This window comes from Lampris incognitus, chromosome 15 (assembly GCF_029633865.1).
Source record: "Lampris incognitus isolate fLamInc1 chromosome 15, fLamInc1.hap2, whole genome shotgun sequence".
Taxonomy (NCBI): domain Eukaryota; kingdom Metazoa; phylum Chordata; class Actinopteri; order Lampriformes; family Lampridae; genus Lampris; species Lampris incognitus.
Window position 1 is genome coordinate 25,712,416 of NC_079225.1, and position 68,212 is coordinate 25,780,627.

General features: G+C 43.9%; 2 protein-coding genes across 4 annotated transcripts in view; one reads left to right on the forward strand and one right to left on the reverse strand.

The window, feature by feature from the left end:
- LOC130124705 (phosphatidate phosphatase LPIN1-like) overlaps positions 1–20,718 on the reverse strand; it is a 28,054-nt gene extending 7,336 nt beyond the window's left edge. The window contains 14 exon segments of the mRNA XM_056294032.1: positions 1–69; positions 753–820; positions 941–1,033; positions 2,187–2,256; positions 2,500–2,593; positions 2,830–3,014; positions 3,213–3,306; positions 3,811–4,174; positions 4,406–4,529; positions 4,769–4,882; positions 7,111–7,394; positions 9,711–9,806; positions 10,291–10,494; positions 20,607–20,718. The exon segment at positions 1–69 is cut by the window's left edge and continues 58 nt beyond it. Coding sequence (XP_056150007.1) covers positions 1–69; positions 753–820; positions 941–1,033; positions 2,187–2,256; positions 2,500–2,593; positions 2,830–3,014; positions 3,213–3,306; positions 3,811–4,174; positions 4,406–4,529; positions 4,769–4,882; positions 7,111–7,394; positions 9,711–9,806; positions 10,291–10,494; positions 20,607–20,678 — 1,931 coding nt within the window. The 5' untranslated portion in view covers positions 20,679–20,718.
- Positions 20,719–32,572: 11,854 nt separating this feature from the next.
- On the forward strand, positions 32,573–59,691 carry gpatch2 (G patch domain containing 2). 3 transcript variants are annotated; one of them, XR_008811420.1, is made up of 10 exons: positions 32,573–32,732; positions 33,623–33,866; positions 52,870–53,417; positions 53,659–53,723; positions 54,522–54,719; positions 55,485–55,602; positions 56,103–56,142; positions 56,374–56,438; positions 56,974–57,767; positions 58,292–58,398. XR_008811420.1 is itself a non-coding variant. In XM_056294612.1 (10 exons), the coding sequence occupies exons 1-10, from the start codon at positions 32,683–32,685 to the stop codon at positions 58,459–58,461; spliced, it is 1,587 nt and encodes a 528-aa protein (XP_056150587.1). In that variant the 5' UTR covers positions 32,573–32,682; the 3' UTR covers positions 58,462–59,691. The 3 variants fall into 3 exon arrangements, 2 of the variants coding, with proteins under 2 accessions (XP_056150587.1, XP_056150588.1); XM_056294612.1 differs by having other exon boundaries at positions 56,974–57,062; positions 58,292–59,691; XM_056294613.1 differs by having other exon boundaries at positions 52,870–53,414; positions 56,974–57,062; positions 58,292–59,691.
- The last annotated feature ends 8,521 nt before the right edge of the window (positions 59,692–68,212 follow it).

The following is a 68,212-nucleotide window of genomic DNA, read 5'->3' on the forward strand; positions in this document are numbered from 1 at the left end:
TCAACGGAAGAAGAGCTCTGCTTTCCTGCAATGTCATCTTCATCACTGGAGGATGACTCCTCTTTATGTCTGCAGACAGACAGATTAAAAACAGGTTACACATTTTAAAAAATCAGGATGTCAAACACTAACACAGATACGCACACTTCCATATCATTTGTCTACAAAGCTGCATGGATGATATCAATCACCGTTTGGTTAGACTGTTCCCCCTTTTTCTCCCCAGTTGTACTTGGCCAATTACCCCACTCTTCAGAGCCATCCCGGTCACTGCCTCCACCCTCTCTGCTGATCCAGGGAGGGCTGCAGACTACCACATGCCTCCTCTGATACATGTGGAGTCGCCAGCTACTTCTTTTCACCTGACAGTGAGGAGTTTCACCAGGGGGGACGTAGCGTGTGGGAGGATCCCGCTATTCCCTCCAGTTCCCCCTTCCCACCGAACAAGCGCCCCCAACTGACCCAGAGGAGGCGCTAGTGCAAGCGACCAGGACACAAATGCACATCCGGCTTCCTACCCCGCAGACACGGCCTATTGTGTCTGTAGGGACGCCTGACCAAGCTGGAGGAAACAAGGGGATTTGAACCGGCGATCCTCATGTTGGTAGGCAACAGAATAGACTGCCACACCACTCAGATGCTCTTTTGGTTAGACAATCAAGCGTCTTATGTTGAATACTCTGTTTTGTTGGGATGTTAAACGCTGTGACGTCAAAACACTGTCGTACGTCTCAAGTTCTGTTGCCCCCTACCTGCCCATGGCAGCCATATTCCCCGTCTGCTCGGCAGCGCAGCATCCGCCGTGCTCAGAAGCTGAATCCTACAAAGACAGGAACCGTGGTCATGTACGGTGCTCGCACATTTACTATAGCCACAACCAACACCTGTATCTGTCAAAGCTTTGCTGCGGGTTTGAGCAACACAGCATGAACGAGCGTACCGACTTAACACTGCTGTTTCTGCCTCTCCAGGAGAACCACCACCTCCCTCCTTTCTTGGGCATCTTCTCCTTCATGATGTTCTCCACCGTAGCCTGGAGCAGGGAGCACACAACCAAAAAAAACGCAACACAAAACAAAATCACATGTGAAGAACTGAGGCCGAACCACACCGAAAATCAACAAACCATAACGAAACAACGACGTGTTTAAAGACTGCATGTGGGGGGAAAGGAACGTGATGGAGTGAGTGAAGTGTCCGACAGATTGGGAGGCTGATGGGTGGAGAATGATTGCAGAGAGGTGTGGTAAAAGTGAGGGAGAACAGAGCAAGAGCAAAGGAAAAATAGATAGATAGATAGATAGATAGATAGATAGATAGATAGATAGATAGATAGATAGATAGATAGATAGATAGATAGATAGATAGATAGATAGATAGATAGATAGATAGATAGATAGATAGATAGATAGATAGATAGATAGATAGATAGATAGATAGATAGATAGATAAAGATGGTATTATGAACGTACAGCGCTGTAGCCAAATGCACCAGTCAGGCAACAAAGGAGAAACTCCAAGGCTGAATAAATATAGCTAAGAAAAGAGGACTAAATGGATGAATGGATGGATGGAGAATAAAAGTAATAAAATAAGAGGGGAGGGAACAGAAGGGAAGACATCATTTAACTTGGTTGCTCACATAGAACAGATTAAGCCAGGTGAGGGATTTAGAGGATGTTTTTCATCGTGGCACTCAAATGACATTTGAGGCTCCAGAGCCTGGGAGAGCTGAGATGGGATTTACGTGAAACTACTGCATACACATGCTGTCTGAAATACACAAGTGAGGTGTGGGACGAGAGCACCTAATGTTTCACCGAATCATTCTTTTGATTATCTGTGTGATGAAATGTCATGTAGAGCAAGGGGAGAAGAGAAGGGAATGGGGATTGGCATGGGGCTTACCAAATCAGTAAGACATCCATGTGCAGTACCGAAACAAAACAGAGGGGGAGCACAACTACACCTAGAATATAACTACTGTATGACCTACTAAGGCCTGCTGAACTACATGGGCAGCGAGTGTGCCAGTGCGCATGTGTGTGTGTGAGTGTGTGTGTGTGTGTGTGTGTGTGTGTGTGTGTGTGTGTGTGTGTGTGTGTGTGTAAGATGGAGTTTGTGGCTCTGTGTGTGTGTGTGTGGGGGGGGGGGGGTGATGAAGTTTGTAAATCTCAGTGCCTTACCTTTGGCAGAGGTTTCTGGAAGGCTTGCATTGCCAGCATAAGTGGCGCCGCAGTGCTCCAATTATAGTATCTGTGGGAGAAAAACAAGCTGTAATAATATCACTTCCATAAATTTAGCAGAAACCACATCATCAGCTAAAAAATCTCTACACTAACTTGAAAGTTCTGCCATTTTTTGCAGTGTTTCTGCTGCACTGAAACCAAACAATACCTCACAACATCATATCATCAACAGTTTTGCATAGATCATTTGACTAAATGATTAAATATATTTTGATGTATTATTGGGTTTCTGACGGTGAAAATTACTTACTTGGAGCCAATTTTCACCACTAAATTAGGATCATCAATGATCGAGGGATTCTCTGCAAACTTCTGATAGGACACAGCTTTCCTTTGGAACTGCTCTATAATGGTACATGCATGCACCCAACAAGTACACACACACACACACACACACACACACACACACACACACACACACACACACACACACACACACACACACACACACACACGTCAGGAAAGATAGCACACATTTTCCCCTCATACATTCATAGCTTACATAATATGCATAATAATTCATGGCTTACATATGGACCAGCTAATATGGAAAGTGTTTTTTGGCACCTATATGACTAACCTTTAGTTATCTCCCTGTTGTCAGTGAGTCCTCCACACAATGAGATGCCGATAGAGGGCAGGTCAGCCATCTGGTCGCAGTAGCTGTCCACCCCACTGTCTCCTCCTGAGCTGACTGACTGTGGCGACAGGCTGGCACTTCGCAGGCCCTGGTCTGAGCTGCTTCTCACGGTAGCAAAACTCTCACTATGGAGGTTAAGAGGTTGGTTAGCGATCTAGTGTGTATTAAGATCTCAATGTGTGTGTGTGTGTGTGTGTGTGTGTGTGTGTGTGTGTGTGTGTGTGTGTGTGTGTGTGTGTGTGTGTGTGTGTGTGTACTTAAACTCAGTGTCTGCTATTTTTATTTGTATGATTGTGTGTGTGTGTGTGTTTGCTCCTATATACCTCTTAGGAAAATACAGTGCTGCAACCTCAGGATCGAGTTCTGTGATGTCATCCAGATAAATTCCATCCGAACCAAGATGGCGGCTCCTCTTGTCTGAAATGCAACAGTAACACGGACAAATCAGTTCACATACTATTTAACTGAACTTCATCAGCTGCAGTTCAGTCAGCAGCTTGTCTTTGTTTTGGCACTTGAAATATTGAAATTGGGATTTGAGAATCAAAGACTTTGTCAATGCAGTACAGTATAACAGGTGATGAATTGACATGTGTGTAATATAGATCAGGTATGAAGGGCCGTAAAAGCCATAATTCTTTCACATTGTGTGGGTGTACGAATGAAAATATATGTATGTGAAAGGATAATGTATGTATGTGAGAGGGCCAAAATGAATTATGGCTTGTACGGCCCCTCATAGTCATGAATGGCATCATGACTGAATTTCACTCTCTGCTCTTGTTCCAACATCGCTAATAGGAGGGGTTTTGATTGCTGATGTACAGCACTAACATACAACTCCATCGGCAAAAGGCCATCACTAAGCATTGTATTTCATTGCAAAGTGTATGACATCTCATGAAAATGATGATGCGTTACCTTTTTTCTTCGATGGAGAGTCTGTTTTGGCGAGTGGGCGGGGCAACGTGTTATTCTCCTCCATTTCTGACATCATACGAGCTGCTCCTGCTGCCGGTGGCGGGGAGCTGCCCTGCGTCTCTGTTACTGTTGGATGTGATTCCATAGTCATGGTTTCTGAGTCCACCCCGATGGTGACCACCGTTGTTTCTTTGGCTGATGTGTCCTCGGACATGAGCATTCGGAGTGGGGACATTTCAGTACAGTTTTCATGATTTCTTGAGGACGTCTCACACGGAATCACACGGAAGTGTGTGCTTTCCGACACATGGATTGATATGGGACAAACTGGGTGCGGATCAGATTTTGCTGGAAGGAACACTGGCTACAAAAAGATTGAAAGGAGAATGATGTAGTTGATGTCTTGGGATAACATGAAATGACTGAATGATGATGACAATTGTGTCAAGGTGCATAAGCTAACTTGAACATGCCCGTGTTTCTTTTGTGTGTGTGTGTGTGTGTGTGTGTGTGTGTGTGTGTGTGTGTGTGTGTGTGTGTGTGTGTGTGTGTGTATGTGTTCGTGTACGTGTACGTGTACGTGTGTATTGATTACCATGGCAGCCTGTGGCAACTCCCCCCATGCCCAAAGCATAGCTGGGTTCTGATCGGCTGATTCTGATGGTTTGATCATCAGTTCAGAGTCACTTTTGGGAGTAGTGGGCCGAGAGCTACTAGGGCTGGAATAGGAAGACAGGATAAAAAACAGGCATATCGATTATCATATAGATACTTTATAAAAGTTTGTGTGTGTGTGTGTGTGTGTGTGTGTGTGTGTGTGTATGTGTGTGTGTGTAAGCATTTGTGTGTGTTTGTTTGTGTGTATTGTTTATCCAGTAAATGCATGCACAGAGATGCTTGTGCTACGTCTGTATGTGTGGGTCTGTTTGTGTGCAGCTCTGTGTTTGTGTGTGGGTACCTCTGTACAGGGCTCCAGTCCCCATCAGAGTGGGCGTACACACCGGTTTGTTTGTAAGAACTGTTGGTTGAACCAACTGTTCCTTCCTCCCCAAAGGCATCTCGGGTTGAAATCCTGAAATATGTACACACACACACACACACACACACACACACACACACACACACACACACACACACACACAGAACAGATGGATTAGTCACGGAAAACAAGAAAATATTCTTTTTAAGTGTGTCAAGGCAGTAAGACAGTGCTTTTCATTTATCACGTGGTCCTGTGTAGTTCAGTCCATAGAGCGCAGGCATATATATACCTTGAGCATGGCACTAATACTTCCAAAGTCTAAGGTTTGATTCCCATTGGGGGCACCCATACTGTTGTACGATGCAGTCATTTCAAGTTAAAGCGCTTTGTGTCCTCAAGACTGGAAAAGCGCTAGGGAAATGCAGTCATTACAATACACGTGGCACTCTACTATAGTAGGTGTGTGTACATGTTAAAACAAGCGTAGTGTAATTTTACATTCATATACAGCAGAATAAGCCTATCTATACAGGATATATTCAAGTTTAGATGCGCTGCATCCCAGATATACATGCAGACATGCGAACACATCTGTCTATTGGACAGTTTTGTGTCACTTGAGCCTAGAAACATAAAAAAGCAGCAGAGATTCACGACAACAACAACACAACATGTGTTCACCGGTGTCACAGCCCTTCCAAGAAACTGTGCAAACGTTGCATTGGTGACCTACATACTGGGCCATACTAGGCCAGGCCATCTTAGGTCAAACACTGCAGACGACAGGCTAGGTCACACAGTGGCCACTGGCACCCAGAAGCAGGCATGTATACAACCGCATGATGAAAAACATAAAATTGACAAAAACACACACACGAACGCACACACCGGGGATATTTCCTCATTTTCACATGTGAATAGCCTTTCATATCCAGAATGTGGTTAGGCAAGTTAATGTTTCCCGTAGAGGAACTCGTACTGCTGACGTGACTGTTTCCATATGTTTCTGTTCCCCTGTGTGTGTGTGTGTGTGTGTGTGTGTGTGTGTGTGTGTGTGTGTGTGTAAGGGCGTTAAGGCTTGAGGCTGTTCCAGCACACGTGAGTCTGGTCTGTCGGCTCTTGCCTGCCAGAGCATAGTTCCACTACAGCTGCTCACAAAGTTAACATGTTTTTTTTACCACTCTGTCTTGCTTTACTGTCTGCTGCTCCCTCCCTCCCTCCCTCCCACGCTCCCCGTCCTCCACCACTCTCTCGTTTCCGTTTCTCTTCCCTCTTCATGTCCTCGTGTGGTAACTTCTAAAATTCTACTTTCTCAAATCACACTTTAAGTTACTTTTGTTTCACCTTCCTAACTGACAGAGTAAGTCTCATGTTGAGCTGTACCACCAGCATAGTTTTTTTGGGGGTGGGGGGCAAAGGCTAAAAAATGAAAATATTTATGAGTGCATTTAAAATATATGCTGTTGTAAAACATACGAGATTTTGCGTTCTTGTTTTTGGACCCCCCCTCCTCCTCCTCCTCCTCCTCCTCCTCTCCCTCTCCTCTTCCTCTTCCTCCTCTTTCTTCTCTCCAATTGTATTCGGCCAATTGCTCTTCCGAGCCGTCCCGGTCGCGCTCCACCCCCTTTGCCGATCCGGGGAGGGCTGCAGACTACCACATGCCTCCTCCGATACACGTGGAGTCGCGAGCCCATTCTTTTCATCTGACAGTGAGGAGTTTCGCCAGTGGGACGTAGCGTGTGGGAGGATCACGCTATTCCCACTCTCCCCTGAACAGGCGCCCCGACTTACACACCCACATCCTGCTTCCCACCCGCAGACACGGCCAATTGTGTCTGTAGGACACCCCGACCAAGCTGGAGGTAACACGTGGATTCGATCCGGCGATCTTCATGTTGTGTTGGTAGGCAACGGAATAGACCGCTACGCTACCCGGACGCCCCCGATTTTGCATTTTTTAAACTAACATAATAATCCTCATCGGTAAGAAAAATGGTAAAATATGTTTTTTCTGCACCCCAACAAACATTTTCTCTTAGCTTCCCCTTCGTGTCCTATCGCGCGGTATCGCCCATGCAGTTGAATTGGTGCAAGAGCATGCAACGTTAATGTTAATCATCCAGTCAGAATATGATGTAAATGATATGAAACTAGCTACTCAAATGAAAGTTGTGTGGCGAATACTACACCTACTTCCAATTACAAACTTGAGACAATGACCCTGTATCGTTGTGTTCAAAACACTGAAATCACACAACAGTTCCGCATCACATCTATCAAACTGTAAGTATATATAACTCCTCTGAGTGGTTTCCCACCTGTTGCTCTCCATCTCCTTTCCTTCATCCGAGCTGATGTCAATGGTGAACATGTCCTCGTCCTCGGAGTAGTCTCCGCTCTCCTCCCTCCTCATGTTGTCTGACCGTGCCTTCCTCCTCCTCTTCCTCCTCTTCTTCATCCCGCTACTGCCATCTCCAGTGCCCCCCGTGGAGCCCAGGGTCTGTATGGGTGGTCCCGAGCTCTTCCCCATCAGGGAGGAGCTCATCAAAGCAGCACCATCCGACATAATAGGTGAGGTTGCCAGGTAGGAGGGAACCACTTCCTGTGTAGACAGGAAAGACAGAGTGAAACAATCAGCCCCCTTTCTTCTTTCACACAAAATACATACATGACCTGGGTGTTTAGGCTGGAGAACGTCATATTGTCTCTTGTTGTTTATCTCGGCCTAGAAGCTTATATGAATGACTTTAACATGTAAATACAGTAAAAGCATAGTATAGTACAGTGAATCTTCATAAGTCAGTAGATAAAGGTTTGATATTGATGCTGGGATTTGAAATCCCAGGAGTAGTTTTGAGCAGATTTAGGCTACTCCATATGGAAGAAGAGAGAAGTTATTTCTGTACTGTAGGCCACCACAAAGGAAATGTTTTTTGCCTCGTGTTCGGTGCATTCAAACTGCAGTCTCTCTCACATTAATGTCGCAGACCTAGATATCGATGTTATGACAAACAAGAACACAAAATATCTTTAACACTGGTCGGTCAGACTGCCCTCCCACCGAAATACGACACCATTGCTGTTGGTTTCCACAATTTTGGCCACAGTCAACCGGTTAAATGTATTCAGCAACTGCCAAACTGTTTTGATCAAGTCTTTACCCCCCAGAGAAGAGACGTTGCCAGTGAAAAGACAGCCGTGAAAGCAGGGAAAGCAGCTCCACATGCTCTCCTTCTAGGAAAGGAATTGGCTTTCCAAGAAGGGTTGACCGCTTGCAGTTCAAGGGGGCATGTGTGTGTCTGTGTGTGTGTGTGTGTGTGTGTTCTTGTACTTCTGTCTTTGAGAGGACCAGTTTGAGTTTTTAACCATCAGAGAGAGGACCTTTTTGCAAAGAGCATTTTGGACACCCCTCCTTCTTTAAGGGTCTATTTCAGGACTTGGGTTTAGGGTTCATGTAGTTCTGATGGTTAAGGTTAGGGTTAAGGGCTGGAGAATACATGTAGTCAATGAAGGGTCCCCACAAACATAAAAGTACAAGAATGTGAGTGTGTGACTTTCTGTGTGTGTGTGTGTGTGTGTGTGTGTGTGTGTGTGTGTGTGTGTGTGTGTGTGTGTGTGTGTGTGTGTGTGTGTTTGTAAATACATGCTGCATATGTGCTTCCAGTGAGCTGTGAACAATCAAAAACAATCAACATTTTCTCTGCATGACTCATCTGCTTACACTAATGACTAATGAGGCTGTCTCATCAGAGAAAGAGAGACGTTCACACAAAGAAAGAGAGAGAGAGACAGACAGACCGACAGAGAGAGAGTTAATGTATAGGAAGATGATTTGTGGTCTGACAACAATGCCTCACGTTTTTCAGCTCTGTGCCAAGAAAGGCTTGTGTTGCATCCCCCTCCCCCTGTCCCTGCTAAACCAGGCCTGAGAATCCGACACCACCCTGGGGGGAAATAAATCACCCTCTTCTGCTGGCGCAGGCCTCTTGCCCCAGTGTTTCACTGCTTGTTTATGCTTTTGAGCTGCTTTTGTAGTTTTGTAGACCCCCGTGAACACACAACGGCAAATCAGCCATTCCTTTCAATACTAACCAGTCATTTTACTCTAACATTAGCCATAACGCTCCCCTTTGCTGTTATTGGCTGACAGGCTGAATATGATTGGGGGGGGGGGGGTTCCCAGCAATCGCTAAACCAAAAATGGGGTTTCCAACCTCAGAGCTAGTTGTTTTATTGTAGAAAGTATCTACTTTTCAACAATAACAAGCTCCATATCCAGTTTCACACATATACATTTCTATACCAAAAAACTGCATCTCTAACCTGTGCTGCCATATGGGGACAGTTTCAGATATATAGGTTAGGAAGGTTAGGCAGTAAGGAGGCTTCATTCACAGTTTACAAAACAGGAATGTTGAAATCCCCGGATTCCTGTGCCAACTTGGCAAACTGTGAGTACCTCATTCAAACTACAAGCATGTGCATTGAGGAAGCTTGTCGTGACCACCGGGTTGTGTCTCGGTGTCGAGACATTATGGAGGTGTTGAACCGACAACGTTTTCCTTGGAACAGGCATGTGTTCCCCAACTTTGATAACGAGGACGACATGCAGTAGCGGTAATGAACATATATCAGTGAGATGGACAGAACAAGGACAAGAAGGAGGAGCAGGAGCAGAAGAAGAAGAAGAAGAAAATTTATTTATAGAGCGCTTTTTGAAAACAAGTTTGACAAAATGCGTCACGGCGAAGTCAGACAAAGCGCTCAGAGAGGGGTTTATGTGAGAAAAGGGCCAACAGCAGAAACACAGACGGATCCAAATGGGTAGGAACAGGAACGCAAACTGCACAAACTAAATGCAAACATGGGTGAAACTGTGTTATCCATTTCAAACCTAGTAAATTATTTGTTTTCATACCTGATCATTTTCTGTTTCCTGGACGAAAAAAGCCTCCCCATTCTCCCCCAGCTTCATATGCAGATCCACTGGCTCACCGTTGATCTCGATGTCCACCTGGAGGAGACATGATAGGAGGAGAGAGAAGGGCGCCATGAGAGAAGACGAATGGTAAATGGACTGTATTTATATAACGCTTTTCTAGTCTACCGACCACTCAAAGTGCTTTGCAGTGTACACCCCACATTCACCCATTCACACACACATTCATACACTGATGGTGGAGGCTGCCATGCAAGGCGCCAACCTGCTCATCAGGAGCAGTTAGGGGTTCAGTGTCTTGCTCAAGGGCACTTCGACACGCTCTCTGGATGAGCCAGGGATCGAACCAGCAACCTCCCAATTACTAGACGACCCGCTCCACCTCCTAAGCCATACCACCCCAAGAAGAAAATTGGGGGTGGGGGCGGGGGGGGGGGAACTGTCCCTCAACTGTAGCTGTAAAATGACTCAAATCTCAACTGAGGTACGATGCAAAATCTTCACCACTCCCAAGTCACGGCGAGGACTCGGGAGTCGGGACTTTGTTTCGTCTTCTTACCACTTTCTCTCGTGAGCGAAGGACCCCCATTTTGCCAAAGCGCACGTGGAAAGGTGAGCACTGCAGGGAGTCATCGGGCTGTCTGACCACGATGACATCGATGCAGCCGGACAGCGTGGCGGGGTTCAGTCCCCGGTACAGCTCCTTGACCTGGACAAACACCTGGCCCGCCAACTGGCCCACGTAATTCATGGTCTGACGAGTCTGTTGAGAAACAAGATGAACTTTCAATAGTCTCTGTTTGTAAACTGGGTCATAGCAGCAGGAAAAGAAACAGAAAATAGACCCATCAAAATGGGCGTTTTCCGTATGGTACTGCAAACAGCTGATGTTGAGGATGTATTGCAGTGAAGACACACAATTGACGAAATTTATATATATATATACACACTGTACATTGTATGTATACTGGTATACTGGTACGCTCTTCCATATCCATCTTCCTCAGGCATGTATGTATAAGTAACCTGATAACATCTATTTTTAGCATCTCTGATATATTCTCCACACCATTGCACTTTATTACTTCTTATTTCACTTGTATAAGTCAATCCTTGTGTATACATATCTGAAGATTGTTGTGTCGTAGTGTTGTTATTCTATGTTAAGTACACTGAGACAGCCATGAAACTCGAGTCAAATTCTATGTCTGTGCAAACCTACATGGCCAATAAATTTGATTCTGATTTTGATTTTCACAATTTCACAGGAGAGAAGGGTAGAAAGAGGTAGATGAGAGAGGGGAAGGGGGGAAATATTAATATACTTATGTGGCACTTCAGCTATGAAAGTCTTAAGAGTGAAGAGATCACTCGTTCGTTTACCGCAACTCTACTGCACTAAACTCTGCACCCCATCGTTCAGAGAGTCATTAAACCAACTGCAAATGCGTGACATGTACAGCATGTGGTGGCTGTTTTTATCCAGTCCTGACGTGTGGTAGCAAGACAGGGAACATTTTTAGCACAGAAGACCCCAACGGGAATCAAAAGTCTGTGTAACCAGCAGGTCCAAATTGACCAATACAAACAACATCCGAGTCACTGGTTCCTCACTTCTCGACTAGCCTTCCAGACAAAGTGAGGTGTTTGTGAACTGACACCTAATGGACCATTCCTGCAGCCTGTCAGTCAAGCCACTGATGACGCATGACTTGACATATTCCTCTGACACACGAATGGCCGGTTAAGGTTTCAGCAAAAGTGGGCTGATGGCCCCCCTGACTCCTAACTCCGATGGCACTGGATTGTCCTGTGGCCCACTTAGTTTGGGAAAGGACCTATTACCGCTTTGACCTTCCTTGTCCTCTTCTCCGACATTATCCTGGAAATCCTACCCAGCTGTTTTCCATTCAACGCAACTAGAAAGACATGTGTTCAAAGAGGATGCCGAGTCAGTGCGTATATAGTAAAGGTGATGTCATACCTTGGGTCAGTTCAAACAAAGGTTCGGTGAGATAATATATGAGCCCAAGCAAATGTCTCCATGGACGTGTGTAAGATTTCGGAGACACTGGTGTCAGGAATCAGGAATATTTATTTGTCATTTCATTCCATTCACCTGCGTACATGAAATGAAACGAAATATCGTTTCCCCCAGCCCACAGCAGTGCAACACAGACAAAAACACATATCCAAACTACAAGAACACATAATACGCAAACTACAAAAAACTACAAAAACTACAAAACACATATAACCAATATATCCCCCCCCCCCAAAAAAAAACAAATCGCTGTCCAAGAGAGCGAACGCCAGGATGACTGTCGGAACTGCCGGTCTGTATGGGCTGGCAGTTAGCTTAGCCTGCCTCGCTTCCGCATCCTGTCAGACCGCCCTCGAAGTTTCCTCCTCAGGTCCAACTCCAGGCAGGGCTGTGGTTGCTGGGCCCACAGGACTTAGCAAACCAAGCTCTCCCAGCCGATCCAACGCCAGCTCTCCCAGCCAGACACCCCCGACACACCAAAAACAGTAAACGCTAGGCAAGGCCGCTGCCAACTCCCTCATCTTCCTCACCTTCCTTCATCGGAGAATATTGAGCCGCTGCTCTTTGTATTGCTTTCCACAACTATACGCAATTCACTCAATCTATTTCTGTTGTTTCTATGGTTAGATTTTGATCTGAATTTTCAAAATACTGCAAAAGCGTGGCTGAAAACAGACAACATCACAATAAATGACATTATTTACTTTACTTTACAGGAACATACGTATATGTTAAAAGATTTCAGTTACACTAATGTTCATAGCAAATTGTTCCATAAAGAACATTGCAAACTTATCACTGCTAACACACAGTGCACAAACATACTAACACAGTGCGAGTGCAGTTGGCTTCCTTCCTGACAATGTGTCATTGAGCCTCATTCATCAATCATTCAGATTGATGAATACAGATGTGTTCTTACACATCCACGGGATATTTCAGCCCTGATGTTTGTCTCACAGACCAGTGTGCAACCTGGGTAACCCCTGAATTTAGACACCAGTTGGCTAACTGATGTCTTTGCAAGCCTGGGTGATGATTCATTGCAAGAGGTAGACAATAAATAGATGTTAGGGGGAAGGAATTACAAATAACCATCAGTCTTTGCTGCTGACTGTCAGACAACCTGGAAAGCTAAAAAAAAAATTCCATGGATGGGTAAGAACATATTTGTACATACAAATGATTGATGAATGAGGCCCGTTGTCTGTGTCTTTGTCTTTGTCTCTATCTCTAAATTAATTTAATTTTCTTCTGCTTAAAGACTGACGTGCAGTCCTTCAAGAGAGTCCAGATTTTGCTGTTGAACTCCAGTGTTATACAATCGGATGAAGAGGCAAGATTTTTAGCTTTTACTGCACCAGCGATATTAGTTTGTGTGCTTGAATTTGTCTAATGTGTAGCAAGAGACATCTAATTCATGCAGATTAACACATTTTGGCAGTTGCTTTCATCCAAAGCAATTTAGCAGATACATTTGAGGGTTACCTTCTTGCACTGTAGAGCACGACACAGTCATCATATCATAGCCATATCATAGGGAGCACATCATTCAAACCATGTCATCACACAAACTCAGCAACGGCTTCATAAAAAAAAGATACAAACTTCCATCTTTCAACGTCCTCATTATTGACACATTGGTTATTGCTGACTTTATAGGTTTGCCTGACATCCACCCTGCACAAACGAAGGACTCGACCCTTCCATGGCCCTCATGTCTCCTTGTGATTTGAATTTGTGGGGAGTCGGGTATAATGAGGATATTTGGGAATCTTGGGAGAGGGGGACAGTGTGGGATCTCTGACCTTCAGGCAGTTTGCAGTGATCCCCAGAGACTGGCCGGAACAGAGTCAACCAGGAGCAGAAATTAAAAAAGATGGATGGATATTCCTTCTCCACTGCCTGTAAGGCTGTAAGAGGAGACCCGTAATAAGGGAAAGGGAGCAAGTATTTAGACGAGGAGGCGTTCTGTGGAGCCCATGAGTTGAACTTGACAGAATCAGGGGATACGCATAAATAACCTTCACCATGTCATACTGTCCTTCCTCAGCTGCACACTAGCTCACACAAAAAATATATGGACGAAAATAGATGATTTAGAAAGGTTTTGTTGTGAAATGCTGCTTCCTCCTTAAATGGCCATGCCAGACTCCACGCCAAACACTACTACTATCACCCCCGACCTTTGTTGTGCTTTGTTGTGATGTCTAGTAACCTGACTGCAGTTTGCACAGAAAACGAGCCTTATTCAAGTCCACACGTGCGCGTGCGCACACACACACACACACACACACACACACACACACACACACACACACACACACACCCTTCTGATAGAGTGACTTAGCAAACCGCCAATAGTAAATCACATTTATTGCAACTCCATGACTGATGATGTGTGCCATTTGTGGTTAGGCATCTTTTTCATTTTCAATAATTACCTGATCTCAGCCTTTATATGTAACTTTCTTTAAGGGAGTTTCAAAATGAACGGAAAATACGCCTTGCAAAACACATGCAGTAAACAATCAGATACACTCCCACCAAAGGTCTGCATGGGAAGAACTACTGCCCAACAGATGTTGGTGAATGACAAACCATGACGACAAAATAAAATTCTAAAAAAATAAATAAATAAAAATCACTTGTGGATGCTGCATGTTGCCCGTAATGTTAACAAACATGATGGAGTTCCTGTATGTAAAAAGGATGCATTTAAGCCCATTCGTCCCCAGTGTCGTCCATAAGAGAGATACATCCAAATGAAAGAAAAGCTTACCTTCTGAGTAGGACCAGCCGACAAAGCCTCTACCGAAACACATACAGAAACTGGCGTATGCTTAGCGTCGCATAACAACACAACAACATGACATTATACACCGGCTATGTTTGCCGATTCAGATGCGGGTCTGTTTCGACTGTCACTCGCACAGTAGCTATTTAAAGCGCATTATTGACATATTCTCTCTCTCTCTCTCTCTCTCTCTCTCTCTCTCTCTCTCTCTCTCTCTCTCGAACCCTTGGGGACGCTTGTCAGCGGATGACGTCATCTGCAGCGCTACCAACCTACTGGCCAATCAGGAGTTGGTAAACGCGGCCCTTTTTTTTCGCTGCCACTGTGGCAATCGTGTTATGTTTGTGAAGAAGGGTGAACTGCGGCGCTCCCTTTGGGGGGGCCTGACGTGACGGACCGTGGTTTTATTATAATATAGACACAGCCTCGGATGAGGGGAGCTGATTTGACTCCACCAGATTAACTGAAGTAGGGTCTGCGTGTAACATGGTCGTATGGACCGGTTTTGAGAGGGCAACAGCAGCGGTCGCTCCGAAGTGAAAGCAGTGGCAGTGAGATGCGGTGAGGCGATCCTGCCGTCCAATCACAGCCCTCTGCCGTCACACATGTGATGTTTCAAGTTGAGAGCAGCGATGCGTCTGAAGCCTTTGCGTCATGAGGAAGTGGCTGACAAGACTGCTCATGGCGAGCTGTTTTTCCTGTAAAATATACCACATACTGTCTGTAGACATACACAAACAGATAGACACGCACGCACGCACGCATACACTGGGACACAAGCACACACTGGGACGTACTCTGCTTGTTATGTGTGTGTGCGTGTGAATATTGTGTGTGTAAGACCTGGGCCATAAGCAACAACTCAACAATGAAATATATCTGCATGGAGGAAGCATGTGTGGCTTCACTAGAGGAGGATTCTTTAGTGAAGCCACAGCCATGTGATGGGGTACACGCCACTGCAGCCTCACGTGCAGCCATTCAGCACGAGGAGCCAATATGTGTGTGCGCTTGAGTCGGTCGATGTGTGTCAGTAGAGTTTTTTTCTGCCTTTTGAGGTTTCCTCTCTGGGTTTTGAGAGAAATACAAGAATCCATGTCTTTACCCCCCCCCCCCCCATCAGCATTTCACAGTACTGGTCTTTATCACAAAAGGCAGTTTTTAGCAATTATTGTGTCTTATTTCATAGACTGAGACAAGTCTATAACTCCATGACAGTAAATTCTAGAATACCTGAAATTGCTCATAATATCATTCAGGATTACAGATTTATGCACAAGGATTAAGTGAATTAATTTAGAGTGTCGTGATTAAAAAAAACACAAAAAAACAATAGACTTGCACTGATGCATTTGACAGCTGTTGCAGGAGAAGTTGCAAATCTGTAAATCTTGCGCTGTAAGTGTAGGTTCACGACCTCTTGGGTAACCAGGGTTCTTTGGTTTCCCTTCAACCAAGGAAATCTTAGCTATAGATCTGTCATTACACGTTTTTCTGAGAACATACTGCTCTTTCCAGGAAGAGGTGAATTTAGCTAAAGCATCTGGCTGACTTGGCCCAAACATCACATGATCGGGATTACTTTTTCACCATGAGCACTGGCCAAAGACAGAAGGCTACCCAAAACATGATAAGATGCTATGAGGGGGGAAGAACATGTCAGGGGACCACTTTGCCTGAAATTTCTCATCGGATAAGATCTTATGTAATTACTAAGCCATGTTTTCACAAAAATATGCTTGAATGCATTTGAATTCCTGTGTCCTTGATTTTAATCAAAGTACTTCCAAATCCAGTTAATTTTCTGTATTTCCTATCCGTTCCCACGCTGAGAATTAGAAATCACCAAGCTTAACTTGATACCTGTAAACTGATCTCATTTAACAAAAGCACACAAGGCAACAATGACCAAACTCTTAAGTCCGGAGGTGTGTATTGACTGGCTTGTTGGTCAGCATTCAGCCAGTCACGGCTTTGAATCTGGGAGTTAAGCTGTTAAGGTGACTAGCCTCAAGACCAGTCATGCTGTAGCAAGGCCGCTATTTAGTTTGCTTAAATATTAAAAACAATCAAGTTTATTGGCCATGTTGGTTTGCACATACATGGAATTTGACTCCGGTTTCGTGGCTCTCTCACTGTACTTAACATAGAATAACAACACTACAACACAACAACACTACAATCTTCAGATATATACACAAGAATTGACTTATACAGGTGAAATAAGAGGTGCTAAAGTGCAATGGTGCAGAGAATATATATATATATATATATATATATATATATATATATATATATATATATATATATATATATATAAACTTAGCAAGCAAAGTGGTTTTAATGCAGAATAGTTCACAAGGTTTTGGTTGTATTGGGAGACTGTTTGACAGGTCAGGCCGGCAATACCATCCAGTTCAAAAACAACTTGCCACATTTTTTGAGACACTTCGTTAATCCCCATGGGGAAATTACGCTCTGCATTTAATCCATCCTAGCTGTGTAGCTAGCAGCAGTGGGCAGCCGCCATGCAGCACCCGGGGACCAACTCCAGTTCGTCTTGCCATGCCTCAGTCAAGGGCACAGACAGGAGTACTAACCCTAACATGCATGTCTTTTCGATGGTGGGGGAAACCGGAGCACCCGGAGAAAACCCACTGCAGACACAGGGAGAACATGTGAACTCCACACAGAGGACAACCTTGGATGACCCCCAAGGTTGGACTACCCCGGGGCTTGAACCCAGGACCTTGCTGTGAGGTGACAGCGCTAACCACTGCACCACCGTGCCGCCATTTGCACAATCTAGTTTATTTTTATGTTCAGTGTTTGGAAAGGCACCTTGCATATGCATGCAGCTTAACAGTAGTGGGAGCCTGACTTCCATTATAAATCACTGTGCAACTTACACCGCCGAACATGTCTCTTTATATCCATACAACTCTCCTCAGCACACAAAAACCACCATAAAGACTAACCCTCTATATAACAATAGTTATTCAGACTGGATATCCTGTCCATCGCCTCGGCGAGGGCAGATTTTTATTCCATAATCTTTTTCACCCTTTCAGTTGGTGTCAGGGCGTTTGATCGTTTCAGGCAAACCTGGCCTGAGAGTCATGAGACATGAGAAGAACATTAGCTGGAACAGTCAAGATTTGACACAGCACTTGAAAGAACCAACACTTTGTCCTAAATCAGGGTATATAGCACAAAGATTGGTTAACAGAGTTGGAAATCCTCCAAGGGCATTGCTGATTTGCAGCTGGAGATTGTGAATAGATAGAATATCCAGCAGAACGACCAAGCTGAAACTTTACTCACAACTAACACAAAAGGCCTCAACAATAACCATTTTATTAGTACAAGCTTGGATAACAAATGATAGTACGCATAAGGGTGCGCATGCATAAGGACATAAGGGTGATTTGATTTTGAGATATACGGTATGGACATAGCGCGAAGGATCAATAAATGTGTTGTCATGCTATACATTGTAAGGCAAGGCTTAAAGGCATTTTTTATAGGCCGGTGATCAAAAGCTTTTGTCGTATTCTTCCTTTTCTTGTGTGCATTTTTCCTCCCTTTTTCTCCCCAGTTGTATGCGACCAATTACCCCACTCTTCTGAGCCATCTTGGTCACTGCTCCACCCCCTTCGCCGATCCGGGAAGGACTGCAGGCTACCACATGCCTCCCCCGATACATGTGGAGTCGCCAGCCGCTTCTTTTCACCTGACAGTGAGGAGTTTCACCAGGGGGATGTAGCGCGTGGGGGGATCAAGCGATTCCCTCCAGTTCCCCCTCCCCTCTGAACAGGCGCCCCAACTGACGAGAGGAGGTGCTAGTGCAGCGACCAGGACACGGCCAACTGTGTCTGTAGAGACGCCCAACCAAGCCGGAAGTAACTTTTGTCATTCTCAACACACGTTACCCTTCACCCTCAGTGCGTCTAGCAGTTTGGATTCAGTCACCCTATAAATTGCTAACCCATTGCATGAATAGCTTAACAGTTTTATTCCAGAATGGTGTAAATCCATATTGGAAAACGTCCCAGTTCTTGGGAAAAAAAATGCATCAGAAACCTCTATGATGTTATATAATGACTTTTAATTCCAAGAAAGCAATCCTCTTGTGGTACTCGCTGCTCTCTCTGTAGGTTATGTAATTTGAAAGGAAAGGTTGAGGTTAATTCTTTCAAAGTAGCCTAAATCCAAAGTTATCAAGTCTATGGGAAACTGTGGGAACAATGTATATGGCCTGAAAATATCACTTGATCCATCAGCTTATCTCTCCCATTCGGTTTTTCCCTCCTTACACTTGCCTCACACCGCTTACCCCCCCCTTTCCTGTCTCGCCCACTCCCCTCTCAAATGTACTTGTGGATCAGATCGTCTTACCGGAGGGGGTGGATTACTGGAACACACACCCCATGCTGTCATGCTGTTTCAGCTGTCATTCGCCTGGCAGTGCCAGTCTCTTCACCCTTGATACACACTTTGTCTGATACACATACGCATGTACCATGCATAGTGTTGTGCGTACACATACACAAACATAGTAGGTTCACACACGCACACACTCTTCCTCATGATGGGTCCTGGTGACCCTGACGTGTCTCGTCTCTACGTGGCTGTTGCAGCTAGAAAAGCGCTATATAACATGCAACTTGATTGATTGATTGATTGATCTAATGACGAGCCATGTTAATGAGTTATGCAGCGGCTTCTGACTGCATGTATGCAAATGTAATGCATGAGGAAAGACAAGTGAAAGAACTGTAAAACCCGAAAACCCCAAAAAAGGTTGGTTGATCAGTGAATGTAAAGTTCATTTATCTCAGTTTGTTCTCTTCCACCCCCAAGCTCGGGCGTAATTCCTCTGAGGACCGGGGACCGGGGGGGTGCCCCGGCGGGGTGCCCCCCCTTTTCAAAATCCCGTTTGTGCCCCCTCCCCACACACACACACTTTAAAAAAAATGTAACTGCAAAAATCGTGCATAATACGCTACTGTTTGGCAAGCCATCAGATCCCAGCTGAGGATGTGAACCGAGCTGCTGATTGCAAGGCCCTGATACACGCTAGTGACTCGCGAGCGATCCGATTATCTTCATTTCATTTTCATTCCGATTAGTTTATATATAACCGTCTCCTCGTGCACATCACATGCACAACGTTCAATGGGGAAGGGGGGAGTTGCTTATGTTCAAATACATGTGATCACTAACCGTCCAGTAGGAGGAGGAAGGGGAGGTTGCATACGTTTGACTATTGGCATGGTTTATTTATAATTACAAAATAGATGCTTATATCTGTGTCTGCTGATTCATTCCTGTTATTCAGTGTGGACATTTCTGGTTTGCAAACGATGAAATTCTGTCACACATTTTGCTGCTGGTTGAATATGCTTTGTTTTTTGAGAGGATTTTCCAGGTGGTTGAATAATTAAGGTTTCTGTCCGCTAATGACCAAATATAACGGCTTAAAGATGCTACATTCCTTAGAAAGTTATTTCTAAAGCTACACATGTGTGCATTAAACCTTTTTTTTAATGTTTCCTCTGTTAGTCCAACTTATGTCTGTCTGTCTGTCTGTCTGTCTGTCTGTCTGTCTGTCTCTCTCTCTCTCTCTCTCTGTGTACACACACACACACATATATATATATATATATGAGTGTGTGTGTATGTGTGTGTGTGTGTCTCCATAATTGAATAACTCAACATGTGAAGTAAATAAGACACCTTTTCCTTATGCATATTTAGTACTATTCTAGCAGAAATAACATTGATTATTTCCAGGATTTAGTATTGGTTACCATAGGCCCTAAATGTGTGTTGAACGGCAGGTAATGGGATTCATAAGGCAAATTTTTTTTCTGGGGGAGGACCCCCCCCAGACCCCCATTTTATTGTGTCCCCCCACTTCTCAAACCAAATGTACGCCCTTGCCCCATGTTGCACATGTCGTGCTGCATTTCTTTGAAAAGACTCCACACACAACAGATTCACAATGCAGGAAGTCTACAAACTGCCTTACCCAGCTCCAGGTGGTTTCATTGGCATCATGTTCGGCCTCTTGGAGCTCTTCAAAGTCTTCAGCTGATATCATGATTCCATCATCTGTTCGATTTTATCTTTGTCTCGGGTCTTCGGTAAATTCCTGCAAAGAGACTCTGCACGCTTGATTACTGCGATGGCGTTACAGTTAGATTAAAGCGTAGTATGGAGAGCGTCCTTGGGCTCTCTTAGTGAGTCAAGCGTCTGAGTGTGTTGTGTGCGATGGGGAGCGTCGTACTAAATTTACCTGGACTTCCAGTCAGAAACTTGAGAAGGCCCTCGGCTGGTCATCCTACGAAAGACCCTCTGACTTCTTAAGCATTTGAAAAGGCATGCTCAAAAGGACTGTGTCAGTATGTTAGTGTATGTCACCCTGTCTCTTATTTACGTACCTTCTCTCTCTCTCTCTCTCTCTCTCTCTCTCTCTCTCTCTCTCTCTCTCTCTCTCTCTCTCTCTCTCTCTCTGTCACTCTCTCTCTTTCTCTCTCTCTCACACACACACACACACACACACACACACACACACACACACACACACACACACACACCAGATCAATATGTCATGCATCTGGTGAAAGTGTAAATGTCATGTTAAGTAATGCTTAAACGGTGACACCTGTTGTTGCTTTTGACCCAATGTTGAACATGACCTACATAGAGACACATTCATCCAGGATCAATACAATGCCTCAAGGGGTGAGAGTCCAAGTCAAAGTCCCTCTACAGCCCCTCACCCCTACCACCCCCATTTACTTCAGACAAGCTTAATTTCATGACCTTTGACAGATATTTGATAGGCCTGTCGACCGTTGTACTACAACTCGATGACTAATGTTGCTCCATCCGTTTCTGTTTGTTAAAGGTACGACAGAACGCCGCCCTCTAGCGGTCAAATCAAGCACATACTGCCACTCTTTCAGGCGTTAGGTCAAAATCCACGATCGTCGAAAATTGTGACCATCGTTTAGCAAGATGTGAAGCACACTCCAAGAGAGTTTGGCGGTGGACTGGGAGACACATCCAAGTCCTCTCACCTCCTGATTAAGTTTAGGTATGGGTTTAGTGTGTGTGTGTGTGTGTGTGTGTGTGTGTGTGTGTGTGTGTGTGTGTGTAGGGGGATGTGCTTGTGCGCGCGTCGTTAGGGCCAGGATAACGACCCGGGTGGGTGGTCGTCCACTTTGAAACGTCGCCCAGTGACGATGTGGAATCGGTGTTTCCTGTGCGTTCGGGACAACAACATGGTCACACATTTTCCGAGTTCTCAAATTTTGGTGTAACACCGGAGCAAGGCATTCAGGTGTTATGCGCAACTTTATTTAACCCAGAAGGACAATTCAGTTCCACAGTCTACCCAGACTATACACAAACTCACAGACAAGCGGCGATCAGAAGTATGTATGAGACGATAGATCAGTACATGGGCAAAAGATGCACACTGGCACCCTCGTGTGGCCACGCATGCAGGCTCACACGAGGACAAGGCGAAGGATAAAAATTCCCACAAGTCAAAAGAATAATATAAATAAGCAAATAAATGAAGCACCCTAAGATGTATCGCACGCCACATTCCATCACCACATTCAGCGAACGTATAGGTCTACGAGCCATGTGAAAAACAGACAAACCAACTATTGTGGTTTAAAACAAAATAAAGCATTCATTTACAGGACTACTCTCGCTCGGCATTGAACAGCAGAAGGAATGAAGGACTTAGAATAGCGATTTATTTTCCTAGGGGACGCTTTATAGCGCCGGCCTGAGGGCATCACAGTGAATTCACTGGACAGGACGTGTTCAGATTGCCTAATAATTCCTTTTACTTTCTGGGCCACACGTTTCTCCCAGAGGGAGCACAAGTCTCTCTGCTGGGCTCTATCTTGGAGCAGACCTTAACGACCCTGTTTAAGTGTTTCCTGTCCTTCACAGACAACCCATTAAACCAACAAATATAGGAAAAAGTGAAAAGACTCAATAAATGACTGGTAGAAAATACATAAGATGGTGTTACAGACATTAAAGGAGATAAGATTCCACAGTAAGTGAATTCTTTGTTGTCCACGCTTGACAATCGAATCTGTGTTCACATCAAACTTGACTTGGGTGTCGAACACGGTCCCCAAGTGCTAATAAGTGTCAACAATTTGACGTATATATTCTATAGAGACACTTTAGGATCAAACACTGTCACCAGCTCATAAGTTGGGCCATTTTGGCTCGACAGTGTGAATTTTTTATCCTAACACTCACCTGGTATGAGAAAGGAGGGGATGCAATTCTCAGCAGGTAATAAGATACACCTTTGCCAAATAATGTATCCACATTGTAACTTGTAATTTCTGGAGATTTGTGAATCAAATGGTTTTACCAGCACATATTTTTGGGCGGGTGGCACGGTGGTGCAGTGGTTAGCGCGGTCGCCTCACAGGAAGAAGGTCTGAGGTCGCCCCGGGTCATCCTCTGTGTGGAGTTTCCATGTTCTCCCCGTGTCTGCTTGGGTTTCCTCCAGGGGCTCCGGTTTCCTCCCATAGTCCAAAGACATGTAGGTCAGGTGAATCGGCTGTACTAAATTGTCCCTAGGTGTGTGTGTGTGGGCCCTGTGTGATGGCCTGGCGGCCTGTCCAGGGTGTCTCCCCACCTGCCGTCCAATGACTGCTGGGATAGGCTCCAGCGACCCTGAGAGCAGGATAAGCGGTTCAGATAATGGATGGATATTTTTGGGCCATTTTGGCTCGTCAGTGTGAATTTCATACATTTAATAATGACCTAAGCTGAAATAATAGGGGATGCATGCCGAATAATGCATACACCTCTTAACACTTAGTAATGACACTTCAAATCAAAGTTTGATAGGAATCAATTGGTTTTAGTGAAATTGATGCCCCACATTTGTTATTCCGCATTTAAAACCCACATTTTAGTATGTAACCCTGCCACTGAGGATGCACAAGCCAGGGCATTCTTAGTGCCAGTCCCAAATGGGGAGGGTTGCATCAGGAAGGGCATCTGGTGTAAAATTTTTGCCAAATCAAATATGTGGCTCATAAATAAGATTTCCATACTGGATCAGTCAAGGCCCGGGTTATCAACGACCGCCACTGGTACTGTTAGCCAGCAGGTTGCCGGTGGAAACTATGCTACTGTTGGGTGAAGAAGAAGGAGAGGGGGAAGGCATGTCCAGAGGCAGCGAGAGAGCAGGAAGGGTAGGCATGTGGAGGTGAGGGTCGGAAGTTTGAATGTTGGCACTATGACTGGTAAAGGGCAAGAGCTGGCTGACATGATGGAAAGAAGAAAGGTAGGCGTACTGTGTGTGCAAGAGACCAGGTGGAAGGGGAATAAGGCCAGGAGGATCGGAAGTGGGTTCAAACTCTTCTACCATGGTGCGAATGGGAGGGGAAATGGGGTAGGGGTAATTCTGAAGGAAGAGTATGTCAAGAGTATGCTGGAGGTGAAGAGAGTGTCAGACAGACTAATGAGTATGAAGCTGGAAATCGAAGGTGTATTGATGAATGTTATCAGTGCATATGGCCTGCAAGACAGGTGTGAGATGGAAGAGAAAGAAGAATTCTGGAGTGAGCTGGATGAAGTGGTGGAGAGTGTACCCAAGGAGGAGACAGTGGTGATTGGAGTGGACCTCAATGGGCATGTTGATGAAGGGAACAGAGGTGATGAAGTGGTATGGTGTAAAGGAGAGAAATGTGGAAGGACAGATTGTGGTGGATTTTGTGAAAAGGATGGAAATGGCTGTGGTGAATACATATTTCAAGAAGAGGGAGGAACACAGGGTGACTGATGTACAAGAGTGGAGGAAAGTGCACACAGGTGGACTATCTTATGTAGAGGGCGCAATCTGAAAGGGATTGGAGACTGCAAGGTGGTGAAAGGGGAGAATGTAGATAGGCAGTATCGGATGGTGGTCTGTAGGAAGACTTTGAAGACCAAGAAGTGGAAGCAAGTGAAGGCAGAGCCAAAGATCAAATGGTGGAAGTTGAAGAAGGACTGACCTTCTCTATACTTCTCAATCAACATTCTCAAAGCAAACATCGTATCTGTGGTGCTCTTTCGTGGCATGAAACCATACTGCTGCTCACTAATTGTCACCTCTCCTCTTAACCTACCTTCTATTACTCTTTCTCGTATCTTCATGTTGTGGCTGATCAACTTTATACCTCTGTAGTTGCTACAGTTCTGCACATCGCCCTTGTTCTTGAAAATCGGTACCAGTATGCTTCTTCTCCGCTCCTCGGGTATCCTCTCGCTTTCCAAGATTGTTTTAAACAATCTAGTTAAAAACCCCACTGCCATCTCTCCTAAACATCTCTGTGCCTCCACAGGTATGTCATCAGTATCAACTGCCTTTCCACTCTTCATCCTCTTAATAGATGCCCTCACTTCCTCCTTGTTAATCCACTGCACTTCCTAGTTCACTATCCCCACATCATCCAACCTTCTCTCTCTCTCTCATTTTCTTCATTCATCAGCCACTCAAAGTACTCCTTCCACGTTCTCAGTACACTCTTCTTGCTTGTCAGCACATTTCCATCTCTATCCTTGATCACCCTAACTTGCTGCACATCCCTCCCAGCTCGGTCCCTCTGTTTAGCCAATCGGTACAAGTCCTTTTCTCCTTCCTTAGTGTCTAGCCTGTCATACAACTCACCATATGCCTTTTCCTTTTCCTCTGCCACCTCTCTCTTTGCTTTACACTGCACCTCCTTGTACTCATGTCTACTTTCTTCATCTCTCTGATTATCCCACTTCTTCTTTGCCAACCTCTCCCTCTGTATAATTTGCTGTACTTCCTCATTCCACCACCAAGTCTCCTTGTCTTCCTTCCTCTGTCCTGATGACACACCAAGTACCTTCCTAGCTGTCTCCCTCACTATTTCTGCAGTGCTTGCCCAGCCATACGGGAACTCTTCACTACCATCCAGCGCCTGTCTTAACTCCTCCCTGAACTCCACTCAACAGTCTTTCTTCTTCAATTTCCACCATTTGATCTTCGGCTCTGCCTCACTTGCTTCCTCTTCTTGGTCTCCAAAGTCATCCTACAGACCACATTCAAACGCTGCCCAGCTACGTTCTCCCCTGTCACCACCTTGCAGTCTCCAATTCCTTTTAGATCACGCCTTCTACATAAGATATATTCCACCTGTGTGCATTTTCCTCCACTCTTGTACGTCACCCTTTGCTCCTTCCTCTTCTTGAAATATGTATTCACCACAGCCATTTCCATCCTTTTCGCAAAATCCACCACCATCTGTCCTTCCACATTTCTCTCCTTGACACCATACCTAACCATCACCTCCTCATCACCTCTGTTCCTTTCACCAACATGTCAATTGAAGTCTGCTCCAATCACCACTGTCTCCTCCTTGGGTACCCTCTCCACCACGTCATCCAACTCACTCCAGAATTCTTCTTTCTCTTCCATCTAACACTCAACTTGCAGGGCATACGCATTGATAACATTCAGCAATACATGTTCGATTTCCAGCTTCATACTCATCAGTCTGTCTGACACTCTCTTCACCTCCAGCACACTCCTGACATACTCTTCCTTCAGAATTACCCCTACCCCATTTCTCCTCCCATTTGCACCATGGTAGAAGAGTTTGACACAATGTAACTTCTTCTGACCTCCTCTATACTTCTCCCTCCATCAACATTCTCAGAGCAAACATCGCATCTGTAGTGCTCTTTCGTGGCATGAAACCATCCTGCTGCTCGCTCATCATCACCTCTCTTACTCTTAAACCTTGGCCGGTGTCAGAAGATGGCGGCGCGAATTCACATTTGCGGCGGCCTCACCCAGTACCGGCCAGTGTCTTTGTCCACATCTGCGTCTAAGTTTTGTCTTCGTTTGATGGCTGGGAGAGCTGGCGCTGGATTGGCTGGGCAGGCTAAGCTAACTGCTAGCCCATGCAGACTGGCAGTTCTGATAACACCGTGGGCGGTCTGGCGACGTCCTCACCTAGCGTTAACTGTAGTGTTTTTGATGTTGTCGTGAGGAGTGCGGGGAGGTGTGTCGACGGTGTCTGGCTGGGAGAGTTTGGTCTGCTTCGTCCGGTGGGCCCAGGGCTCCACGGTCCCTGCCCGGAGCTGTGCCCAAGGAGGACGCGGAAGCGGGGTGGGCTAAGCTAACTGCTAGCCCATGCAGACCGGCGGTTCCGACATTCATCCTGGCTGGCGTTCGTTCCCTTGAACTGTGATTTTTTTTATTTTTTTTATTTTGATGTATGTATTAGTTTGGATATGTGTGTTCTTGTATTTTTTTTAATATGTCTTTGCGTTGTACTGCTGTGGGCTGGGGGAAACGGCATTTCGTTTCATTTCATGTAGGTAAGTGCATGAAGTGAAATGACAAATAAAGTGTTCCTAACCTAGCTTCCACTAACGATCGCGGATGAATAGGCTCGGTAGCCCGTGGCTAACGGGTCGGACCCTTTAGTCGACTGGTTAACGTAGTCGCCTGCGGTGCGGAATACACGAGTTCGCGACCCGGCTGTGGCGGTCCGGCTGGGGACGCTCTTCCCGAAGGAAGGGGGCAATGTAACGGTTACGGATGAATAGGCCCGGTAGCCCTTAGCTAACGGGTCGGACCCTTTAGTCGACTGGTTAAAGGCCCAAACCTACTCGGGCGGAACGTACGCGGAGCGGACTCCGCGAGGAATGTCCGCAGTCATTTGGGTCTCCATAGTCGAGCGCACTTCCGCGTTGTAATTTCCTGTAAAACTGTCCGTGAAACACTACATTACCCACAATTCTTGCGCGTTGTTTACGCTCTTCTGTCATGGCGTCCGACACTGGCGACGAGGAAGAGATGCTCTGCCTGCTGGCTCTACAAGAAAATAAACTGAAGAGACGGTGGTATGTATCCTCTCTGTGACGTGTCGTACAGGTGTGGGTACTTTCGCACCTCGTCTGCCAGTCTCTCCTCAAAGCTCGCCTTCATCATCAGACGCTCCGGCTTTCTTTGTTCCACCACGCGATGGCGGCAAATCCAAAATGCAGATCGGTGTCACATTTATTGGAGGTCGATGTGAAAAATACATGTCGAGCAGTCTTTTGTGTGACACTGGTGCGCTGCGCGGACTCATCGCGGTCGTAAAATATGAGCTTTGCGCGACGTCCGCCTTTAGTCTGCTTTTAGTCCGGCAGAGTCCGCTCCGAGTACGTTTGGGGCTTAACGCTGTCGCCCGCGGTGCGGGAAATTCGAATTCGCGTCCCGGATGTGACGGTCCGGCCGGGCTGCCCCCCGAATTCGCTACAATATCTTCATGCTGTGGCTAATTAACTTTATATCTAGTTAAAAACGCCACTCCCATCTCTCCTAAACATCTCCACCGCTATGTCATTTGGACCAACTGCCTTTCCATTCTTCATCGCTGCCCTCACCTCCTCCTTACTTATCCACCTCACTTCCTGAAGCACTATTTGCGGATTCGCCCCAAGAAATAGAGATTTATCAAGGAAACCTGGAAAATGTAAGACCAATTGTATAAAAAAATTGGTGGTGGTTGAGGTGAGTTACCCCCTTCAATGTGAAGCGCTTTGGGTGTCTAGAAAAGCGCTATATAAATCTAGTGATTATTGTCATATTCATTGATATGGTATAATGAATGAGGCAGTTTACTCAAATTGTTTGTCTTTAATGAACTCTGGGCATCCCTATGACATCTCTGACCTCAAGTACTTCCGTACGTCATATGCCATATCCTGTCTTATCAACTGTAACGTAGGTTACAGGAATACTACATCTCCCTTCTTAAAATAAAATGCCTTCATAACGTACAACACATTTGGCATCAATCACATTTCTACTGCCCCAGTAAGTAAACCATGTTATGACATAAGTGCATTATTCTAAACGTGCATATTTTTTAAAACACTAAATATTTCAAGGCAACAGTGAAAACATAACAATGCTATTTTTTTCAGCATATGATGAACAGAACACTCGAATGAGGTATACCCTTTAGGTAAGTAGGTAGGATAAAGAGGTAAAATATCATATTCAAATCTTGCATTCAGTATGGTCAGTGCAATTCAAAAATTGTAACGTTCAACATGATTATACATGTCTTTTCTTTGACAAATGTCCATAGGGCAGCGATCCGCCTATACCCTTTACATTTACAGATCAAGGACCTTTCTTGGGTTAACTGCACATCCAGACCTGGTAGTGTACGTGTATGAAGAAGTAGTGTCCGGTGTTGACGTCCCTTGTTCTGTACCATCATTTGGTTCTGGCTGTACTTCACAGCTTGTGTGTGTAGTGTTGTCCTTTGGCTGTAGCAGGTGGCGACGATTGTAACGATAGGCTTGACCCTCATCAGTGTGGACGTTGTAGGATCTCTCTGTGTCTGCAGGGCTCTGTCACAGTGGCAGGTTTCAAACGTCCGTTTGGCTGTTGGATGTGGACTGTGTCACCACACTTTACTGTTGACTGTGGTCTTGCACTGAGGTCATAGTATTGCTTCTGTCTGTGCTGACACTACTCTCCTGGCATGCACAGCCTTTTGACAGAAAAAATTGTGGCTGGAGTTGTTTACCTGTGGTGGGAAGTACTGACCTCAGTCGTCGACTCATTAGCAGCTGGGCTGGTGACTTCAGGCTGTCGACTGGAGTGTTGCGGTACTCCAGCAAGCTGAGGTATGGATCCTTTCTTTCTGCTCTCGCTTTGTCCAGTATCATCTTGGCTGTCTGGACGGTTCTCTCTGCAAGGCCGTTACTCTGTGCATAGTGGGGGCTAGAAGTGATGTGGTTAAACTCCCATGCTTCTGCAAAGCTCTTGAACTCCCTAGAGCTATAACAAGGACCATTATCACTGATAACTCTCTGGTATTCCTTGTCTAGCAAATATGGCTTTCATTTTGTGGATGACTATAGACGAAGTAGTGCGATGTAGTCTTTCGATCTCAAAGTACCTACTGTAGTAATCTACAACTACTATGTAGTCTTGCCCTTCAGAAGTGAACAAGTCCGTACCTACAACCTGCCATGGCCTCTCAGGAATGGGATGCGAGATCATTGGTTCTTTCGTGTTTGAGCTGCAGCGCTCTATGCATATGGGACATCTCTCCACTACATATTCTATCTGTGCATTCATACCAGGCCAAACCAGAATGTCTCTAGTTCTTTGTTTACTCTTTCCTACTCCCATGTGTCCTGTGTGTATGCATCTTAGCATTTCTTCTCGTAGTGTGTGCAGAACGACGATTTTCTCTCCTTTGAACAGCACACCATTGATTTCTGTGATCTCGTTCCTGTGATTCCAATATTCAGCAACAGTGGGTGGACACTTCTTTCTTGATTCAGGCCAGCCGGACTGAATTACCTGTTTCAACACGGTGAGCTGCGCATCTTGGGATGTAGCTGCCTGGATTTCCGTAAGCTTGCTGTTGCTCACAGGTAGGTTACTCATGAGGATGTGTACTTGGGCATCCATGCCTTCACTCAGATTGGTCTCGTCGGTGACGATTGACTTCCTGGACAATGTGTCTTCGACTGGAAAGTCTTTTCCGGGGCAGTGCATGATAGTGATGTCATATCTTTGTAGTTGCTTTATCATGCGTTGAAGTCTGACTGGTGCTGCTGCGAGGGGTTTCCTCAGTATCGATTCGAGAGGCTTGTGGTCAGACTCGATGACTACGTGGCGACCAAACATGTATTGGGGAAAGCGCTTACACCCAAAGAGGACCGCGTAGAGCTCCTTCTCAATTTGAGCGTAGTTTTCTTCAGACTGATTTAGTGACTTTGAGGCGTATGCAACTGGCCTACCTTCCTGTTGGAGCACTGCTCCGAGGCCACCATTGGATGCATCAACTTGTAGTGTCAGTTCCTTTTCTGGATCAAACTACGTGAGGACTGGACCTGGTTCCTGTACAATGAGATCTTTCATGTTCTGGAACGCCATGTCGTGTGTTGCATCCCATACAAACTCACTGCTTTCCTTCAGTAGTTTACGTAGTGGTGCATTCACCTCTGACAATCTGGGTGCGAATCTGGCCAGGTAGTTGGTCATCCCCAGTATTGTCTCAAGCTCTGCCTTGTTCTGAGGTTGCTCCATATCTCTGATGGCTTCCACCTTGCCTGGGTCTGGTTTGATGCCTTCACGACTCAGCCTGTGCCCGAAGTATTTGACCTCTGGAACACAGATAACACATTTATCTGGGTTTAATTTTACCCCTCTTTCCTTCGTCCTCTGCAGCATGGCCCGTAGGTTTGCGTCATGCTCCTCTTTTGTGCTGCCATACACCAGAATGTCGTCAACGATGGCTGCAACGCCACTGAGGCCCTCGTAGGTCTCATCGATCCTCCTCTGGAACTCATCCTGTGCGGAAATGACACCAAAAGGAAGGTGGAGAAACCTGTACTGGCCAACCACAGTGTTAACGGTTGTCAACATTGAAGACTCTTCTGTTAGTTTGATTGCCCAGTAGCCTGACCATGCGTCAAGCACACTGAAATATTGTGCTCCAGCCAGCTTTGGTGTGATGTCATCTAATGTAGGCATTGGGTAATGTGGTCTTTGTATTGCCTGAGTCAGGTCTTTGGGGTCAAGGCATATTCTCAGTCTGCCAGTGCTGGGTTTTTCAACAACCACCAGTGCATTTACCCATTCTATAGGTTCTGTTACCTTCTGGATGACTCCAGCTCTTTCCATCTCAACCAGCTCTTCTTTCAAACGGTTGCGGAGCTTGTGTGGAATCCGTCATGGAGGGTACACCACTGGTACTGCATCCAGTTTCAGGTGGATTGTGCATTCTCCAGGGAACTGTCCAATGCCCTTAAACACATCAGAGTACTCAGCCATAATGTTAGTAGGTTCATTTTGTGCAGCATCGACAGATAGCATCAGTTTGACTAAGCCTGTGTCTAGGCAGGCTTGCAGGCCTTGGACAGGTGGGCCCTGTGTACTGACTATGTAGAACTCTCACATGACAGTAGTGCCTTTGTACTTGCATTCTAGGTCACACTTCCCTGTTACATGCAGTGCTTGACCACCATATGCACTGAGTTTTATTTCTGCTGGTCTTAGATCTACATCTCTAAAGTCCCTGTCATAAATGTCTTTCGGTATTGTGCTTACATCAACACCTGTGTCCAGTTTAAACTTCAGTTTGTGCCTTTGTGGTCCCAACTCCAGTTCAGCAAATGCTTGCCTTTTGTCATTATTACTGGGATTCTTAGTAACTGTGTCTATGAAGACACAGTTGGTGTATACTTATCCATTCACGTTACACTACCCCCCTCCTTCGGGAAGCGCGTCCCCGCGCTTTAGCGTATCAGCTCCCTCACGCCTCTGGGCGCACGCGCTTCCGATGACCTCACGGCCTCACCATCCCACTTCTGACACCAATGTAGCGTATTCGGGGGCAGTCCGGGAACCGTCGCCACAACCGGGACGCGAACCCGTGTCTCCCACGCCGCAAGCGACAACGTTAACCAGTCGACTAAAGGGTCCGACCCGTTGGTCAAGGACCAACGTGTCTACTTATCCATGCACGTTACAATACGGTATAATGAATGAGGCAGTTCACTCAAATTGTTTGTCTTTAATGAACTCCGTCGGGCACAACTATGACGTCGCTGACCTCAAGTACTTCATATGTCATATCCTGTCGTATCAACTGTAACGTGATAGGTTACAGGAATACTACAATTATCATCATCATTATTACTATTATTTAAAGGAAATGCTACTACTGAGTCTAATAAGACATTGATGACTCTAGACGTTCAAAAACTATAGACTTCAGATTATTTATCGTCATTGGTTATCCTGACAAGAAGACTTCATCGTTTAAAAGTATATTGCCTTAAAAACCATTACAATGTCTGGTTGTTTTCCCTTTAGTTGTGCGCGCTCCCGCGAGATGCATGCAATTCTTGGTGTGCAGACAGATCTCGGCATAACACCTGTATTCCCGTTTGCGTCGCCCATTGATCCAGCAGGCTAAGCGTTAGCTCTTCGTGTCAGAATGGTTTCTCTCTTGTGTGTTAGTTGTGTGTCCGTTGTTTCCGGCTGAAGGTACTCGGCTTTGGCGGCTTTAATGTTCCGTGCAGCAAATCTAAAAACCATCGGTAAAGCGGGAACCGGCTGGTACGTGATCTTTGAGGTCGCACAGACTTAATATATAGTGCGTGTCTTACTCGTGAACCGGACGGCCAGTCGGCTAGCAGTGCTAACCATTGTTTAGCTAACAATAACAGAGCCAAAAAGAAAGAAAGAAACGCCTTTGTTGGTCAACTGACACTTTTTTACGGACAGTCATTGATATAACAGATGTCATGCGGTGGTTGTTGTTCACTTAACCGGTTATTTCGATTTTTTTATGATGACATCCTCATGTATTTCAGTCAGTGACTATCCAGTCACAAAAGGAAACAAGCGAACCTAACGCTAATCTGAGTGATGTTGGTTTCAGATTGGTTTGTTGCCGCTGTTTCTAATTTAGCTGTTATATCCTTTATGAATATTAACCTAACGTTTGTATCGTTAGCAAATAACCGACCTGTCTAGTGTTCGTGTTTGGTACAAAAAAGAGTTAAGACGAAACCGATTATAACGTCTGTTAGCACGCTAATCGGCTAACAGCTGGCTAACGTAACATTCCCAGCGTTGGCACAGCACTAAAACTAACTGTGGAGATAGGTATGGCTATTCGAGACTGGGTAACATGTAACCCTTCAAGTTAGTGTAGCAAGCCCACTGGCTGTCAGACAATTCACTACTCTTCGTATTCGTAATTTGCAGGTCAAATAGTTGACTTCCCAGGCATATTATGTATGATGCTTTGTGTAAAGCCTCCTATGACACTTAATGTCTCGAGTACCTGGTTTTCTGTTGCTGTAATTTGACAACCATCATTTAACATAATAGGTTAGGTTTCCTTATGAGAACTCAAGAGCAGTGGGTTGCCATGAATGGTGCAGCGTCTTGGATCATGAGCCATAAGTTCCATGTTACCCTCTCCTCTCATTTCTCCTCAGGCACTTTCGCCGGACAATGGACGAGCTGGTCCATGACCTGGTGTCAGCGCTGGAGGAGAGCTCTGAGCAGGCGGCACGTGGTGGCTTTGGGGATGGAGGGGACCATGCACTGGCCGTGGGTTGTCTACTTAAGAGGCAGGCTCGCAAGCGGCGTGGCAGAAAGCGACGCTCTGACAACCCCCACCCACCCTGGGAGACGGGGCACCTCAGTGAGGCCTCAGAGTCCAGTGTGGAGGAACACAAGGTAAGGGGTGCAGACTGAGAGGTTAAAATGACCATCTGTCATCTGTCAGCCAAGAATGACTTGGACTTAAACCCTGTGTCAGCAAACCTCTACCCTGAAATGGGTGAATGAAACAAATGTTTAATTATGGGAATCAATAAACTATCAAATTATTATCTGGGTTGATGGGGGAGGGAAGGAAGGATGGTGTAAATGGCAGCATTTCGGGTGGAGGCTCTGTAGTTGGCACTGATCTGTGCCAGTGTATGCCTTTCTAGTGCCTTCTTTGTTGCCTTACTCAGATGTGTCTTAAACAAAAAAGTTTATATCTGCACTGAAGCTAGCAGGCAGTTCAACTTTTTTTTTCCTCTCTCTCTCAACTCTTACAGTCTGATTCTTGCATCATGTTTGTCATGTTATGTGATCTCAAACAGGTTTAAAAGCAATCCTGTGATTTATTTTAACACTAGACAATAGAACCTGGTTACTCTGCAATTGTTATGCTTATTTTTTCTGGGTATTCCCCCACGCTGGAGAAGAGCTAAAACAAAGTTATATTCAGTGAGGATATATGTTTGGCTGTGTAAAGCTACTACCTTCTGTCTTAACTACATAGCTGCAAGGTACTCTGGCTCAGTGCTTTGGTACTTTCCTTACATATTACTGGTGTGGATATTTGGACTATGTTGCAATTAGGGCTGAACGATTTGGGAAAATCTAATTGCGATTTTTTTTTTAGACCCAATATTGCGATTTAGTATACAATTTTTTTCAAAGTTCATTATCTTCTGTGTTATCCACTAAACACAGCAATAAATGACTACAATATGACCAACACAACAGTCAACTTATAAACTGTTCTTTCCTGTAGGCCAGGCCTACGTGTTAATGATGAAATGGGATGAATTGATATGAATAACATATCTTCATCTAACTATTTAATTGTAAGAAGAAAAAACAATTACAGTAGAATATTGACTGATTGATTTAACGTCAGGCCTTGTAAACATGTAATCTAATTCTCATGACTTAACTTTTTAATAAAATCCGAAAAAGGAACAACAAAGCACTGCAGAAACAGGTCTGGTGTGAATATTAATATGAAAATACAAATCTTACTGCTCTCCAGTCAGTAACAGTAACAAATCACACAAACTAAAGTGCAGAAATATAAAAAATAACAAATCTGTGGCTCTACCACTAAAGATTTGATAATTCAGTTGTAATAAACATAATATATAAACATATGGATTGCACTTTTTAATAAAAAGTAAAAAGAAAAAACACTGATCATAAGCATAAATATAAAATATCAATCTTACTGATATCCAGTCAGTAGTGTAACTCTGCCAGCTACTATGTCATCCTACTATATCGTTCTCAGTAGCTCACAGGTTTTTTGGGTTTTTTTTGTTTGTTTTTTTGTGCAAGGAAAACCAGCATATCAACTTTTGCTGGTTTTAAGGATGAATGAGTACAAGTTACTATATTCCCTGCAGTGCTAAACAGATGTTCTGAGGGGGAATTTGTGGCTGGTACACAAAAGATACTTGCGGGCCAACTTGCTCAGTCTTGGAAAGTTGATCTTGCACAGCTTCCACCAGGCCAGGGGATCGTCATCTCCATCAATGGAAGGGGTCATCAGTTAACTATTCAACTCGGCCTCCACAGCATCTTCAAGTTGCACAGGCAAAGCAGGAGATGCCACACTGGTCTTGAAAAAGCTGCCGAGACTTCTTTGCCTTTTCTGCAGAGGGCTTTGCACTTTGAGGCTTTGAAACAATTTCAGTATGGGACCTCTTCTCCTGCCAGATTAAAGAAAAAAAAAGAACAGCCATTCGTTTTGCAATGAGGGATATATATGCGTGTGAGAGAGAATAACATTCAGTGTCATATTCAAGAACATTGTTGTTATTATTACTGTTAGACTATCTTAATTTGACTATATATACACACACACACACATCTTGCTGACTTCCATTTGAGTCAGGTCCTGACTGTTCCATTCGAGTCAGGCCGTGGTCTGCGCTGATGTACTGTGTTTTGAACTTTGGGTCCATAAATGATGCGACATCCAAAAGCTCCTGGGTGTCAGGGTCACTATATTTGTCATTGAGGTATGCCAGGACCTTCGTTTTAATCGACGTAGACAGGTCAGTGCCCTCATCATCTTCAGCTAGGACTGATGTGGCCAGAGGATGGACAACTGGCTTGAGGTAGGAGATGCTGACATACTCTTCTCCAGAAAGAGCATCAGTAAATTCCTGGCGAGGATGTAGCACCTTGTGAATGAGCTCTAACACATCAATATCCTGCCAGGTCAGGACGAGGGGTGTGCATTTTGATCACCTGACAATACCTGGGATATGGTCTTGGTCTGTTCCAGCACTCTTGCAATCATTTCTTTGGATCCCCATCTTGTTGGGCAGGCACTCAGTTATGAGGGTGTACTCAGGATGATTGAGCTCCCTCTGTGCCTCAGTCATTGCCGTCTTCTTCCAACTGTGGAAGAAGTGCCCGACCAGCATCTTGCACAATCCTGTTGCTCTTGACAGTCATCTTTCATTGCATTTTCTGAAAGAAATGGAAAAAATGTGATGGCCTGGCAGCCTGTCCAGGGTGTCTCCCCGCCTGCCGCCCAATGACTGCGGGGATAGGCTCCAATATCCCGTGACCCTGATTGGGATAAGCGGCTTGGATAATGGAGGGATGGAAATGGAAAAAAATAAATTTAAATTAGTGTACTTTATACATTTTAAGTTGTGTGTTACTAGGCTATCACAAGCACACATATGCACGCACACACAGCTACATTAGAAAACAAACAATCTTCATTCAACCATTTTTTTCTTAATCTTTCACATTCTCTTCTTACCCTGTCCATTTCTCTCTCTCTCACACACACACCACACACACACACACACACACACACACACACACACATACACAAATAGTGGAAAAAAAAACAAAACCTTACCAATGGCAATTTTCGGTGGCCGAAACACTGGAGTCTGGTCCACTCGTTAAGCTGTGCTGCCTTCACTATGTTCAATGCATTGTCCGTCATTGGGCAGACGTGTTTTTCTTCATTGAGGTCCCAGCTGCAATGTTCTCCCCAGTGTGGTCGTCCGTGAAGTAAGCAGTCTGAAGACAACGAGCTTTGAGGTCGAATTCTTCATTGATGAAATGCATGGTCAGACTCTGATAGGGTTCCACTGTATGGCTTGACCACATGTCCATGGTAGAAGTGAAAAACTCAGCTGTTTTTAGCTCTGCTGCAACTCTCTGCCTGCATGTTTTATATAGCTCTGGTGTGGCAACCTGGCTAAAATATGTGCGGGATGGCATGTTATGCAGTTTACCCAATGTCTTTACCAAAGCCATAAACCCAGCCTTGGTCACTGTATTTAGGGGTATTATATCTTTCCCTATGAACTCCGCTATTGCCGGAGTAATTTCGCGGTGGTGTTTTGAATCTTGTCATATAAAGATATAGTCTCATATTTGGGTCAGTGATCCCTGCCAGGTGATATTCAGCCTACTTAACACACTGGTGGTCAGGTTTTTAGCTATGCAGTTGTCATACATGGCCTTGCGACGTTTTCTTAAGTGCTGGAACATGTTTGTAGTGTTGCTTCGTGTTGTAGCTACGGCAGCACTGTGCAGCATCTTCTTTCCTAAATCCAAAGTAGGTCCAGACAACCAACGTACTGCTCTGTTTTGACGCTAAAGTCACCTGTTCAGTGTTTAGTTCTGGCAAGGCCAGTTTCACAAGATACCAACATTACTGCTAGAATCGAAGTGTAGCGTGGCAAGTTGTTTTCTTCATCTACTGCTCTCACTCGCATGTCATATGAGCGTAAGGTAGCGTGTGTGTACGTGAACCCCACCAGGTGTTTCTGACCCTCTGATTGGTTAGATTATGTAACCAAAAAAAAAATGTAATCGCAGCCTTTGTATTTTGAAAATTGCGTTCTACTACATGGTGATTTCGGTTTGAATTCGATTAATCGTTCAGCCGTAGTTGCAATATTGAAAGCTGACTGCTTTACCTACAGCAGACTCACACTGAGCTTAGTTTTTTTTTTAAACAAGGTTTATTTTCAATTTTCAAAACACACCCACAACTACAACTCCAACCCACTGCCCAACCACCCTCCCCACAGACCCATACAACATCCCCCACCACACTCCCACCCTGCCTGGCATGCCACCCGAAATAATATGAATTAGATTAAACCATAACAAAAACTAACAAAGTAAACAATTAACAAACACAAATCAAATGAGCAAAAGGGGAAAATTAACTAAGAACAATAATAAATAAGCAAAAGGGAAAATGAGAATAGAAGAGAAAGGGTTGAGAACTAGATTGCAAGCCCATCAATGATGGGCTTGGCGGCGCGAACTTGCGTTTGTGGCGACCTCACCTCGGCGTCTGCGTCTTAAGTTTGTGTCTTTGTGTGAAGTTTTTTTTTTTTGGTCGATTTTTTTTGTTTTTGTTTGATGGCTGGGAGAGCTGGCGTTGGATCGGCTGAGAGAGCTTACAGCCCTTCCCGGAGGTGTATGGCCCTGCCCAGAGGTGTACCCGAGAGAAAAAAACGAGATAGTCTGGCGGTGGTCTCGCCTAGCGTCAGTAGTTTTGTCTGCGTCGTGTGGAGTGCAGGGGACGTGTGTCGAGGGTGTCTGGCTGGGAGAGCTGGTGTTGGATCAGCTGGGAGAGCTTGGTCTGCTTTGTCCAATGGGCCCAGGAACCACGGCCCCTGCCTGGAGCTGTTCCCGGGGGGGAAACGTCAAGGGCAGTTTGGCTGGGCGCGAAGGCGGTGTGGGCTAAGCTAACTGTTAGTCCATGTAGACCAGCGCTTCCGACAGTTATCTTGGGTGGAGTTCATTCTCTGGACAGAGGATTTTTTTTTGGACTGTGTTGCATGATGGACTGTGTTAAGTGTTTATTTTTTTGTTTTTTCTTTCGTCTCTCTGTTTTTTATGTTTTCAGTGGTGTCGTTTTTGGGAAATGTTGGGTGTGTGTTTTTTGTGTTACACTGCTGTGTGCTGGGGGAAACGAAATTTAATTTCTTTGTGTGTACAAGTACGTCTAAGAAATTACAATAAATTGTTCCTGATTCCTGATCAACCCCAACCACCAACTGAGCATCTAACTCCTTGACATAGTCTAAAATGGGCTTCCATGTCGAGTGGAATGATATAGATCCTCTCATGGTATAGCTAATCTTTTCTAAATTCAACCTTGAACAGTATTAATCTCCTAGCTAATAGAGTGGTGTAGGCCAACAGATTTGCTTGTGTAGCATTTAAATGTGCACCAGCTGGAATGACCCCAAAGATGGCACTCAGAGGAGAAGGTTCAAGTGGGAAATGCTAAGGCCCCAAAGATGGAACCTCAGAACTGAGTTGGTTTCAGGCAGGACCAGAACTTATGTAAGAGACTGACAGTGGCTTCTTTGCACTTGTTACGTGTTGGGTCTAAATCTGGGTTAATTTTAGCCAATTTCTCTTTGCACCAGTGAAGGCAGTGCACTACTTTGAACTGGATTAGGCCATGTCTTGTGCATATAGAGGAGGAGTGTATCTTCTTAATTACTAGATCTCAAGTTTCCTCTGGAATGGGTTTTTTATTAGGGGTTCAAGTGGTATTTGGCCAAAAGTGTTAATTGTATAATAAAATTTACTAATATACCCTTTTTCAGCAGGATTAATTTCAAGAATGTGGTCCAATTGGGTCTTTGATTTTTTTTAATTTTTATTTTGATATACTTTATTAATCCTCATGGGGAAATTCAGCTCTGCATTTAACTCATCCTAACTGTGTAGCTAGGAGCAGTGGGCAGCCGCCATTTAGCACCCAGGAACCAACTCCATCCAGTTCGTCTTGCCATGCCTCGGGTCAGGGGCACAGACGGGTATTAACACTAACAATGCATGTCTTTTGATGGTGGGTGAAAGGGAAACCAGAGCACCCAGAGAAAATCCACCACAGACACGGGGAGAACTTACAAACTCCACACAGAGGGTGACCTGGGATGACCCCCAAGGTTGGACAACCCTGGGGTTCGAACCCAGGACCTTCTTGCTGAGGAGACAGCGCTGACCACTGGGCCACCGTGCCGCCTTTGGAGGCAGAACTGGGGAACAGTTAAATTTAGATCGACTGAATAAAATCACGAATCGCAAATATCTGAAAAAGGGACTTCGAGGTAAATTAAACTTCTTGGACAGCTGATCGAAAGATGCAAAAGCGTCATCAATCAATAGGTCCTCCAAAGTGAATATTCCATTGGGTCTCCAAAACTCAAAGGCTCCATCAGAAATAGAGGGGACAAAAGACTGATTTTTTTGTAATTAGGGTACCAATAGGGAGATCTTTATATTTGAAAGCCTGTTTAAATTGTTTTCAAATCTTAATAGACTCAAATATGACTGGGTTATCAGTAAATTTGGATATAGGGTGAGCCCAAGGGAGCACTGAGCAGAGAAGTGAGTGTAAAGATACATGACAGATGATACCTCAAAGGCTAACCAACATGGAATTTCGATGCCTGTGAACTTAGACTACCAAAAGGACAGTGCCTTTACATTACAGGACCAGTAATATTGCTGAAAACTTGGTAAGGCCATTCCACCAGCTTCATGGGATTTCTGACGGACCGCTTTGCATATCGGAGGCATTTTTCCATTCCAAATAATGATGAAATAAGTTTATCTAGTTAAGAGAAGAATGTATTTTTTTTAATATAAAGTGGTATAGATTGAAAGAGGTATAAATATTTGGGTAAATATATTTTATTGATTTTCAAATTTTTATCCCACAAGAATTAAAACATGTATAACGTCAAATCAGCTACTCATCCCCAGATACAAAGTATTATTCATCACATGTATTAACAAATTGAAAACCCCATTCCCATCACTACCAGCCCACTTACCCACCCACTCATAGGATCACAGGTTACAGACTATATTTAGGTAACGAAGGGAAAACACAAGATAATCAAATAATTGTATTAATTATTCTGACAAAATGAAGAAAAGATGAAGGGGGAAAGGAAAAACAAAAACAAACATAAAAAAACAAAACAAAACGAAAAAAACAAACAAAAAAACGGGAAGGGGGGAATGCTCATTACTGTAATAGGATATTTATGTCTTCTACCCTACTCTTTCAAGGGGTTCCTGTAGCGAGTCATAGAAACCCAGAAAGGGCCTCCATATCTTAGCAAAGGTTCCAGATGACCCTTTTAGTGTGTATTTATATTTCTCTAAATTTAAGAAATGCATAACATCTTTGACCCAATGGGAAAAGGATGGAAGAGTGTGTTGTTTCCATTTTAAGAGGATCAAACGTCTCACAAGCAATGTGGTGAAAGCTATGATCACATGGGCTTTATTTGGTAAGAGAGCACGAGATTGCTGTGATGTTAAACCAAAGAGAGCACAGATTGGGTCAGGGTTAAGTTGGATTTCAAACATCTCACTAAAGGCTTTGAAAATTCTTATCCAAAAGGTGGAGAGATTCGGACACAGCCAAAACATGTGGATTAAGTCTGCCGGCTGGCCTCTACATCGAGGGCATAAAGGCTCAATGTTTGGATAAATCTTTGCCAATCTAGCATTAGTAAAATGTACTCTTGTGTACAGCTTTTAATTGTATTAAGCCATGTTTAGCAGACAGACGATGTGTGTATCAAATCTAAAATTGAGTCCCATTGGTCCTCTCTTAAAGCTATTCCAAGATCAGAGTTCCAGGCCAGTTTTAAATTTCCCATGGAATGTGGATTGATGTTGTTAATGAACTCATAAATCTGGGCTGTCAATCCTCTATGGTCTGAATTCAAGTCCAGGATATGGTCGACATGTGATTTTGTGGGTTTGTTTGGAAATGAGTTATATGTCTTTTGTACAAAATTCTTGATCTGTAAATAACGAAAGAAGTTGTTCTTAGTTAAGTCATAGACTTTGGATAATTGAGGAAAAGACGCAAATATGTCTTCTATGTATAGATTATGGATTGATCTAATCCCTTTGTTAAACCATAAAGTAAATGCAGGGTCTGTACAGGAGGGAATGAACATGTGATTTGACTTAATAAGGCAGAGGATAGAAGTTCCTTGCAGCCCAAAATGCCTTCTAAACTGAGCCCATATTCTTATTGAGTGATTGACTATTATATTTGAACTCAGGTTATTGCTAAGAAGGGGCAAGGCTACACCAACCACTGAGCCCAAATGGTGTTGGCATGATGAGAACTCTAATCGTACCCAGTCTGCCTTTCCTGCAGTTGGTTTGTCTTCAAACCAGTGAATTATTTTCTGATTATTGCATGCCCGATAATAAAAAAGGAAATTTAGGCAAAGCCAGGCCTCCTGAGCGCTTTGGTCTTTGGAGATGGGTTTTGCTGATTCGGCTAGACTTATTCCCCCATATGAACGAGATGATACTTTTATCAAGGGTTTTAGAATTTTTTTTTTAATTAGGATGAGGATGTTTTTCAAAACTTTGGTAATACTATAATTTTAATTAGGTTAGTGCGCCCTATTAATGATAATAGTAAAGAGGACCAGCGATTCATATCCTGTTTACACATATTAAAAAGAGCAGTGAAGTTTTTTGTAAAAGTAGCTGGAAAGGAGCGAGTGACCTCAAGTCCCAAGTATTTAAAATCGTCTTGGACCCTTTTAAAGGGGAAAAGGCTAGGAGGAAGTGCATCTGCTTCAGCATTTAAAGGGAAGAGTTCACTTTTTTGCAAATTTATCTTATACCCTGAGATTTTTCCAAATCGGGAATTTTCCAAATCGGGGATTGATAAAGCTGGATCAGAGACATACAGAAGCAGATCATCAGCATAGAGAGAAACTTTAAACTCTAGCCCACCTCGGTGTATGCCTTTAAAGTCCTTACAGTGTCGCAGTGCTATTGCTAGGGGCTCAATTGCTAATGCAAACAATAGGGGGGAGAGTGGGCACCCTTGTCTTCTCCCCCTTCCAAGGGGAAAGTAATCAGACTCAGTGTTATTAGAGATTACAGCTGCAAGGGGAGATTAATAAAGCAATTTGATCCAGGCAATGTATTCGTCTTTAAAGCCAAATGTTTGGAGGGTGAATAATAGATATTTCTACTCGACCTGGTCAAAGGCCGCCGCAGCATCAAGTGAAATCACGACTTCTGGGCATTTTGACCGGTCCGAGTGGACAACATTGAATAGTTTTCTTAGATTTGAGTAAGGGTGCCGGCCTTGAATAAATCCTGTTTGATCTGGTGAAATGATACGAATCACACTCGAAACGATACGAATCACACTCTCCAGGCGCTTAGCTAAGACCTTGGACAGTACCTTAAAATGTACATTTAGCAAAGAAATTAGATGATATGATGCACATAATGATGGATCTTTATCTTTCTTTGCCAGCAGAGCTATAGAGGCCTGTCCCAAAGTCATAGGAAGAATGCCTGAGGGGAGTGCCTCTATAAACATAGCTTGCAGAATTGGTGCCAATTGGAGGGAAAACTTCTTTTAAATTTAGCTGTAAACCCATCAGGGCCAGGCGACTTGTTATTTTGCATAGATTTAATGGCCGTAATTATTTCAGAGATCGATGGGAATAGTCAAGTTTTCAAAGAAGGCATGTAGGGGAGCAGGGTCATGACTACATTCTGATACATAGACACTAGAGTAAAATTGCAAAAAGGCTTTGTTTATGTCATCATGATCTGTCAGCATCTCTCCTGTATGTGACTGAATCTTTGTGATTGAGCAGGTAGCAGCTGCTTGACGGGCTTGCAAAGCCAATAATCTATTCGCTTTATCTCCAAATTCATAGATATTGTGTCTGGATTTCAAAATGAGACATGTTGCCTCATCAGTGGATAAAAGATTCAATTCAGTTTGCAGTTTCAAACGTTCCTAATATAGATCTGGGGTCAGGGATTGAGCATATTCTGTGTCAATATTCAGGATTTGTTGAGAAATCTCATTTAACTTTGAGTCTTTTTCTTTTTTAATTGTAGAAGAAGAAGCTATGATTTGCCCTTGGATGTACACTTTAAGAGTCTCACATAGTGTGGCTTGTGAGATCTCTGGGAAAGTGTTTGTCTCTAGGAAAAATTGTATTTGGGCTGAAATGAAGTCCACTAATTTGTCGTCCGATAATAGAAGAGGGTTAAGTCTCCAGATTCTATTTTGGGGAGGACGATTTGGAAGATCCAAATCAAATATGATGGCACTATGATCAGATATAATAATACTATTTTATGAGCAAGTTTTAACCTTAGGCAGCAGTCTGTTATCGAGTAGGAAATAGTCTATGCAGGTATAGGTATGGTGCACCTTAAAAAAAAAGAAAGAAGCTCTGGTGTGGGGAAACTTAAACCTCCAACTATATGAAAGACCACACTGATTCATGAAGTCACTCACAACTCTAGCTGACCTAGAGAGATTTTAGGGAGTGTTTGATGACCTATCTAAAGTTACATATAGTACAAGATTGAAATCACCTCCCACTATGAGAAATCCACTGTCGAGCTTAGGTATTGTCATAAATAATTTCTGAAAAAAATTACTGTCATCGCAGTTAGGGCATATATGTTCACTAAAATAACAGGACTGGCAAAGAGTTACCCAGCAACAATAATCTATTGCCCGTTTGGATTACTAATTACCTCTGGAACGAAAAGAAATGTTTTTGTTTATTAATATGGCTGCCCCTCTGGCTTTTGCATTAAATTTGGAATGATATACTTGATCAAACCAATTAAGATTAAGACCAGAAATATTGGCCTTACAAAGATGAGTTTCTTGTAAAAATGCTACATCTACCTTCAATTGCTGCAAATGAGACATAACTCTTTGTCTTTTCACTGGGTTATTGACCCCTTTTACATTCCAGGATATGAACTTAGTAAGGTTATCAGTCGCCTTATTGGATTGACCTACCATGACAGTCTAAGAAAAGAAATAAAAAAGGGAGAAGCAAAACACATTTGATAGCCCAAAGGTGATGTCCTGTTTGAAAGAGCACATGAATGGGGAAAAGAAGGTAACAAGAAAACAAAGAGAAGGGGGGAGGAAAAAAATAGGGGGGGGGATACTCAAATCCCATGTACCTGTAAACCTTTCGACCCTTTCCCTTTTACTGCTATTCACTTTGTGCTTAAATCCTGCACTTCAAGCCCTGTCTTTATGGAAAATTGAGAAGAACAAAGAAATATTAATTTAAACTTGGTATCCCGCTACTTATGTATCTAAGCAGTGACATAGGGAAAACGAACTTCCAACCACTGTCTCTATCAACAGCTCTGTATCTCAACAAGATAAAGAATAAAGAAAAAAAATTAAATAGAATAAAAATTAGACATTTAAACCTATAATCGGGAATTGTTGGTTCTGTCTACGTCAAAGTAAGAGCCTTAAAACATTCAGTTAGACCGCTAGTTTTCTAAACTTAGCACAAAAAGTAAGGAAATTTGTGTTTGGTAGATTATTTCTTTTTTGTAACAATGCTTCTTGGCAATAAATCTTATATCAGGCACCTGATTGTCAGCACCTGGGGTACCAGAAGCTCAAAACAAGAGTCAATAGCAACGGCAAAATAAGCTGTTTGGCATTGGCAGAGAAGATTTGGCAAATTTTTCATGGGCGCAACCCACATACTCAGCTCTGCTGCTCATCCCACAAATGCATGTTCTTTACAAATGTGGCACCATTTAAAAGGGAAATAAGCAGGCTTTCCAACGGTATAAGATTTATTGCCAAGAAGCATTGTTACAACAAAGAAATAATCTACCAAACACAAATTTCCTTACTTTTTGTGCTAAGTATATAAATTTTAAAAAAGAAGGTCTGAGCAATAAAGTTGTGGACATTGGCAAACAAGGCACTCTGCAAAGTGTTTGACGCAACCTCCGAATATGTGCAACAAACAACAGAGGGCAGCAACACACCACTGCAGTCTTCGGTCTGCCCAATCCAAAAAAGAAGAAAAGACACAACGTCACGTCCGTTTCTGGTCTACCTGGTCAGATTCACGTCAATGACATAACGAGGTGTTAGAAAAATACAAAAAATAAATAAAAAACCTTGTGCTCCATGGCTATGCACAACAGTCAAGGCACACACTTAACATGACTTTACTAGTCAGACCGAGTTCATCAACTGAGCGTTAAACCAAATAAAAGGCTATTATGTATTTGGCTAGTATTGATCGCATGTGGTTAACTATTAGAGCTAATGGCTTAGCATTAGAGGCGTAGAGTTAGCAATCATTGAACAACTGAACAGCGTTATGCAAACACACACCTCATGATAAACTGCTCACAACGCAGACCCCACCCACCCCCATAAACACACACATAGAATAACAGAATATGGGAGATGTTCTTCAGTTTTCAAGTGTTGGTCAACTTAGTTAGCCAGCAATTTTATTCACTCACTGGACAGTCCAACCAACTCAATCTCGGGAAATGTGACAACCCCGGAATATTTTCCCAAGTTATGGTTATTGAGGGGTATTATGTTGTTGATCGTCGGCTCCCAAAAAAAGCAGCTGCTTCAGCCGGAGTGTTGAGCTCATGCCTGGTACCATCTGCTATGACATGGAGCTTAGCAGGAAAAAGTAGGCTAAAGCGGAGCCCCGCTTTTCTCAGTTCGGTCTTGACAGGAGTGAAGACAGCTCTTTCTGGCTACCTCAGCACTATAATCTGGATAGATGGGGATCTCCGCGCCGCTGTAAAAGATGGGACCTTTCTCACGTGCAAGCTGCATTATTTTTTGCTTCATCTGGAAGTGGTGTATACAGGCTATGAAGGGACAAGGTGTGCCGACCTGTCTCCTCTGGATGCTCTGTCTATGGTTATAGGGCGGGAGAAAGCATAGGCACCAAATATTTCTCTTAGACAGGATTCAATGAAACAAGTTGGTTGGGTGCCTCAGCTCTCTCTGGTATGCCTGTTATACGAATATTGCACCTCCTGGACCTCTTCTCGAGGTCGTCAATTTTCAGTTTCAGTTGTTCATTCTCCTTCACAAGATGACTAGTTGTAGAGTCTAGTGCAGTTATTCTCCCCTGGAAGTCATTTATTGACGTTTCAATGGCCTGAATTGTCTGATGGTGTCTGGCAATAGTAGCATGGATGGATGAAATTTGTGCTGCCATGTTTGTGATAATTCGCTCCGCTATGCCGAAGAGTAGTTTCTGTATATCAACCAAAGTTACCGCTGTGTTGCTGCCATCGTCATACCTGGATTCGTCGTTAGTTAGCTCGGAAGCTAACCCGCCATGTTGACTACCATTCCCCTCACGTTCTGCTTTGGCTGTGGTTGTTTTGCCCATGTTGAACTTGATATAAAGGACGTCAAGTCAAAAGCCAGTCATACAAGCGGGTTCTCCAATGTTTATATGGGTAAATAATACAGCAGATATCAAATGAATGTCGAATGGTGACAGAGCTTTTCTGATTTGCTGCCTACTCCGCCATTCGCCAAACCGGAACAAAATAATCATTTTAACTGCATTAATATGACCTGCAAGAGATAGAGGGAGCCCAGAACAGTGTTCCAGATCAAGTATATTACGGCTTAGCAAAATTAGAAAGTTACGTTTAAAAAGATCATTATATATCTGTTACAACAATGCCAAGATTTGTTAAATTTTTAGGTGAAATCTTGAATGGAAGAGAGCTCTGCTGATATTTCTGTCACGGAGTTAATCGGGATTAGTTCACTTTTAAGTTGAGTTTATATCCGTAAAAAATTCCAAAATCCATCATTAATGTCAAGAGCTTAGGGATGCAGGTTAAGGGGTCAGATACAAAAGCCCAACAGGTCATCAGCAAAAAGTGATACCTTATGTTCCTGATCTCTATGAATACTACTGATTTTGTTGTCACAACTCAGGACTATGGCCAGAGGTTCTATTGCTGTCGCAAGGAGCAGGGGGCTTAAAAGGCAACCCTGTCTAGTTCATCTGTGTAACTGGAAAGAGGAAGCGATTATATCATTTATACGTCTTGAGGCCTTTTGGGACGAGTACAATATTCTGATTCAGAGTATAAAATTATCACCAAAACCAAATTTTCGCAAAGTAAAAAAAAAAGAAGTTGTCCCAAATGATACCACCACTTCTGGGGTCTGAAAAGGCTTAAAATAAAGAAAGTTAAAAAGATGACAAATTTTTAAAAAAGCACCTGTTTTTGACAAATCCAGTCTGACCTGGGGAAATTATAACTGGAGGCACTGTCTCTACAGTGGTGCTTGAAAGTTTGTGAACCCTTTTGAATTTTCTGTATTTCTGCATAAATATGACCTAAAACATCATCAGATTTTCACACAAGTCCTAAAAGTAGATAAAGGGAACCCAGTTAAACAAAGAGACAAAAATATTATTCTTGGTCATTTATTTATTGAGGAAAATGATCCAATATTACATATTCGTGAGTGGCAAAAGTATGTAAACCTTTGCTTTCAGTATCAGGTGTGACCCCCCCCCCCCCCGTACAGCAATAACTGCAACTGAACGTGATCAGTCCTGCACATGGGACCTCAGCGACGTTGCCAAAGTGTCTATTTTAGCATCTGCAGAAGCACAGATGTCCTCTCACAGTGATGTTAGCTCAGATGTTATATCAGTTCGAAGTGATTCAATAGTACTAGGTCAGTGGCTTAGTGAAATGATCGTTACGGAGCGGATAAAAGCACCATTTTTGGTAGGATGGTTCCTTAGGGTCAGTTATTGGATTTTAGGGTAGGAGCCCCTGGAAAATCTCAATTTAAAATATCAAATTGTAACACTGTCAATGTCAATGAAGTATCTGAAAATCCGCCTAGTATTTTTCAGACAATATGCATCATAAAATCATCAAATCACTTCCAAATGTGATAAAGTTGGCCAACTTTTACAGAAATAAAGTCCCCAAACATTAAGTATTATCAACAACACATTTAATGCAATGATGAATACAAATGAACATGCATCTTAATGTGAAAACATGGGGTAGAAGTAGTGAGTTACTGTTTATTGTGTCTATCTGTTACAGTTGCATTTGTAAAGAGGTGAGCAGTCCAAATTTCCAGTGCTGCATTTGCAAGAGCTACAATCCCCTTTACATGAGCATCTGATGAGCTCTCTGCAAGCTCTGGAGACCTCAGGAATTGTTAGCCAGACTGGCACCCATCATCCAGATTCCTTGGTCCATCCGTAGCTCTCTGGAGAAGGAATGGCTTGGTGGGTTTGTATACTGGTGGTCCAGATGCCTGCTTGGTAGACTGCCCGTTTCACGTGCTGGAGGAGTGCTTTCTGGGTAGGAGGTAGTTTCTCCATTGTTCTATTTTCTTCACAGAAGAGTTCTTTTCTTTTTTGGTTAATTGAGTTCGAAGGACTGGATTTGTCATACAGGATGACAGTCAATCTTTCAAGCTCACTGAACTGCTGGCTATCTACGTTTAGTTGCTGGAAGGGATGCTTTGCCAGGTCGATGAATGTTTCTGTGGCAGCATCATAGGCTTGCCAGGCCCGCCAAGTTGACTTTTTACCTTTTCCATTGAAGGCAGATGTAGTGTCATAGCCGGAATATGCATGAAACATAGGCAGAGCTCTGGATTTAGGTTCCCCCAGGCTTTTGCACATGCTGTTGATGTGGTAAAATCTGTACTTTTTGCCCATCCCAAAAGCCACCCAGATGTCAGTCAGGGGTTGAATTACCAGTAAATCATGAAACAAGCCTGCAAGGATGACGATGACGTCAGTGTCCACAGTGCGCACAAGGACAGTTTTCGCTCCATGCTCCAGTGCATGTTGTACATGGACCACAATCCTAGTGTCAGCCTCCTCATGATTGCAAGAGTTCATTGTGCTACTGGAACCAAAAGACGACACAGCTTGCCCTGATGTGACATGCAAAGCTTTGGTTTGTGGCCAGCTGAACAGTTCAATCTTGGATGTCAAAAAGTCAAACAGCTCCTTCTTATTGCTTGGATCACGGAGAAAATCCATCCAATTTCCGGGCAGCTTTGTCAGGCCTGACACTTTTCTGCGAACACCTTGCCCTCTCTTTTCGCGGGTGGACTCCTTCAAACTGTCTGGGATGTATGTGTCCCATACAACATCCAGCCGCTTTGTATTATGTAGCTGCTTCTGTAAGTAAGGGATGAAAACCTCATCTGCATAGGTATCAAATGTGGTCACTCTCACAGGGGGCAGGCAGTGGACAATGACTGCTCCATCAAGGACTTTGCAGTCATAGGTTGAGGGTGGCACTGGTTGCCCTGGGTGCTCAATACATTGCAGCAGGTCAGATTTGGTGCCGGTCAGATGAAGTTTCAAGGGACGTCTTAATGGTTCAGCAGTGTCCTTCTGGCAAATGATACAGCGATCCCAGTTCAGTTCCATGTTGAGGCCTCACAAACTGTCACTGCCAAAATATTGGAACCAATTAATCTTGATAGTGCAACAAACTGAGCTTTTACTATGGTCTGTTTAATAACATACATTGTTTATGTAGTATTATATGATTTACCTGAGTTGTGTTCACTTTTGATTGCAGCTCTGCATTATAATCATGCTGAGATATGGCTCTCTGGTAGAGTCCAGTTTCATGTTGTGAACTCACAAACTGTCACACAAATAATGGAACAAATTGATCAAGGTAATGCAATTAAATTAGTGTTTGCTGTTTTGCAACATACAGCTTATTGTTAATGAATTGCTATTGTATTTACCTGAATTAGAACTTGTTTTGTTTCAGCCCTGTGTGAGGCTCTAGGCTGCGTTATAAGCATGCTGAGTTATAGCTTTCTGGCAGAGTTCAGAATCATGTTGAGGTTTCACTGTCCCAGAAACAATGGAACAAATTAAAAGCCATTCTGGCAAAAGCCTTCTACTTCAAATAAATATATCAAAACTAGATTTAAGTAAATAACTTTTAAGGTGGATACACAACAACTATTCCAGATTGCACCAGCTAACATTTTTGACAAGCCCTAGCTAGTTGCTAGCTGAAAAACAGACCTCTGTGCTAGCATTAGCTGTTTAATGGAGATAACTTAGCTAATCATCTTTACTTCCATATGCTCATTTAGCAACATACAGCACATTTTCATTGATTACTATTATGATTTTACCTGAATTTCACTTGTTTGGTTGCAGCTCTGTGTGAGACTGTGTTGCATTGAGACAATGCTGATATGTGATGAGTTATGGAGGGAAACTTATTTTGACAGTTGAGCTTATTTTGTGTAGAGCCATCTGGTGGTCTGAATGTATAGTGACACAGTATTTGTATATTTGAACAACTTGATGCTAAAATCTAAAACAAAAATTAAAGAGATAACACTCTCCATGATGAACAGGGCATTTTTCTCACTTTTTTTGAATTTCCGCCTATTGTGTGCAGGGCTATATGGAAGATGTACAGGCACCAGGTGTCTTTGTACTCCATTTTACACATCATTAGGGGGGGGGGGTTAATAATCAGGGGACAATTAAAAATCAGTTTCAACTTCTTTTGTGTGCAATAAATAACAATTTATCATCAATGTCCTCTTTATGACTCAGAAAAAAAAATTTTTTTGAATACAAGAACAACTTTTGTGTTCTGTATGGGTATTTTCAATATTTTTGTGGGGCTCCTACCCTAAAATCCTTTAGTTGGTCCTAGAGAAGCCTCATGCAAAATTTGGTGCTTTTATCCGCTCCGTAACGGTACGCCCTAATATGTGCGCTAACCCTCTGGACTATACTGAGAACAGCACTATCCGAGGCAGTGGAGTTAACTTGATCGGTGTTAGCCATCGTGTTAGCACCCTTAACATGTGTAGTAGGCATGGTGAATAGTCATAATGTGGTACTCAAAAAGACATAGTTGTAAAAAAAAAAAAGTACTGCCAGAGTGCCACAACGATTATTTGTTCCGAACTGAACAAAATGGGCGATGTAAATAAAAAAGCATCGTTGTTTTGTTGAATTATTGAACAATTGACAGGGAGCTCTAAAATCTTCCGGCTACCCTACCTACCTATTATATTGTGTTGTTTTATCTTGACTATGTGCATTATTTGATCCTGTTGTATAAGGCACCTTGTAACGTTGTTTAGAAAGGTGTGATATAAATAAAGTTTATTATTATTACCCACTCATCATGCCACCGATGAGCTTAGTTTTTAGGGTGAACTCTATTCTTACATTGATCCTAGACTTGGGATTTGGTGATGCTATGCTGTTTCAATCCGATAGTGTTGCAATTTTCTTATTTCTTGCTTCTAAATGACATCTGAAGGTAAGATGTACTTTATTAATCCCCATGGAGAAATTCGTCCTCTGCATTTAACCCATGGGTGGCACGGTGGCCCAGTGGTTAGCATTGTCGCCTCACAGCAAGAAGGTTCTGGCCTCAAACCCCTGGGGTAGTCCAACCTTGGGGGTCATCCCAGGTTTTCCTGTGTGTGGAGTTTGCATGTTCTCCCCGTGTCTGTGGTGGGTTTTCTCTGGGTGCTCCGGTTTCCCCCACCATCAAAGAAAGACATGCATGTTAGGGTTAATACTGTCTGTGCCCCTGACAGAGGCATGGCAAGACGAACGGGAGTTGGTCCCTGGGCACTGCATGACGGCTGGCCACAGCTCCTAGCTACAGAACCAGGATGGGCTAAATGCAGAGCATTATTTCCCCACGGGAATTAATAAAGTATGTCAAAATCACAACGTACACAGTGGAAGCAGTGGGCAGCCATGTAGCAAGGAGCAGTGGGCAGCCGCCGTGCAGCTTCTTGGGACCAACTTCAGTTCTAAAACTTAAAATTATATAAACATTATGTAAAACAAGTGATGCTATTGGGATCTTTGGTTGTTAAAACAAGAAGCAATTACATACAGCATTAAATTATGGGATGTAAAATAAAATTAAAGGTATGAAAATACAATAAACAACAGAACTTATTTTTCTAACGCTATACAAATGAAAAGTATTATATTATATTATTGCTATCTCAAATTAATGTTGAGCATCTTGACATATTTTTCAGGACTACCGTGCCAGCGCAGGAGGGGTCTCTGCTGCTAACAGCCACACTCGTGATAACAGTGATTCTGATGAACAGCTAGGCCCTAAACGCCGCACTCCCCTCACAGCTGACATGGGCAGAGGCAAGCGGCCACTCTGGCAGGATGATCTTGGGGTGCTGGGATCTGCAGAGGGCACTCGCAGCTTAAGGCGACGACGCAAGGTCAAACGTATGGCTGTCGACACCCCCCTGGAGCCGGTCAACCCTTCCTCCACCATGCTGGGTCCCCCACCGGTTCCCAAAGCCCATTCAGGGTACAGACTGTCTGGGGTTGGTACAGCTGAAGGCAGGGGTGCCAGGGAGCTTTGCGGAGTTGGACCGTTAGGGCCAGGAGGAAAGAGCAGGGTAAAGAAGAGGAAACTGGCTGCCAACAAACTGGGTGCAGAGGCTGCAGATGAAGGGGTTGTGGTGGAGAGTGAAGACCCCATCTCTGCTCAATTGGGAGGGTCAAAGGACAAGATGGAGTTGGAGGAGCAGAAGGGCTCAGATGAGGATATGAGTGACAGGTGGTTAGTGTTTTGACCCAGATTTCTTTACCCCAATCCCTAAAATTTCTTACTGCACTGTTCTACTTTGTGTGTTTGTCTGTGTATGGGGTGGGGGGGTATGTGCTTGTGTGTGTTTTAGAGAAAGTGAGATGGTGATAGCACATCGCAAAGGTAAAAATGTGCAGTTATTTGCTTCTACTTAATTTGGTGTTGTAAAAGTGTCCTTACTCTCCTTTCCTTTTTTTTTCTCTCTCTTTGTCAGTGAGACCAGCAGTGTGAGTAATAGCAGTGATGGAGGCCTCTACACCAATGATGAGGGCAGACAAGGTACCCAGTTAATAATTTATCAGATCTGTGCAACCACCATGCACAGATGCTTCGTGGGACTGTTATCAAATTTAAAAGAAAAGGGCATGTTGGCATTAAAAAAGGCTGTTTTTCTTTTGCAGTCCCTGAGATTATACTCATTTCATTAGGATTTTTAAGATGCAATTCATAATATTATGAGATTACATATGTCCACATTTGGCTAAAAGTGGCAGTTATATATCTAGTGTGATTATTTAATTCTGTGCTTGCAATTTTTTTCTTCGGCGGCATCTTGGCTGGATCGCATCTAGACAGTGAAGAAATCATAGCATGGCGGTTGAATGTGCCTCTTTAACCCCCACTTTGTCAACATTAACCACTGTTGTAAAACTCTGGAGATGCAAAACGGCACTGTGTACGTGTATGTCATATTAAATATGCCTTGCTATTTGTCCATTCCTCTGCTGGCCCAGGACAGTGTCTTTCAAAGGATTCATTTGTATATATTGCTGGGACTTGGGGGTTATCTGCATTTTCAGTTTTTTTTATTATTATTATTTATAAACCATCTTAGACATCCTTTTGTACACATTCACTTATTTTTGACACATTGTTTGTGTTCATGATAATTCAAGTAAAAAAGAATTGTAACTGTCAAGGTGAGTTTTATTCCATGTGATATTGGGCTGCTTTTCAACTTTGCCCATATCAGCCTCTTTGTGTCATCAGCCAAGGCTGACATTCATAAAAATGTTTCTGGGGCTGATCATCAGTGACCTTTACACTATCGATCTGTAATCTTTCCCTCCTGACTAGGTGATGATGAGCAGAGTGACTGGTTCTATGAGGGTGAACCAGGCTCTGGTCCAGCGCCCGGGGGTGCATGTGGAGTAGCTGGGGTGGTTCCCTGGTGGGAGAGGGAGACAGGCTCTGAGGAGCTGGACCTAGTGGATCCTGTCTTCAACAGTATCCTGACTGGATCTTTCCCCCTCATGAGCCCCAGGGCACAGAGAGGTAGGCAGCATGCATTCTGAAGGGGGTCTGAAAGGAAGGGTATTTACTTTGAGTAGGAGTTTATGGACTCAAGGTAAATAGTCGGGTAATGTGAGGACTCTTTCTTTGTGAAGGCAGTTAAAAAATACGTTTTAGGGAGATGGTTTTGTATTAATGAATCTCACAGGTGGAAGATGACACAAACTTCTTTTTAGGCAGACTTTAGAGCCCTATAAAGCCCAAAACACCATCAACTACCTCCATAGTCAAATGTTGTTGTAATATCAGTCATGACTGTTAGGGGGAGCACTGCACTCACACACACACACACACACACACACACACACACACACACACACACACACACACACACACACACACACACACACACACACACACACACAGATATAATGGCGCTGATGTTGAATGGCTGTACTGTCATTGTGCAGTCATTGTGGGTCCCAACTACATCTGTATGTCAGGTACTGATTCCAATACGGTCTGACAAATCTCTCCTTGACGCATATCTTAGATGATTAGATAGAGAACGATAATCAAGTGTAGCCACAAATTTTAATACAAGGACCACAATATTAGCTGGGCATAAATCTTTTTTTGCTGACCTTAATTATTTTAATTCTATGTAAAGCATTACTCCAGGAGGAACCATCTGTCGTACTTTAATGTAGATCAAATGTATTCAGTCATTTCCAGCTATAAGATTGGAGTGCTTAACTCAGTCAAGTTGAGGTTAATTGGTAAATAACTCACGGCTGTGTTGATCAGGGTTCCAGGCCAGGCTCAGTCGCATCCACGGAAACCGGCCGTCCTCTGAGGGGGTACTGCAGGGGAGCTCTGCCCAGGGTTTCAATGACAGACTGGCAAGACAAGCCCAGGACTCCGAGTATGTGACTCACAAACTACCGTACACGCCTAGACTCCACTCTTTATTTAGCGTAGAGCTTTTTTTTTTTTCCTTTGTTGGAGTGGAACTATTGTGTTTCTTTCCTTGTTAATCTCAGTTTCCAGAATGGATAATTCATCTCTGTAAAAATTTGTTGATGCTTAATATTAGTCATCTCTTTTTTTTTTTCTATGGAAGGGAATTAGGTTGAATTTAGATTATTTTTAAATCACATTGTGCCTTTTAAATACATTTCCTGCTATTGTGCCCTGTCTCTGTTCAATTAGTGTTTGGGAAGTCTTGGTAAATGCTTGTACGCGCGAGCATGCACACACACACACACACACTCCTTGAAACGTTTTGAAATCTCTTATCTGAATATTCAATACAACCGGAGTTAGTAAGCAAGTGGTGATTAATTTTAATCTGTCCTCTTTTTTTGGGATGCTGTTTGTTGGTGTGAGTACGTGGCCTAAACTATATGGTTTTATTTCCAACAGACCGTGGTTTAGCCCAGGCTCTAGGAGAGAGCACGGGCAGGTAAGTCACACCTCTTTTGTCCTGTTTCCAACCTCATCCATATGATAAGAGATAGTGTCAGTCATGTACTGTAGATTTCCCTCTTACAGATGAGGGCCAAATGTAGTCTGTAGCTCTTATTAAACGTCATACTTCTGCATTGTGTTAATTCTTGGAACAAAGTAATTGTTCCTGCTCAGTTGTGAATCAACTATTCTCGATCTCACACTCTCCCTTTTTCTGCCCTTCTAGTTGCATCGGGACTCAAGGACAGACAGAGGACACAGGAGAAGTTGCTCAGTAAAGACAGCCAGCAGGTGAGAACAACAATTAACTGTTTAAAAAAAAATAAATAATTTTTTTTGGACACTATTCACCAGTCTGAGCAATCATCTTTACTTCCTCAAACATTCACGTCTGCTCAAACACCTCACTGAGCGTAACAGAGAGCAGCCTTGAAGCAACGTATGATCGATAATGCTAGATTAGTGAAAATATATGCTAAAGCAAAGGTAAATAGTCAATGTTGAGGAAACTACAAAAGAAAAATTGAAGTTATCCTGAACGTGTTTACCAGGTTGCTGTGACATTGAAGCTATAATAGCGTAGCTTGTCATGTATTGTACATAGATAGCAACATTAACTAGAGGGAGCAGGACTAGGGAGAAATTTTGCAAATGTTAAATTGAAATAAGAAGAAAGTTATTGATTGTTATTTGTCTCTCATTGTTGTCCTATTGATGGACTAACTCCTCATTGGGAGAAGCAAATAAGATTTAAAGCTAATACAGAGGTAGGTTAGGATAGTTGTAATAATTCACTTTTTCCTCTGATCCCGGGCTGGTTTTACAGACAGACCAGTGGTCATCTAGGCTCTCTATGTACGGGAGATGTCAAGCGGAGGCGCAAAGCAGCCCCCCTCGGCTCCACCGCCCCCACAGGTATCGGTCACACACAGTGCAACCTAGAGCACCATCTGCCACATTTTACCAACCACTCCTCTTCCTTTCCCTTTTTCATCTCCTCTCCTGTCTTCGATATATGCATGGGTTCATCACAGTAAATCAAGCAACCTCCTCTCCTTGCCTACGGTCTCTGTCTCCCATACTGATGTCAAGGCATTGAATGGGAGGAGTCAAGAAGGAGGGTTTGATTCCAAAATAAAAAATAAAATAAAAAGTTTGGTGGAGGAAGGCATCCCTTTTCCCATCATTCTCGTTGTCTCCTCCGTCTGTCTTCCACTATTAAAGCCCGCTTTAGAGCTTAATGCACCTCCTACTAAGCAACATTGGACAGCAGTCAAATGACTAGCCTTGCCGTCAAAGCAGAGATACTGGATCACCTCTCTTGTTTGCATATAGTTAACCCCACCCCTAACCCCTTCTCTTCTCTCAACCCCGGGGCCATTGCTGTGTTGAATTGGGAGGTGGAAAAACCTCATACCTAGTGCTGTGGACATAGATAAAGGATTGAAAGAAGTCATGGGTGAACCTCTAGGAACTCGACATGGACTTCCACAAAGAGGGCTTAAACCATTATATTTACCTCTGTGGAATGGAGAGGTCAGCCATGGAGAAGAAGGTGACCTGTTCCTCACTGCCTGTACATTGAAAAGTAGGAGTGCCAACTGACCTCTATTGTTTCGCGTGAGTGTTCTTCCAATGGGTCTGTGCTACATACACAAACTTTATTTTTGGCCACAATTACAACCGAGGGGAGAGAGTGTTTTCAGTTCAAGTCCGGTGATAAGCTCCCTGGATTCCTTCAAGTGTAACATGTTGCACTGCACTTTGTGCCTTATAATTAAACCCCAAGCCTTAGTGAAGATCATCTGAAGACTATGTTAATCCCCTCAACCTTTTTTCTCCTCCTCTCTCACTCTCTCAACCAAGGTACAGCAGGTAAGTTGGTTGTTTTGTGAGGCGGTCTTAAAAATCAAAAGATGTCTATTTAATCATGTCAAGAATGAGAACTGAATGTTTGCTTAACACTGATGTAATATGCCAGGCTGTTGTTATCACTCCTTTTATTGTGGGTATATTTGTCTTTATAAAACATGGATACAATAATATGCTAATAAACACACACGTATAAGCTATTACAATGTCCTGACTCTGTGCAATGTATTACTTTTGTAATTCTTTTTATTTATTTGTTTATTTATTTGCAGGGGTGGTGGGCGAGAATGCATCTCCCCTTCCTGAAACAAATATGGGGAACCGCATGCTGCAGAGCATGGGCTGGAGCCCCGGTATGGGCCTTGGCCCAGAGGGCAGGGGCATTACTGAGCCCATCCGGGCCACACAGAGACCCAAGGGTGCAGGTCTAGGCTTCAATTGACCACCAAGATGTTAGGAGCCCAAACCCTAAGTTCAAATCTGGACAAGAGTTGCTGAAAAGAGACACTGCTCCGGACAATGAACAGGGTTGCCTAGTATCCTGGCCTTTTGAGTCATTTGAATGGAAGGAGTGAGACGACTTTTCTGCCACAAGAACAAGGTGAAGTTAAGGCATCTACTAGAACAGGAGAAACTTCCCCATATTGGGGAGCCAATGAGAGGCTTGAATACACCTCCGCAGCCCACTCATCCTATACTTTTAAACAGCTTCAGTAGGCAAAATTGAAATAGAGAAAAAGACTCCTTGTAAACATTGCCTCTCGCAAGAGCCTTTTGTTTTGTGAAGAATAAATGAAATTCATACTTCAATGTGAGGCTGTTAAACTGCGTTCCACCTCAGACTTTTTTTTACCTCTAGACGCCAGTGCGTCAGCCAAGAGAGAAGGGGTAATTTTGAAGATGGCAACATACCGGGAGCTGCATTTGAGGCAGAGTACGCTGATAATATGATTTCTCTCATTTTGTGGCATTGGTTGGAGACTTAAAGATGAATGGTTATGTCTGATATTGCACAGGAATGTTGGTTAAAACGATTTTAATTGGCTACACCTCACTCAAGATGCAGTTCTAGGGCTTTTTTTTCCTGTTTAAATTGTTTTCGCTCAATGAATTTGAAGTACACTGTTATGTATGGATGTGTGTTGGGATATCTGGAGCCATTTTGATGTTTTTTTTCTGGAGGAAAAACTCGTGGTCATTAACACTGCAGAATGTTTTTATTTATTCAAAAAGAAAAAAGGAAAAACAGCTCAAAACCCAGTTTCCCATTTATGTAGTACCTGTATGCATGTGCAGCTGTGGCTTTATCAGAACTCCACTGTTGTTAATGCTATAAAGCAACGTTGAGCATGTGAGGTACGGCCTTGCCAGCATTTTGCTTTACTGTCCTATTTTATCAAGTGTCAGTTTAAGGCAGACTGTAGTATATACATTACATCATACTCAGTAATTTTACAAATAAGAAATTAACAGTCTAACAAGTATGAAAAGTATTACTGTTAAGCCCTAATACACATATTGTTAATTCAGTTGTAGACCCGGTTTCCTTATTGTGTCAATTAACTCTACATTGTGACATGACCTAGTTTGCATGGTATCGGTCATTTGCGAAGATCATATTTACAACAGACAAAAGCTTTTTAATGGAATTGCAGAAACTAGGACTGGAAAATTCTCGAGAATTTTCTGATAGAAAATGTATAAGAACCCTGGTATTGGTGAGACTGTCACAGTTGGGGATTTTTATCTTCCATGTGGGCCAAATTGGATTTATAAAATATTCACGTTTTATTGATGTGGCACCAGGTAAACCCTGCACTAAGTTATGGTGATAAGGCATTTACGACTGTCAGGTGATTTTGCCAGTAACAAAAGTAACAAAATATAGACTTTATGACCTGTCAATTGTCTTATGACAAACCCTGGTACATCAAGTAGACTGAATTCAAGATTCATTTTGGAAATGCAAAACCAGTCACTATTTTATTTTTTTACAGCATGTAGCCATTATCATAAATAATGCCATTTTGTTCAGCTCATGCTTGCCAACTTTAAAAAGAAGCCCTTAAAATCATGATAATTCCTTAATTTCATGGGCAGAGCCACGCAAATTCAAGTTGTCCGATACACTATATGGACAAAAGTATCGGGACACACCTCTTAATCATTGAACTCAGGTGTTTCATTCAGACCCATTGCCACAGGTGTATAAAATCAAGCAGCTAGCCATGCGGTCAGCATTTACAAACATTTGTGAAAGAATGGGTCGTTCTGAAGAGCTCAGTGAATTCAAGCGTGGTACTGTCATAGGATGCCACCTTTGCAATAAGTCAGTTCTTGAAATGTTTTCCCTGCTAGATATTCCACAGTCAACTGTAAGTGGTATTATTGAAAAGTGGAAGCGTTTAGGAACAACAGGAACTCAGCCACAAAGTGGCAGACCACGTAAAATAACAGCGGGGTCAACGAGTGCTGAGGCGCATAGTGCGTAAAAGTCGCCAACGCTCTGTTGACTCAATAACTGCAGAGTTCCAGACTTCCTCTGGCATTAACATCGGCACAAAAACTGTGTGCCGGGAGCTTCATGGAATGGGTTTCCATGGCCGAGCAGCTGCATGCAAGCCTTACATCACCAAGCACAATGCCAAGCATCGAATGGAGTGGTGTAAAGCACGCTGCCACTGGACTCTGGAGCAGTGGAAACATGTTCTGTGGAGTGACGAATCACGCTTCTCTGTCTGGCAGTCTGATGGACGAGTCTGGGTTTGGCGGATGCCAGGATAACGTTACCTGCCTGACTGCATTGTGCCAACTGTAAAGTTTGGTGGAGGAGGGATAATGGTAAGGGGTTGTTTTTCAGGGGTTGGGCTAGGCCCCTTAGTTCCAGTGGAGGGAACTGTTAATGCTTCAGCATACCAAGACATTTTGGACATCTCTATGCTTCCGACTTTGTGCAAACAGTTCGGGGAGGGCCCTTTTCTGTTCCAGCATAACTGTGCCCCCGTGCACAAAGCAAGGTCCATTAAGACATGATTGGGTGAGTTTGGTGTGGAAGAACTTGACTGGCCTGCACAGAGCCCTGACCTCAACCCCATCGAACACCTTTGAGATGAACTAGAATGGAGATTGCGAGCCAGGTCTTCCCGTCCAACATCAGTGCCTGACCTCACAAATGCTCTTCTGGATGGGCAAAACTTACCACAGATACACTCCAAAATCTTGTGGAAAGCCTTCCCAGAAGAGTGGAAGCTGTTATAGCTGCAAAGGGGGGACCAACTCCATGTTAATGCCTATAGACTTAGAATGAGATGTCATAAAAGCTGTAGGTGTGATGGCCGGGTGTCCCAATACTTTTGTATATATAGTGTATTTACACCAGCAAATCATGGGTCACTGTTATAGGGAGTATGAAAGCTAAATTTAAAGTTTGCTCTAACAAGAAACAATAAAGGAAATTTATGACTCATTACTTTATAACAAACTGGGAGAACTTCACCAGTTGTTCTTTTTACTAGGCTTACACACATACATACACCTGTACATGTATACACACGTGCTTTGAGAACACCCTTATTCCACTATTGCCTATGAACGCTATTGCCTCTACATCTGAGCGGCTGTGAAATCAACACATGCATCGCATCCACATGCTGACTCAACATGGCAGAAATGTGATGCCTCCTCACCCTCCCTCCTACCTCTGTCTGTCTCTCTCTCTCGGCCCCTCTGCAAAAGGCTGCAACAGAGATCCCTCCTCTGTATCTATGGGAAAACTGGTGGTGGTGAGCCGTGTTGTCCTCTCTGCTCCCCTTTTACTACCCACCTTTCTGTTTTTCCCCTGCATGTAAAAGGGAGGCTGTTTCCTCCACCCTGCCTACCCTCAATTCACACACAAACACACACACACACACCCCACCTCATTCTCTCCCACTTTCAGTCTGACACACTCTAAAGACCCCCCTCCCTCCCGCAAGAAGCAAGCTATAGGCGGACAGGTAGGCAGGTAAAATCCAGCACTGGACTGGAGTGAGACGCTGATAGGAGGAAGGGAGTGTGTGTGTGTGTGTGTATGTGTGTGTGTGTATGTGTGTGTGTATGTGTGTGTGCGCGCGCGCTGCTGCATCGCTGAGCTGCACAGAGACTGGAGGCGAGGAGAGCCGGAGCGTTTGTCCTTGAGACTGACTTGAGTGACTGCAGCTGTAGCGGGAACGGAGCAGCCAGCGGAGGAGTCCCCGACGGTCAGTACAGTCTGTAGTGTGTTGGCGGTGCGACGGGGTAATAAGGGATGCCGTTACACAGCCGTTATAGATCCGATATTGTTTCGCCTCGCCGTGGAAAGTGTGCACTCTCACTGTTGATGCGCTGCGGTGTGTGGTTAGAGTAGGGTTGTGCGTGTGTGTGTGTCTGTGTGTGTGTGGTGTGTGTGTGTGTGTGGGGGGGGGGGGATTTACATAGTATTAGACGGCTGCGTTTTGGGTGTCAACATCTGTGTTATCTGTTTCTGACCAGGTGGCGTCGGTCTACGCTCCTCCCAGGTGAACGAACGCACGTCTCCCGGGCTTTTATTGGCCAGCCTCTGCTGGCTGTACTTGTACTTAGGGTTATGGGACTTTGCGGGACTTCGGCGACTGCCATCTGTCTGAAGTGGTATCCGCTCGATTTCTGGTGTTTATAGTTGGCCCTTCATGAGCATGCTCTCTCTCTCTCGCTCGCTCGCTCTCTCTCTCTCTCTCTCTCTCTCTCTCTCTCTCTCTCTCTCTCTCTCTCTCTCTCTCTCTCTCTCTCTGGTTCTGGTTCTGGTGACAAATCGATAGTTATACATCTATAATTGGAAGGCATCATTTATGGCGTCCCTCCAATCGCGAGTCATTATCGTGTGTAATCTTGCAGAAAATTACATTTTGACTGGTGTACCTTGGCGTGGCAAGGATTCACTGGACTGTGCTACCTTGGCTAACACACCGAGGTAGTACGACCTGGGACCTGCTGATGTCTCTCTCTCTCTCTCTCTCTCTCTCTCTCTCTCTCTCTCTCTCTCTCTCTCTCTCTCTCTCTCTCTCTCTCTCTCTCTCTCTCTCTCCCTCTCCCTCTGTGTGCGTGCGTACGCGCGGGGAGGGCTCTTCATCAACGTTAGATGCATTGAGGTTGGGGAGTCACACCATATCAGAGATCCCAGAACTCCCAGTAGCATCCTTGGGTATGGCCCCTGACGTCTTTATGGACGGATGATGAAGAAGGGAAGTTGTAAGAGGGAGACCTACCAAAGGAGACGTGAAAACGAAGGGAGGAGAGAACAATTGAGAAGGAAATTGAGAAAGATGCAGTGAAAGAGGAGGTATACAATAACACAGAGGGAAAGGGGTGGAAGTTTAGCTCCAATGAGACAAAGTGACAACTCTTGCAAGCCAGAAGTGAGATGAGACAGGCTCACCTGTTGAGCATTTGAGTGTGTTAGGCCCAGGTAATATCTTTAAAAGAAAGAAAGGAAGAAAGCGCAAGAAAGAAAAGAGAGATGGGTAGACACAGGGATGCACAATGATATCGGCACGTCATCAGTATTGGCCGAAAAAGGCTTTAAAATTAAATATCGGCATTGGCCTGAAATAAACCTGTCTGCCGATATGACACGCCGATAAGATGACGCTGTGCACGCGACGCAAACCCCAGCGCGAGGGTGCGTGCACTGTACGCGTCAAAAGTGACGACATCATGTCTCGAGCGGGAGAGAGGATGCGGCAAGTATGTCTGCGGAGCGGAGGTTTCCGAAACGGGCAGCAAAGTTGCTATTTGCAATGATTGACCAGCGTCCCGGCATCGGCCATGGGAGGAGGAGCCAAATTTCATTCCTTCAACACGACAAAATTAATTGGTCATCTTAAAAGCCGCCATCCCGATCATTACGACCATTTTGTGAACAACAAAGAGAAACAGGCGCCAGAGAAATAGAGACAATGTTCTCTGCAATCATGTGGCGAAGAAAATATGTGCATATATCGCTATCGGCATCCGGTCAAAATGAACTGGAAAATATCGGCATATCAGATATCGGCAAAAATCCAATATCGTGCATTGCTAGATCCCAAGACATTTAACGAAAGTAAGAAGGTAAATATTTTAAGGGGTAGAGCCATTTAAGTTTGAGCGGATAAGACAGTTCAGTTGTTTTTTCTTATACCCAAGTGTGTCTGTGTGTCTGTGTTGATTTATTTATTGCGGACGTGCTGACAGTGAGCCAGAGGGCTAAATTTGCCACCTGTGGAGATAAAAGCGGTATGATGAAATATTTTCTTCCCATTTGTGTGTGTGTGTGTGTGTGTGTGTGTGTAGGGGGGTGTGCTTGTGCGCGCACACAGTAGTTCCTGACATCAGCAGTGAGTTGTGAGAGACACTTAAAAGGCCTGCTGACTCCTTGGATTCAATGTTTGATAGGCCCGCACCAGTAGCTGCTCACCTGAGATAGGCCTGGGAACTAGTTCTGTGTGTGTGTGTGTGTGTGTGTGTGTGTGTGTGTGTGTGTGTGTGTGTGTGTGTGTGTGTGTGTGTGTGCGCGCGCGCATGCATGTGCATGCATGTGTGAGTGTGTGTGCATTGTACTGACCAGCTATAACTTTTCAAAAGGCATGCCTGTGTGGAAATCACGTCTTTTTCTACTTCTGCTAATTCCTCTTCTTGTCACTCTTTCTTACCAGAAAAGAGATGGATTTTGCATGTGTGTGTGTGTGTGTGTGTGTGTGTGTGTGTGTGTGTGTGTGTGTGTGTGTGTGTGTGTGTGTGTGTGTGTGTGTGTGTGTGTGTGTGTGTGTATGCGTTTTTGTCACCACTTGGAGACCTTTTCCGGTATAAACACCAACCTAGGACCAAAGCCCCTAATGAAGCAAAAATGTCATTCCTGGCGTCCTGGTTAAGGTTAGGGGTAAGGTGTGAACTAAGGTTAGGGCAAGGCATGAATTACTTATGGTTAAGCTTAGGGTTAAGGTTTGGGTTAGGCTGTCTGCAATGAATGGAAGTCAACGCAATGTCCTAATAAGGATACCTGTGTAAAATGTGTGTGTGTGTGGGGGGGGGGGGGTGGGGGGCAGTACTATGGGGAGGGGGGGGGTTGTAATATCAGAAACAGAGTTGGCGACCAGAAGCTGACCAGTTAATCCAATACTGCTGGTTGAGAAGGTGTGGGGGATGTGCTTTGGTAATCCACCTTATGTTGTTAGGAGAGACTTGTTACGTAATCACCCAGCAGTACAGATGGGCACCTGCCAGAGGGAAACACAGTTTTATGGGATCGCTTTTAGCATGCTGTATAATGGGAGTTGGGGTTTAGGAAAAGAAATGGAGATCTTAGTGAGTGGTAAATTAATTTCACAACACTTCTCTGAATAATCAGTCCATTTTCAACTTGTGGTTAATGTTGAGATAACCCTGTTTTCCGTGCTGTCAGGGTCCAGCGACTGGACGTTGGCATAAAATGGTTTAAACGGTAAATGGCAAATGGACTACATTTATATAGCGCTTTTCTAGTCTGCCGACCATTCAACATTCTTCCACTAGGGGGCAGTACAGCTAAATTAATTAGACTATGTTTACCTGCGTGTGCTGCAAATGAATATACCCTCTCCACCCCGTAAATTGCATTACCATTTCCACTGATATGACATTGCAGATATCCTAAATCTCTTATTTTCCCCCCCAATAACAATAATAATCAATATCGATTCTTCTTCTCTGTTTTTAAAGGACAGTAACAAATCCTGTCCATCTAAATGCCCTGCTATGTGCCGGTGTATATATTTTCCAAACAGTGACTCACTTCCTTGCCTTGTGCACAGTGGGACCACGGAACGCAGAGATAAGTGAAAACCATTTGAAAACCATTGACCCCGCTGAAGATACCAGTAGGTCCCAGTAGCACTAAGTGACATTTCTATGGTTCGGTTTCCGTATGGTTGTCCCAGTGGCTTTCTAAGGTTTCCATGCACCCATCAGCTCAGGAGAGACATTGATAGTGCTTGCACAGTTGCCCCTCGTTGTGTGTGTGTGTGTGTGTGTGACCTGTGATCTCTATATAGCACTTGATCAATAAATGGAAACCGATCTCTTCCGAGAGCTCATCTATTAGTTAATTTGTCATTCTATATATTTCCCTCGTATCCATTTCTCTGACAACATCAAACCACAGACCACGCTGCATTCAGAGGGGACGGTCAACCTAGTTTAAGTGTTTGTGATAACGTTAGGGGCCTCATTACCCCAAGTTTCAACGTCACCTTTTTTCTCTTTCTTTCCCTCTTTCTCTTTTTCGTCTTGTCTCTTTCTTCCATTTCCCCCTCCTTTCTTCTTGAATGACACTTTCCCCCGTTTTGTCAGGCTTGTATCTACTATGTCCGGCTTGGCGAGACAATGGTGTTTTGCATGCACACAGTGTCAGTAGACTTTCCCTCTTTGTCTCAGTAATTGATGGATGACTGTGAGTCAGGCATAAACTAAGCAGATTACACTTCTAACGTCTGAGGGCTGATGTCAATGTATTGGCTGGAGGTCTGAGAACTCTGTGTGTGTGTGTGTGTGTGTGTGTGTGTGTGTGTGTGTGTGTGTGTGTGTGTGTGTGCGTGCGTGTGAGAGAGAACGAGAGAGAGGAGACGAGAGAGAGAGAGAGAGAGAGAGAGAGAGAGAGAGAGAAGAGGAGAGAGAGAGAGAGAGAGAGAGAGAGAGAGAGAGAGAGAGGGGGGAGGGAGGAGAGAGAGAGAGAGAGAGAGAGAGAGGGAGGGAGAGAGAGAGAGAGAGATGCGCACACACATCTTTGTAAGGGGCTGGAGTTGCAGAATGACTGTCCAGTTTGGAAGTCGGTCCGACAGCTGTCCTCGAGGGTAAAATGTGGTGGGTATGGATTTAGGAGGAAGGACAAGGGGGTGGAAATTGGCGTGTGTGTGTGTGTGTGTGTGTGTGTGTGTGTGTGTGTGTGTGTGTGTGTGTGTGTGTGTGTGTGTGTGAGTGTGTGTGTGTGCTTGTTTTTCTATCCCAATGGGGACGTTGGTCCCCACTGGGATAGAAAAACCTGAAACCCTTGTGGGACATTTTGTGTGTCCCCATGAAGAAAAGGGCCTACTTTAGGGTTAGAACTTGATTTAAGGATTAAGGTTATAATTAGGATTAGTTTAAGGTTAGGGTAAGGTTAAGGTTAAGCATGTAGTTATAATGGTTAGGGTTAAGGGTTAGGGAATGAATGTAGTCAATGGAGGGGTCCCCACAAGTATAGAGAAACAAACGTAAAATGTGGTCGGTATGGATTTGGGAGGAAGACAAGGGGGTGAAATTGGCGCGCATATCTGTGCGAGGGCTATACTTGTATTTCACTGTCTCCAATTCAGGGGGAACCTAAAGCATTTCCTCTGTATCTCTGAATCCTTGCTTTGTTTCAAGTCACTCTGGTTCATATGTTGAACCTTGGTCGTACGTTCTGCTCAACCTACGTAAAATATCTTCCATACATAAAACCTTAAGCATGTGCATCACCTTATTTTATTTATTTTTATCATGCAATGCTACATTTTTATCCATCAATTTGCGTTAGATGATTTTTAAAGGAATCCACAAACGTCACGAATGCTTGACAATCAGTTCATAGCGAATACGTCTGGCAGTCAACAGGACTGCAAACTGCTTTTCTTTCCATATTTGCAACAGCTTAGTTCCTAGAGTTAAACAAAAAAAAAAAAACTATGGGGCAAAGAGACGTCATGAAACGAAACGAACACAAGCGAGATTATGAACCACCCATGGGTGTTTTGCCCCTTGGAGTGGTCTGCCAGGCGCCACTCGAGCCTGACTCAAGTGTGCCCTGCTATTGTTGGGGTGCCGTCTCAAGACCCCTCACCGGCTGCCAAGTAAAACACCAGCCTTTCTCGGGTATCAGCTCCGGCGATAAAACAAATTAATCTTTGTTTTGATTTCACGACACGGCGGATGAATTAGCGGCGGCGTGAAAAACAGGCATGAAAAAAGAATCCATTGATGGCAGCTGCCAACCTAAAAGCCGCCGCACAGATATGGGCCACTTCACTGTATAATGTCAACATTTGGTTTCCTAAATGGTTTATTGAAGATAATTTCCTCGCGTTTGATATAATTTGCTCGAGGCGCATTAACGTTTGGGGGTAGATTGGATACGACGATAGCGCTCGCTGCAGACATCCAGTCTC

Coding starts and splice junctions, on each gene's coding strand:
- gpatch2 (XM_056294612.1), top strand. CDS start 32,683: ATGTTCCGTGCAGCAAATCTAAAAACCATCGGTAAAGCGGGAACCGGC. Junction 33,867..52,869: donor CCAGTGTGGAGGAACACAAG/GTAAGGGGTGCA, acceptor CATATTTTTCAG/GACTACCGTGCCAGCGCAGG. Junction 55,603..56,102: donor AGACAAGCCCAGGACTCCGA/GTATGTGACTCA, acceptor TATTTCCAACAG/ACCGTGGTTTAGCCCAGGCT.